The following is a 72,089-nucleotide window of genomic DNA, read 5'->3' as shown; positions in this document are numbered from 1 at the left end:
TGCATTAACATAAGTGAAGTAACACATAAAATATTGGTTTAGGTGTTACGATATTCATTTAAAAAGTAGTTACTCACCTGATAACGTTATTTTTCCACATTAAGTGGAAAAAGTTATCATATTAACCAAGAAGATATTACATTTACTGGTTTTATTACATTATAAATCTAAAAGTTATTACATTAACCGTTGTTACAAGACAGCATGCATAGTTCTTACCTGGACCTCATGGATATTATTATCCAATGTATTATTGATTAGTTTTAGGAATATTTTAATCAATATAGATATATAATATATACAGTTTAAGTGATAACTTCTTGTTTAGAAGATAACGGATTTAATTTATTGATCAATTGAATACATGAATATACACCTATTGTTGAAAAATTCTACATAATGACATTTAATAATATCATGAGTATATGAAAAGATACAATTATCAACACGCCCCCACACACACGGGTTCGCTGACATTTTCTATGATAACATTTATCCATTTAGATGTGTAATATTACATAGACACAGGGGAGACCTGGTCCTAGATCAGAGCTGTATATTATGCTCCAGAGGTTACCATGGTGATCAGACTAAGGCAACTGTTTAAGAATGAGAGATGGATATGACTGTTCACTAGATGTTTTCTACTGATCCTTTATTTATGGATCTGGAACCGGTGTCAGATAGGAAGGAGAGGAAATACGGCACGTTTTTGCTTTTTGGTGTTTTCTCATATTCCCTAAATGAGCAAAGCTCTCTCCACACAGACAGACATAGGGTTTCTCTCTAGTGTGTGTTCGCTGGTGTGAAATCAGGCTCCCTGATTGACTGAAGCTCTTCCACAATTATCACATCTGTAAGGCTTCTCTCCAGTGTGTGTTCGATGGTGTCGATTCAGGGTGGAAGCTGCAGCAAAGCTCTTCCCACACTGATCACAGCTGTAAGGTTTCTCTTCAGTGTGTGTCAGTTGGTGTGTTGTCAGGTGGACTGACTTATTGAAGGTCTTCCAACACTGATCACAGCTATAAGGCTTCTCTCCTGTGTGTATCCGCTGGTGTCTAGTTCGTTTTTCTGATACAGCAAAGCTCTTCCCACACTGATCACAGCTATAAGGCTTCCCTCCAGTGTGCGTTCGCTGGTGTGCAGTCAGGGTGGAAGCTAGAGCAAAGCTCTTCCCACATAGACAGACATAAGTTCTCTCTCCAGTGTGTGTTACCTGATGTCTAGTCAGGGAGGAAGTTACAGCAAAGCTCTTTCCACACTGATCACAGCTGCTCTCCAGTGTGCTTCACTGGTGTGCAGTCAGTGTGGAAGCTACAGCAAAGCTCTTCCCACATAGACAGACATAAGTTCTCTCTCCAGTGTGTGTTACCTGATGTCTAGTCAGGGAGGAAGTTACAGCAAAGCTCTTTCCACACTGATCACAGCTATAAGGTTTCTCTCCTGTGTGTACACACTGGTGTACAGTTAAGGCTCTTGCACTAACAAAGCTTTTCTCACAATCAAGACAGGGGTAAGGCTTCTCCCCTGTATGAATTCTTACATTCGATTTGAAGGTGTTAGATGCAGCAAAACTCTTCCCACACTGATCACAGTGAATAATGAAGCCACTCTGGCTTGTGAAACTCTTCCCACAGTCAGAGCAGCAGTGGTGAGGTTTCTTCCTGTACGTCTCTGCTGGTGTTTCTTGGGGTGTTCTAATCTGGAGAGACTCTTCTCTGTCTCGTCAGCAACAGGATGTTGAGGCTCCCCAGATGATAAGCCCCTCCCACTAAGAGAACGATGGTTAGGGGTTTCCCCTGTAAAATAAAGACATTGAATACTTAGTATTTGTTTATGGACCCATATTTCCAAAACCTATAACTTTTTTTTATTGTTATTTAGCAGGTGCTCTTATAAAGAGCAATTTACAGGAGCAATTAGGGTTAAGTACCTTGCTCAAGGGCACAGACAGATTTTTCACCTTGTCAGTTCAGAGATTGGAACAAGCAAACTTTTGATTAGTGGCCCAACGCTCTTAACCACTAGGCTACCTGCCGCCCTTATCATCAATATACACTCAGTGGAGTGGCCAGTTTATTAGGCACACCCCCTCCATACATGTATACTGTTAATCAATGAATTAACAGAAGTTGCAGAAGCAGATTGTAGTCTGTTCCACACCCCATTGTTCTTACTTGATGAAATCAAATCTCCCTCCTTGTGTCCTTCTCTCACAGTTCCACTCTGCCCTGGTGTTTTCCTGCAGTCGACCAGCCGCACAGACACCCTCTTCAGACCCAGCAGTAAGGCGCTACCAGGAGAGTTGTGACCAGGGGACGGACTAGCTCTGTCCTGGTGACCACAGGAAGTATTGTACATAGAATATCATTAGACCAAACATTTGATTACTTAAGTCTAAATCTCTGATTGGTCCATCCTTATAATACCTCCTTTCTCCTGAAGTGTGTAATCGTTCACTACTTTCCACAAATGTATAACAATTCTAATGCTCAGAAGCTTTGATTGCGCATTCATTGGAGTTGAACACATCTTTCACCCCTGAGTTAATCTTGGTTTAGGCAGAACTAATGTCTCATGAATTGGTCAACCGCTCAATTTAGTTCTGGGTTCATACGTGATAAGAGGAGAGCTTAAGAGACGCTGGAACAAGGAGCTCCACCCTCTTTCAAGATACAGGCCGTATGTCCCCTCCCCTTTCCAAAATTCAGAGGACGCCAACACCTGCGAAACCGTGATTTGTCATAATAACCAGAGAGGAAAAACCTCAACATCTGAACTACTGCTGCTCATTATGATGTAGTATTTAGAGCCAAATCCATCAATTATTTGGTTTTACCTTCCACCCGAAATGAAATGAATATCAATGTATACAGTTATCCCCATGTACAAGAGCCACATCTTTCTGGTGCCATTTACAGCTTGTTTCTAGTCTAAAGCGTTGCAGAGTTATTCTGATGTTTTTCTGGTGCCTTTTACAGCCTGTTTCTAGTCTTGTTATTAGTTTTTCTGGTGCCATTACAGCTTGTTTCTAGTCTAAAGCGTTGCAGAGTTATTCTGATGTTTTTCTGGTGCCATTACAGCTTGTTTCTAGTCTAAAGCGTTGCAGAGTTATTCTGATGTTTTTCTGGTGCTAACAAGCATGCAATGAACAACGTGCTGTTTGCATCTATATTTGCTCACCCTTCGGGAAATCAGATCACGACTCAATCCTACGTATTGTACAGATATTCCAGTAATTCTATACACATACTGTCCATAATGTATACATCCTATACATCCTGTGATGGAAAATGTTATCATGTGAAGAGCAGTCTTCAAAATGTTCATATTGTTATAAATAATCCTTGGTTCCTGCCTGTACTTGGTAAAAATATGAAGGGGGGCAACATGACCCCCTCCTCAGGACCATCTGGCAGAACGACCAGAATATGTTCTATAAGTTAAGACAGGAGGCGGTGCCAGACACATGCCGGAACCAACCCTATGAACTATGACTATGTAACGTGTCTGTAACCAGTAATATAAGAGATCTAATGGGACTTCCCTGAGGGAGATACCTTCAGAACGGTACTTTATGCTTCCTAAGTTTGACTTTGACCTCTAGAGCATGCTGATAATAAACAATGATTCATTTAAGATTGACTTTGAGTGCCCCTGTGTAGAATTTACACGACTATCTCATCACATCTACTACAAGACCAAAAGTATGTGGACACCTGCTCATCAAACATCTCATTCCAAATGCATGCGGTCCCCCCTTTGCTGCTATAACAGCCTCCACTCTTCTGGGAAGGCTTTCCAATAGATGTTGGAACATTGCTGCAGGGACTTGCTTCAATTCAGCCACAAGAGCATTCGTGAGGTCGGGCACTGATGTTAGCCGATTAGGCCTGGCTCGCAGTCGGCGTTGCAATTCTTCCCAAAGGTGTTTGATGGGATTGAGGTCAGGGCTCTGTGCAGGCCAGTCAAGTTCCTCCACAACAATCTTGACAAACTATTGCTGTATGGAACTTGTTTTTTGCAAGGGGGCATCATGCTGAAACAGGAAAGGGCCTTTCCCAAACTGTTACCACAAAGTTGGAAGCACAGAATGGTCTAGAATGCTGTAGCGTTAAGATTTCTCTTCACTAGAATTAAGGGACAGAACGATGACCAACAGCCCCAGACAATAATTCCTCTTACACCACACTTTACCGTTGGCACTATGCATTGGGGCAGGTAGCGTTCTCCTGACATCTGCCAAACCCAGATTTGTCCGCCGGCAGCGAGCCTTACACGGAACCCAAACTGTCTGCCATCATGCGCTATCGTGCATAAATGTATTTTGTCCCCCTACACCAAACGCAGGTTAAAATATCAAAACAAACTCTGAACCATTACATTAATTTGGGGACAGGTCGAAAAGCATTAAACATGTATGGCAATTTAGCTAGTTAGCTTGCACTTGCTAGCTAATTTGTCCTATTTAGCTAGCTTGCTAGCTAATTTGTCCTGGGATATAAACATTGAGTTGTTATTTTACCTGAAATGCACAAGGTCTTCTACTCCGACAATTAATCCACACATAAAACAGCCAACCAAATCGTTTCTAGTCATCTCTCCTCCTTCCAGGTTTTTTCATCTTTGAACTTATAAAAAAAATCCCTGATTGGCAACTACACTTTTACCACGACAACCGGCAAAACACTTCGTCTTTCAATCACCCACCTGTTTCTATAAACCAATGAGGAGATGGGAGAGGCAGGACTTTCAGCGCGATCTGCGTCAGAAATAGGAATGACTTCTATTTTAGCCCTTGGCATCGCAGATGCTCGTTGGCGTGCGTGAGCAGTGTGGGTGCAATAATTGAATAACATGGATTTCTAAATTTATTTTGCGCGCTCGCGCAAGCGTGTGTCGGTCTGGTCAGCATGTTACATCACTCCAGCCGAGGCTTGGCATTGCGCAAGGCAGTGGCGGATTTAGGTATGGGCAGCCCAAGGCGGCATCTTGCCGGGGGCGGCACGGGGCGCCCATTATTTTTTGGGAATGTTGACATTTGCGTGATCGATTCTTCAGGTGGGTTTGTGTGCACGCACATGTGTGTGCATCCCTGCGTAACAAACAGAATAAATAATCTCCCTTTCGCAAAGTTTTAAATTTCCATATTGTAGGTAACAATGATGATTTTATTATTACTGGGTATGTATGTGGGATGTTCCACCACTATAAATGCTGTGAATAACATGCGTAAACTAATGCCCATTTGCTCTCCTTTAGAAACGCCTGTAGCTGCATCCCACCAAATTCTGCTGCTGAGGATGAATCACTGTCTACAGACCCTGCTGCTGAGGATGAACCACCGTCTACAGATCCTGCTGCTGAGGATGAACCACTGTCTACAGACCCTGCTGCTGAGGATGAACCACTGTCTACATACCCTGCTGCTGACCACTGTTTGCCTGCTGCTGAGGATGAATCACTGTCTACAGACCCTGCTGACTGACAGAATTCAGACACAGCTTGTTTGCACAGGACCAAGTGAGGTACCACCTAACTTTGTTTCCCCAAGGAATGAGAGTGAAGGAAGAAGTTGCCACCACCAGTATATCAGGAAGACCTTGGTGAGTGGTGAAAAAATCCCTAGAAGTTGGCTGGTGTATTCTGAAAAAAAAAAGCCTTTTCTGCTGCAAACTCTGTTCTAAGAAGAAAACTAATTTGGGAAGCTCAGGACTTGTGACGTTCTTCATAAAGATGAGACCAAGGCGCAGCGTGAGTAGAGTTCCACGTAATATTTAATAACTGAAACTCAACAAAACAACAAACTATCGAACGAAACGTGAAGCTCTACGAATAGTGCAGACAGGCAACTAAACATAGAACAAGATCCCACAAACACCAAAGGGAAATGGCTACCTAAATATGATCCCCAATCAGAGACAACGATAAACAGCTGCCTCTGATTGGGAACCATATCAGGCCACCATAGACATACAAATCACCTAGACCTACAAAAAACCCTAAACAATACAAAAACTAGTGTACCCACCCTAGTCACACCCTGACCTAACCAAGATATCTCTGTTTTCTTTATATTTAAGGTCAGGGTGTGACAGTACCCCCAAAAAAGTTGCGGACTCCTGGCCGCAAACCTGAACCTATAGGGGAGGGTCCGGGTGGGCATCTACCCTTGGTGGTGGCTCCGGTTCTGGATGCAGCCCCCCCTCTTTACGCTGATCCCTCCGCCTTTGTAGAACCGGACTGTGGACCGGCGCTGGAGACCCCAGACCTCAGAATTTGTCTTACTCTTCCAGTGACCGTAGCTGAAGCAGAGGAGCTTTCAAAGCTGAAAGCTTTGTATGGCTCGCCCAGGGAGCTATACAAGCCCGAACTGCGACTGGCTCAAGGTGATCTTAGGCTTGTGTGCGGCTGCTCAGCTATGGAAACCCATTTCATGAAACTCCTGACGAACAGTTGTGCCGACATTGCGTTCAGAAGCAGTTTGGAACTCGGTAGGGAGTGTTGCAACCGAGGACAGATGATTTTAACGCGTTACGCACTTTAGTACTCTGCGTTCCCGTTCTGTGAGCTTGTGTGGCATACTCCTCGATTGAGCCATTGTTGCTCCTAGACTTTTCCACTTCACAATAACAGCACTTACAGTTGACCGGGGAAGCTCTAGCAGGGCAGATATTTGACAAACTGACTTGTAGGAAAGGTGGTGGTGCTGCCACGTTGAAAGTCACTGAGGTCTTCAGTAAGGAAATTCTACTGCCAATGCTTGTCTATGGAGATTGCATGGCGGTGTGCCCAATCATTTGAAGGGGTGTCCACATACTTATGAATGTACTGTATTTATACTCTGGACTAATATTTATATATTTCTTAATTCCATTTTTTTACTTTTAGATGTAACATTATTGTCATGGATTATTAGATATTACTGTACTGTTAGAACTAGGAACACAAGCATTTCGCTACACCTGCAATAAGATCTGCTAAGTATGTGTATGGACCAATACAATCTGATTTGATTTGTTTTCTCAGCAAGTTTGAGTTGTGTCCTGTCTGACAGTGAAATATGGCTAGCGTTTACCGCAGCTTGGACTATGGAGTAGCTAGCATTGCAGAAGTCCATTGCATTGCATGCATTCTAAGGTAGCAGTTTGGCATTTAAAAAAAAAACGGAGGTACATTTTCCCACAAAACATAGCTACGAGCGGCATTTGGACGTGAACTTGCTATCGTTAGCTAGCTTTCCTGTCGATGTTCAGCTGTTGTCTGCTAGCAAGCTAATGGCTTTAGTTATTTGTGTAACAAACCTTCCATCAACAATTGCAGCTAGCTACATTTATTTGCCTTTTCGTTAGATAGCTAGCTACAGAGGCTAACTTTAGCTAATAGCAACTGTATTGTTGCCAAGCATCCAAGTTGCTGACCAGGTTAGATAGAACTATAGATAAATTAGTTAGTTAGATTTGTCTGAAACTTAGTTGGCATTGCCAGAAATGCTACAAAAAGTTATTAATGGACAGAAATGTGCACGCAAGAGTGATACATTATAAATGTAATAAAAACGGTTGCATCTACAAAAGGTAGTCAAATAAACATTTAAGTCCAATGGTTACTTTATGGAAGCTAGTGTCGTTTTAATCCGCTGCAATCATTTTTACCAAATCGGCGCATAAAATACTGAACACTCACGACTACAATATAATGGAATATAAAACAAAATAATTTGTGTGATGAACATTTTTATCTTAGCAAGGAAGCCAAAGACAACCAAAACTAAAAGTGTGTACTGTATGACTGACTCATAGACCGTTCAGGGAACATGAAAGATGAGGATGGCATTTCTCTACAAGTTAAGGTGAGTCAACATGTTTTTTTCTACTCGCAATGCACACACAGAAATCAGTACCATGGATAGACGCATCATATTTAGCCTAAGTTTAGTTAACTAAATTGTTTTTGGCAGCGGTGCAACATTTAGAAGTGGGGGGGACAAAAAAAAAATGCTAATTAAGAATGTAGGGATGTCCCTTGTCCCCAGTGAAAGTTGCACCCCTTGTTTCTTTTTAAATATTTTAGTTGTAGTAATGTAAGCATAGGTGATAAGATGATGTTGAAGTTTAAATTGTGCTTGAATAGTGGATGCAGGGCCTGTTTTCTTTGCGACTTGCGGTAACTAAATCTATTGTTGTTTAGTAGTCCGAAAACGTTGGAAACATTAACTTGCTTGATCATTCTGTAGGTTGTAACTGTTAACTTAACAGGACAGATGTTGCTCTCCGGTTTTATGATTTTAACAAAGGTCTGGTTGAATGTATTCTGCCACTGTCTTCTTGTCTCAGCTGTGTCAAGGCTTACTAACAGGTTATAACAAACAACGCAATTATCACAACACAGGTTGTAATATGGCTATTTTTCTGGCTTGGCTGACGCTTTTACCTACACACCACTACTGCAAGTTGTAGCTTTGTCCTCATTATTTCTCAATGATTTTGACTTTACCTGCGCATTGCCTTGTATCAATCTGTGTGCTTTAGGCTAGTAGGCTACTTTGCTGAAGGACAAAATATCCCAAATTACCACCATTTTGTCCAGCTGTTCAAATGGAACGAATGGATATGGAAGATCAAATATTATGAAAAATAGGCCTTGACATTTCATACACCACAGAAAGCATATTGTTCATAAGTCAACCAAACTTACCCGATCCGTCATGGAAGCAACTGTATTCTTTCTTTAATTAACGTTTCTTCAAATAGAAAACATGACAGTAAGAGTAACGTTACGCTACAGTTACTTTCTTTGTCACAGCGTTCAGATAAATAAAAGCTCGACCACACCTTTTTAAATATAAAACTCGATTTAAATTTTGACAAATAAACGTCTCATTTAGACTAATCTTACATTAGAAACATCCTGCAAAAACCGGTTGAATTATATTTGGTTTGAAAACTAGATAGAGGATGGTAACAAAGTACTTCCTGTTGATGCTTTTCAGCTTCTTCTGTGGTGTTTAAGAGGTGCCGCCACCAACTGTACACAGTCATCAACACCTCTCTTCAAGTGGGTGAGGCGGTTTAGGGAGTCATTTATTGTTAGGATATAACTGCTGTATTGCCTCGATGATATATAGTATGTTAAATTAATGTCAAAACAAATTGGCATGATCAATATATCATGAATCTATTTAAACTTTAAATGATTTTGTATCACGTCTTTTGTGTCATCCTCAATGATTGCAAATGCATTATGTCCACGTGTGGTTGTATTGTTTTTACATTTGCAAGTTACATCAAATTAAAATCAAAACAAATCTAAGGTATTTATAGAAACAACAGAAATAGCTTGCAGCCTCCGCCTGGCTGTGGTTTGCTGGAAGGTGGCAGGCTGAATTTGAGATTAGAGAAATTCCTTGCTATCGTCTTTCAAATTAGGTGATGGCTAGATGGCTTTCTAGCGCTTATAGCGGTCCTCTGAATGGAAGACACAAAAGCGGCCTGCCAAGGGCTTGTGGCAGTCCTGTGAGTGCAGGCTAAGAAACTTCAATCAAATAAGCCATTTGTTTTTTGATGACCAAATTCAACACTCTCTCATTGACCTCCATACAAAAACTCCTTGCTTGGTGGGCGAAAAAAACGGACAAATAGCACCTGCTGGAGGGAGACAGATTTTCCCTTGAGTTGGACCTCTCACTTTGCCTCTTCCTCTCTGACAACGTTCTCTTCCAGAATCCAGCTGTGGTTATTGGCTGAGGCCCAGTTAGAGTAGCCTTGTAAATAACATACTGATTACCGATGAGTGATCCGTGCAGTGAACCAGTAAAGTCCGATTGATGTTCAATCAGACTTCTGCAGTGGCCAAACACAATGGCCATTTTAGCATGTAAATCTTGGTGGGGCAAAGCCTACATTTTTTGAGGGGGATGAATGCCAGCAAGGCAACAACACAACACTAAACAATACATTAATTGCACTATAACAGTGACAACCGGTTCCCACAAACTATTAGGGCCTACATAAAGCTGTCCCAGCAGAAGAGCTTTCTTTTCAGCACCATGGAGTGAATCATTGTCATGCTACACCTGGCTATCAGCGGAGCCTTGTCTGGCAGTGAAACATTTCATTCAGCCTCATTTACCTCCTTTAAAAAAATTAAGGCTGATATGGCTGATTTGCTTTAACAAATGTGGTTTCTACTGACAATTGAGATGTACAAACTATGGCATAATCAATCAAATGTATTTATTAAGCCCTTCTTACATCAGCTGATGTCACAAAGTCCTGTACAGAAACCCAAGGGGAATGATGGGGAACGATGAGTGGATAAGAGGCAATCAAATTTTGATTAAGACAATGAGCAACATAGTAGTAGTCAATATAACTATTTGTTTAGCACTTATAAAATGAACAGGAACAGAATTCAGAACATGCACCGTTCTTACAGTATTATCCCTGTACACCAAGTCAGAATCATAGGATAAATAAAGGGGGCATATAAGCAGACAATGAACGCTTTTATAATATTTGATGATATTTCTCTGAAAACGGGCTATAGGCTACATGTCAGAACAGTAGGCTAAGTTATGAGGGGTAAGGGATCCAATTATTAGGTAAAGCACATGGGCTACTAACAGCTTACTACACAACATACATTTAGTATTACTCTCTTAGCTACAGTATACATATCTCCCTGGCATATTACATCATTTATGCAACAGCATACAATACATTTTTGGACTCAGTTTGTGCTGTGCTCACTTGAACAGGAAGGTGGCATGGGCAAATTTTGTCATCAAACTTTGTCATCAAAGTCTGTCTTCCTCTGGATTTATGATACTTTCAAGTCAACTGAAAACTGGGGGGAAAAACAAGGTTGTATCATGACGTCAGTGATCTTCAGGTCGGAACTCTAGAAAAAGAGGCCAGAGTTTCTGACTTGGAATTCCGAGGTGGATGACCATTCAACACGTATTTTCCCGGTCGGAGCTTGCGTTTTTCCGAGTTCCCAGTTGTCTTGAACTCATTGAAGTCTGTCATTTCCCAGTTCAGTTTCCAGTTGTTTTAAACGCGGCAGAAGTCCTGCTGGATTGACAGCATGGCCAATATATTCAACAGTTTCTGGCCCACGATGTTGTATGTGTATGTTTATCCTTTTAAGCTTGGAAAAGAGACCAGACTTGGACCACACACCCTCTCCACTGAATAGCAGGCTAGTGATTGCTTTGCAACGCTTGCTGTTAGCCACTGATTCCTTCCAAACCACTCATTGTTGAATTTGCTATTTCCAACTTGTTGTGTAATGTTTATGTCCAATGGCTGATGAGCACCGATACGTATTATCTATAATTTATCTTCACCCTGCGGTCCGACTCATCCCAAACCATCTCAATTTGGTTGAGGTCTGGGGATTGTGGAGGCCAGGTCATCTTATGCAGCACTCCATCACTCTCCTTCTTGGTAAAATAGCCCTTACACAGCCTGTTGAAAAACAAATGATAGTCCCACTAAACCCAATCCAGATGGGATAGCATACCACTGCAGAATGCGGTGGTAGCCATGCTGGTTAAGTGTGCCTTGAATTCTAAATAAATAAATAAGTGTCACCAGCAAAGCACCCCCACACCATAACACCTCCTCCTCCATGCGTCACGGTGGGAGATACACATGCGGAGATGTTTTAATCAATTACTTTGTAACATGATTATATTTAGTATAGTTTCCTCTAAAAAGGATAACTTCAATGTTTTACAATTTAAATGTTTCTGAAAAATCACTGAGGATGGTCCTCCCTTTCCTCCGGAGGAGCCTCCACTGATACACACCCCCAACAGACACCAGTTAGTCACCCAGATAATCCCCTCCTTACTAATACCTAACGAGCTCAAAAAGGAACAAATCACATAGCCAGATAACAGATGGCTAATTACATTGATATGCTTTGGAATGTCTAGCCAGCGTATCAGGAAAACTAGCTAGATTTTGGTTTAGATATACAAATGTAGTTTACTAGCTAGCTAGTTTGTTAGCGACCTTACATCCGATTGTCCTCTTTTCTGCTGCTCTGATGTTGGCTGACTGGATGCCTTCATCTTTGAAATGAAGAGGAAAAAAAGAGGGAAACATTATTTGATAGAAGAGCATCACTTCTCAATGTTCGATGACATGGCAACCCAATGAGTTGAGACTTCAGGTCCGTTTTCAAAATCCTCTGGTTCAAAGTTGTGGCTACAAACAAACATTTTAATATTTCTCACATCAACTGGATAAACCTTCACGGGGCGGTTCTCCAAGTCCTGAAATCGCTATGAATTCTGGATATTGTGATTTGCTTACAACCAGAAAATGTAGCAAGCCCGTTTCTACAAGTGAGACACAGAAACATTCATATTTGCATGTAGTGAGGAATTTCAACATTTTTATGACACAATATATTCATAACATATTAATGGACACACACTGAGTGGACAAAACATCATGATCACCTGCTCTTTCCATTACATAGACTGAACAGGTGAATCCAAGTGAAAGATGTGATCACTTATTGATGTCACTTGTTAAAGCCACTTCAAATCAATGTAGATGAAGGGGAGGAGACAGGTTAAAAAGGGATTTTTAAGCCTCGAGACAATTGAGACATGTATTGTGTATGTGTGCCATTGATGTTGAATGTGCAAGAAAAACACATTGAAGTGCCTTTGAACAGAGTATGGTAGTAGGTGCCAGGAGCACCGGTTTGTCTCAAGAACTGCAACCTAAAGGACATCCAGCATACTTGACACAACTGTGGGAAGCATTGAGTCAACATGGGCCAGCATCCCTGTGGAACACTTTTGACACCTTGTAGAGTCCATTCAAAAAGAAATTGAGGGTGTTCTAAGGGCAAAGGGGGGTGGGAGCATCTCAACATTAGGAAAGTGTTCTTAATATTTTGTGCACTCAGTGTATACAGGTAAGTCTGTATTCTAGAGGTCGAAGATCAAAGTTCTGTTGATCTGAATGGACAGCTGTGAATCTAATATTTCCAATGATATATGATTAAAGGCTATACATGAGTAATAACCTGTATGCTGACATTGTCATAGGGTAAAACCCCAATGGGATGGAGGGATGAATAGAAAAAGTGGTAACACACAGAAAGCTACTATTGATGCAATGATAGAACACATTCAACTGTAGGGACATAGACCTTAAAACAAATCTATATGAGACATGTTCACCCCAAGTGAGACAACCGATCACCCTGGCTCATTGACTATAAGGCCTACAGATGAATTCTGTTCATTTTTATCATTGTGTGTATATATATATATATATATAATTGTACAGGTGTGTATATTTCAATCATTACGTTATTTTACTTTTAGAAGTGTGTATATTGTTAGATATTACTGCACTGTTCACGGTAGGAACACAAGCATTTCCACACCGGCAATAACATCTGCTAAATATATGCATGTGACCAATACGATTTAAAGATTAGAGTGTATGTTTGTGTGTGTCACGCCCAGACTTTAGATATCCCTGTTTTTCCTATATATTTTGGTTAGGTCATGGTGTGTCTAGAGTGGGTACTCTAGTTTTGTTCTTCTAGGGTTTTTGTATGTCTATGTTGGCCTGATATGGTTCCCAATCAGAGACAGCTGTTTATCGTGGTCTCTGATTGGGGATCATATTTAGGTCGCCATTTCCCTTTTGTGTTTGTGGGATCTTGTCTACATTGAGTTGCCTGAGTGCATACCAGTAGCTTCACGTTTCATTTATGCTTTATTGAGTTTCTCTTTATTAAAAATATGTGGAACTCTATTCACGCCTGGTCTACTCATTACGACGAACGTGACAGTGTGAGTACAGGTGAATAGGTTTGTAATTGGTGGAGGGTGGTATGTGCATTAACATTTGTGAAGTAACACATAAAACATTAGTTTAGGTGTTATATGATCGGTTGAAGTCATTATGTTATTCATTTAAAAATGTGTTACTCACCTGATGATGTAACTTATTACATTGTGGAAAAAGTCATACTATAACAAATTATCATATTAACCAAGAAGATATTACATTTACTGGTTTTATTACATTATAAATCTAAAAGTTATTACATTAACCGTTGTTACAAGACAGCATACATAGTTCTTTCCTTGACCTCATGAATATTATTATTCAATGCCTCATTGATTAGTTTTAGGATCCTTTTAATGAATGTAGATATACATTTAAAAAATGAAAGTGATAAGTTCTTGTTTAGAAGAATTCATTTAAAATGAATATACACCTATTGTTGAAACATTATTCTACATGAAGACATTATAATAGTGTCATGTGTATGAAAGATACAATTATCAACATCCCCCCCCTCACAGGTTCACTATGACATTTCCTATGATAACATTTATCCATTTAGATCAATGTGTGATATTACATAGACACAGGGAGACCTGATCCTAGATCAGAGCTGCATATTATGCTCCATGGAGGTTACCATGGTGATCAGACTGAGGCAACTGTTTAAGAATGGGAGATGGATATGACTGTTCACTAGATATTTTCTATTGGTCCTTTATTTATGGGTCTGAAACCGGTGCTGGAAGGGAGGGAGATGAAATACGGCATGTTTTTGTTTTCTGGTGGTTTTTCTCTCTCATTGGCCCTAAATAAACAAAGCTCTTCCAACCTAGACAGACATAAGGTTCCTTCTCCAGTGTGTCTTCACTGGTGTGAATAAAGGGTCCATAACTGACGAAACAATTCCCACACTGATCACAGATATAAGGCTTCTTTCTCTCCAGTGTGTGTTAGCTTGTGTTTAGTCAGGGAGAAAGTTTGAGAAAAGCTCTTTCCACACTGATCACAGCTATAAGGTTTCTCTCCAGTGTGTGTTCGCTGGTGTCTAGTCAGGGTGGAAGCTCGAGCAAAGCCTTTTCCACATAGACAGACGTAAGGTCTCTCTCCAGTGTGTGTTAGTTTGTGTGTAGTCAGCTCTCCTGACTGATTGAATCTCTTCCCACATTGATCACAGCTATAAGGCCTCTGTCCAGTGTGTGTTCGCTGGTGTGTAGTCAGCTCTCCTGACTGATTGAATCTCTTCCCACATTGATCACAGCTATAAGGCCTCTCTCCAGTGTGTGTTCGCTGGTGTGTAGTCAGGTGGCCTGACTGATTGAAGCTCTTCCTACACTGTTCACAGCTATAAGGTTTCTCTCCAGTGTGTAAACGCTTGTGTATGGTCAGGCCTCCTGAATTAGCAAAGCTTTTCCCACAATCAAGGCAGGGGTAAGGCCTCTCCCCTGTATGAATTTTCAGATGATATTTTAAGGCATTAGATGCAGTAAAACCCCTCCCACACTGAGAGCAGCAGTACAGTTTCTCTCCAGTGTGAATCTGCTGGTGAATTAAGGACCTCAGTCTAGTCAAATTCTTCCCAAAGTCAGAGTAACAGTGGTGAGGTTTCTTCACTGTATTTCTCTGCTGGTGTTTCTTGAGGTGATCTGATCTGGAAAGACTCTTCTCTGCCTCCTCAGCAACATGATGTTGTTGAGGCTCCCAAGATGATAGGTACCTTCCACTGAAAGAGCGATGGTTATGGGAGTCCCCTTTGAAACAAAAGACATTGAGTAACTAGGTTTTGGAAATATGGGTCCATAAACAAATATTATACAAATAATATAGCAACATACACTCAGCAGACAGTTTATTCGGTCCACCCCCTCTTTCACAAAAATTGATCGCTCCTACATACAGTGGGTCACGTGGCGGTGAGTCCATTGACCCATCCAGCCTGGTGTCAACGGTACAGGCTAGTCGAGGTGGTGATCTGGTGTGGAGAATGTTTTCCAGGCACACTTTAGGTCCCTTGATACCAATTGAGCATTGATTGAACGCTACAACGTATCTGAACATTGTTGCTGAGCAACCCAATAGAGTATCTTTGGGATGAGATGGAACGGGCTGTTGGCAGCATGAATGTGTAGCCGTCCAATCTGCAGCAACTGCGTGATGCCATCGCGTTAGAATGGACCAACATCCCTGGGGTACGTTTGACACCTTGTAGAATAAATGCACCAAAGAATTCAGGCTGTTCTGGAGGCAAAGGAGGGTCCGACCCAGTACTAGATGGGTGACCTAATAAACTAGTAACTGAGTGTATATTTTTTATCAAATCAACAGAAGTTGCAGGAGCAGATTGTAGTCTAATCCACACACCCCATTGTTCTTACTTGATGAAATCAAATCTCCCTCCTCGTGTCCTTTTATCACAGTTCCACTCTGCCCTGCTGTTTTCCTGCAGTCGACCAGCCGCACCGACACCCTCTTCAGACCCAACAGTAAAGTGCTACCGGAAGAGTTGCAACCCGGGGACTCTGGCAGGGTGGAGGGGGATGGGCTAGCTCTGTCCTGGTGAACACAGGAAGTATTGTACATAGAATATATCATTAGACCAAACATTTGATTACTTTAGTCTAAATCTATGATTGACAGGAGGTATTATAAGGATGCACCATTCTCCTGAAGTATGTCATCGTTCACTACTTTACACATATGTACAGTTTCTCAATCACTTCGGCCAAGTTTTCAAATGGAAGTGGTATATATTTTTGTAATATCCAGTCTAATGTTCAGAACCTTTGATTCAACATTCAGTGGAGTTGAACACATCTTTCAGCCTGAGTTAATGATGGTTAACACAGAATTTAAGTGTCACGTAATTGGTCAGTCACTCGATTAAGTTCTGGGTTCATACATATTGGGAGAGATTAGATGCTAGAACGAGGAGCAGAACCGGAATGAGGAGCTCCCCTGTCTCTCTCAAGATACGGCGGAATGTCCCCTCCCCTTCCGAAATGTGAAAGATGGTAACACCTGCTAAATCATGATTTGTTCAAATAACCCAGTGATGAAAAACCTAAACACCAGAACTACTGCTTCTAGTTATCCCACTTGGAGCATGTTGAGAAAATGTCAGTCTCATAGTTTCAGTATCCTTATACAGTACATACATAGAAGAAACCATCAGTTATAGGGGTATTGTAACATGTAGTAGAAACCTACAGTAAAAGGTATGGTGTAACCTGGTGCAATTTCTGCCCCATGTAACATTGTTCAAGATCCACTTCATGGGACTTGTTACTGTAACAGCATCCACATCTAAAAATCAACAGCTTACAGTGTATCAACAACATTCAGATAATGAATGGAATAAACACTTATTTTAGTACACAAAAAAAACATGTAAACTACACACTATATAATTCTGGTTTCGTAGTTCAGTTTTTAGCAGTTTAAAAACAAGTGACAGGAAAATATTTTTAAGTTTGAAACAGATTTTTGTGCTTAGAGTTGTGAAAATTGTACCAAAGAGAAACACAATTAGATTGATGGAGTCATGGCTAGTGGGTGTATCCACAATATGTTTCATATATGTATCAGTGAAGGGAAGTGAATAAGTGCACACTTTGGAAGGACAGAAAGACAATTAGGGATTCGTCAACATAGTATCTAGGCAGAAGTGGAGCTAGCGTGAGAGCCATGGGTTTGATGTTAGCCTACCATTATTTAGCCCTATAAAACAGTATTTAACACTATACAATATGGTCAATTTATATGATTAAATTAAATCCTGAAATTGGTCTAGGCAGTTGTTGCTTATTTTATAAATCAATGTACCCTACAGATGTCTGTGACTATACCTCCTTGTGGGGACCCCTGGGACTGGTAGCTACACAGCTGGTGGGGGAAGGACCAGGGAATTTATAAAGTAAGTTATTTATTAACTTTAATAGTTTAAATAAGTTAACACACTGCCGGGACTTGAGGTAGGCCTACACTAGAAGAATCCAACAATGATGCATGTTGTCTACATTTTAAAAAGTCTAATACATCTGTAGGCAGGAATTAAGAAACATTAGGAAACGGAAAACATTCCAAAGAACAGAATAGCATATTCTGAGTTTAAACGTAGATTCAGCGATATTATGTAGGCTATATGCACAAAGTAAACAGCTACATTTCCCGAAATCACGAGGCTAAACTAGCTAGCTTGCTTTCAGCTGACTGGTGTTAACAAGCGAGCTACAGAGGCTAGCTGCTGGACTTTGGACAAGCAAGCTGATGTTATATAGCAGCTGTACAGTTTCCAAGTTGCTGACCCGTTCAAATAGAACTCTGAGATTTGCCTGAAAAGAAATGAGCAATATCAGAAAAGCTACAAAAAGGTCGCACATCGTTGGTTCTTAGTGGACAGAAATGTGCATGTAACATGTAATAAAAACTGTTGCAGATACAAAGTTAAATGTTTAAGTCCAATGGTGACTTTATGGAAGCTATGGTGCTGTTTTAATCCTATGAAAGAATTTCAGCTAAATAGGCACAGGAAATACTGAAAACCCACGACTATAATATAATGGAATATAACACAAAATATAAAATAATAATTGTCCCAATGAAATGTTTTACCAGTGCATAGCGAGATGCGCATCTCAGTTACTTCTCAGGAAGATTAATAATTTCGAAAATTGGTTATTAACTAGCTGGCCTGGCCTTGACTATGAATGGAAATTAGGCCAGCGAGCAAGCATTCTAGCCAGGTAGCCTTGGACAACAAAAACTACAAGCGTGACAGAGTCATAGACCGTTCAGGGAACATGAAAGAGGAGGATGGCATTAGCGTTTCTCTACAAATTGGGTGCGTGAACATGCTTTTTTCTACTTGCACTCACACACAGATATCAGTGCAATGGATAGACATATTTGGCTTAGGTTGATCGGACTAAATCGCTGTTGGTATCTTTTAGTTGTCAATTTAATAGACTAAGTATTGGTGAATAGATGATGTTGAAATGGTGCTTAAATAGTGGAGGCAGCCCCTGTTTTCTTTGCGAATTGAGGTAACTCTAAATCAATATTTGTTTAGAAGTCCGATTTTTAAATTTGATTTGATTTAAATAGGCAAGTAAATTACAGGCAACATATTTTGTGCTCTCCGTCTCTGCCTTCTTGTATCGGCTGTGTCAAGGCATATGAACTAACAGCATCAAACAACACAATCACAACACGTAGGTTGTAATGGCATAGGTTTCTGGATTGGCTTCCATGTAAAAACAACATTCTGGCTTATTTCTCCATGGTTCTGACTTTACCTGCTCGTTGCGCATTGCCTTGTTTCATCAATCTGTGTGCTTTAGGCTAGTAGGCTACTTTGCTGAAGGACAAAATATCCCAAGAGTTTATTACCACCATTGTTTTTGTCCAGCTGTTCAAATGGAATGAATGATATGGAAGATCGAATATAAACTAGGCCAATACATTTTATACTGTTAATAAACGTAAACCAAACGTACCCGATCCATCGTCGAAGCTATTCTTTCTTCAACGTTTCTTCAAATAAAAAAATTGACAGTAAATGTGTACTGTACACTAGTTATTCTTTGTCATAGCATGCATATAAAAACAGCTAGACCAGAGCAATCAAACGTAATTTTAAATATCACAACTCGATTTAAATTGTGACAAATAAATGTCTGATGTAGGCTAATCTTACTTCAGGAAGATCTTGGATAATATTTTACATTATCTATTAGAGTCAATAAAACGTTCAACACCCTATCCACCAATAATCCTGTTGTCTGTTCGTCTTAACTCTACCCGAGAGTCTGTTGGAACCACGTCCCCTTCGAAAGTCCAGATAGTTAATTGTCTGAGGCCCAGTAAGTGTAGCCTTGTAAATACCAGACGGATTACCGCTGCGCTGTCCGTGCAACGAACCAGTAAAACCCGATGTATGTTCAATCCGACGTCTGCAGTGGCCATGCAGCATTTACAGCAATGCAACCTCCGCAGTAGTCAGTGCATTCATACTTCTTCCGCTTCACGCAGCAGACTCAAAGCTGTGGTGAAGGAAGTGGTCTTCTTCTTCTTTGGTATTATGGCGGTCCGCATACAATTGTTATAGATGCATGCAGCTACGTACTGTATTGGCTGTGTATCAGCCTACTACTCTGTCGTCTGAATTCATTACGCTTTGGGAAAAACCAACTAACTAACTAGTGCTGCACAGGGGTGGAAAAAATACCTAATCGTCATACATAAGTCTTTAGTTTTAAATATACTTAAGTATCAAAAGTGTAATTTCTCAAATTTAATTAAGTATCAAAAGTAAAAGTATGAATCATTTCAAATGTCTTATGAAGTAAACCAGGCAGCTCAATTGTTTATTTTACAGATAGCCAGTGGCACACTACAACACAATTGACAAAGAAATAAGTGTTTCGTGAGTCTGCCTGACCAGGTAGCCTAGTGGTTAGAGCGTTGGACTTGTAACCGAAAGGTTGCAAAATCAAATCGATGAGCTGACAAGGTAAAAATCTGTCGTTCTGCCCCTGAACAAGGCAGTTAACCCACTGTTGCTAGGCCGTCATTGAAAATAAGAATTTGTTCTTAACTGACTTGCCTGGTTAAACAAAGGTAAATAAAAAAATCAGAGGCACTAGGGATGACCTCTTGATTAGTGCATGAGTTGAACCATCTTCCTGTCCTGCTTAGCATTCCAAATGTAATGAGTTTTTTTTGGGTGTCAATGTATGGAGTAAAAAGTACATCATTTTCTATGCATGTGGGTCCTTACTCAACATTGACAGGAGGCTCCAAACAAAAGACTGACTAAAATGACAAAACTCATAAATGGAATGAAATCAACCAAAACTCGTTTCTCTCAAGTGCAGCATAGGTTGTGCGGTCTGCAAACAACGTGTCGACTCCGACAATAATACCGGGAAGACTGGAATAATTATATTGAATGCATTAACAGAAATTACTGTAACCAAAGTAACAAACATTACAGATTAGAAATGACAGGAATTAATGTTAGAATGTACTACTGGTGATATGTAATGGGGAAGTGATATCAAATGCAAACAATTCACACAATAAAGTTATGAAACAATGAATGTGCAGAAATTGGCAGGAGAGAGAGCATTTTGGAGAGAGAAGCACATTGTGCATCTGGGCGCTGCATGGTCAATCCGACATCTGCATCGGCCATGCAGCATTTATGGTGATATGACCTCAGTAGAAGTCAAGGAATTCATACTTCTTGCGCTTCGCAAAGCAGTGCAGAGGTGTTTGTTTTTTCTACAGGATGTGTACCCCCCACACACATTTTTACATTACAGCCTTATTCTGAAATGGAAGTGTCTTGGTGGTTCCAAACATCTTCCATTTCAGAATGATGGAGGCCACTGTGTCCTTGGGGACCTTCAATGCTGCAGAAATGTTTTGGTCCCTTCCTCAGATCTGTGCCTCGACACAATCCTGCCTCGGAGCTCTACGGACAATTCCTTCAACCTCATGGCTTGGTTTTTGCTCTGTCATGAACGGCCAACTGTGGGACCTTATATAGACCATTGTGTGCACTTCCTAATCATGTCCAATCAACTGAATTTACCACAGGTAGACTCCAATCAAGTTGTAGAAACATCTCAATGGAAACAGGAAGCACCGGAACTCAGGAAGAACTGAATACGGGTATGCTCTTTTTTTTCTTAATTTTTTAAAAAACATTTGAAAATTCCTAAACTTTTCGTCTCATTTTAAGAATGTTACAAAATGGGAAAATAGTCAAGGGGTGAATACTTTCCGAATGCACTAAATAAACAGGCTATGTGGTTTCTTATCCGATTTTATATTTGGCTGTAATTTTTTAAAAAATGCATTTGTTATTAATTATTTTTAACTAATGCAGTTGATTGGGGAAACTAACATTTATTGTTAGGGTTGACATCCATACAAGCATTACACTCTGATTTGTACCTCAATATATTGTGACATACACATATAAACAATAGTCTAAACGTAGGATAATTTTGCTGGGGGGCAATAAAGAGATTCAGGATTATTCCCCCATGGCCTTTTCTTTCCATGGCAATTCCATTGTTTTGCTCGAGTTCAATTGACTTCTTTACCGCATCTATGTTCCAAACAGGTTACCATGGTGATCAGACCGTTTAAGAATGAGAGATGGATATGACTGTTCACTAGATGGTTTTCTATTGATCCATTATTTAGGGATCTGGAACCGGTGTCAGATAGGAGGGCGTTGAAAGACACGTTTGTGCTTTCTGGTGTTTTTTCATTGGCCCTAAATGAACAAATATCTTTCCACATACACAGATATAAGGGTTCTCTCCAGTGTGTGTTCGCTGGTGTCTAGTCAGGTTCCCTGACTGACTAAAACTCTTCCCACACTGATCACAGCTATAAAGCCTCTGTCCAGTGTGTATTCGCTGGTGTCTAATCAGGTTCCCTGACTGACTAAAACTCTTCCCACACTGATCACAACTATAAGGCCGCTTTCCAGTGTGTGTTCGCTGGTGTGTAATCAGATCTCTTGACTGACTAAAACTCTTACCACACTGATCACAGCTGTGAGGTGTTTCTCCAGTGTGTGTTCGCTGGTGTGTAGACAGGTTGGAAGCTCGAGCAAAGCTCTTCCCACACTGATCACAGCTATAAGGCTTCTCTCCAGTGTGTGTTCGCTGGTGTCTAGTCAGGGACGAAGCGAGAGCAAAGCTCTTTCCACATTGATCACATTTATAAGGCTTCTCTCCAGTGTGTGTTCGCTGGTGTGTAGTCAGATCTCCTGACTGAGTGAAGCTCTTCCCACACTGATAACAGACATAAGGTTTCTCTCCAGTGTGTATGCGCCGGTGTATAGTTAGATTTTCTGAAAGAGAAAAGCACTTTCCACACTGATCACAGCTATAAGGCTTCTCTCCAGTGTGTACACGCTTGTGTATGGTTAGGGTTCCTGCATTAGCAAAGCTTTTCCCACAATCAAGGCAGGGATAAGGCTTCTCCCCTGTATGTATTCTCAGATGAGATTTTAAGGTGTTAGAAGCAGCAAAACTCTTCCCACACTGTGAACATCTGTACGGATTCTCTCCTGTATGGATTCTATGGTGCAACTTAAGACCTCCTGGACAGGTGAAACTCTTCCCACACTGAGAGCAGCAGTATGGTTTCTCTCCGGTGTGAATCCGCTGGTGAATAATGAAGCCACTCCTTCTAGTGAAACTCTTCCCACAGTCAGAGCAGCAGTGGTGAGGTTTCTTCCCTAAACCGCTCTGCTGGGGTTTCTTGAGTTGTTCTGATCTGTAGAGACTTTTTTTTGCCTCGTCAGCAACATGATGTTGAGGCTCCCCAGATGATAAGCCCTTCCCACTGAGAGAATGACGGTTAGGGGTGTCCCCTGTGAAGCAAAGACATTGAATAACTAGGTTTTGCAATGCATAAACAAATACGACCCTCAGTATAAACATAACTGCCAAAATAAAAGGAAACACTTGAGGAAATTAGGTTTCTGGCGGCTCTTATGGTGTTGGATAAATTTTCCTGGCATGCTTTAGGTCCACTCAACCACTTAGAGGGCAAGGTAAACGCCAATAAATATAGAGCCATTGAGTGTTCACCTTCAACCTATGGTTGATGACAATGCCCCCATCCACAGGGCATGAGTGTTCACTGAATGATTTAATGAGCATAAAAAACATAGTTATTACTTTAACTACTGTTCCCTGAAGGAGGGAAACAAGGTACAGCTATAGGGAGTTCATGTACTAGCGCCCTCTACTGAGGAACATTAGAATCACGCTTGACAAGGCCAATGAACACCGGGCCGCACCAGAAGTCTCACCTTCTCATGTGATAAAACTAAGGTACGGAGTCAATCCTTCAATTCAGTACCGCTCTTAATCTGAACATGGCGGTGAGGACAAACAACTGTTGTACTTTGTTTGCCACTTTCATTGAACATTAGTTCTAGTCATAACTGTAGGTTCCCTTTTAGTCAGGAAACTCAGGGGATGTGAAATCACGACCCAACCCAACACCAAATGAAATGGCCCACGGCAGACCACCTAGGGTTCCAACCCAACAATAAACCTGTGCTGGTGTCTAATCAGGTTCCCTGACTGACTAAAACTCTTCCCACACTGATCACAACTATAAGGCCGCTTTCCAGTGTGTGTTCGCTGGTGTGTAATCAGATCTCTTGACTGACTGGGTATATTGCAAAAGTGTGCACTGCCTTTCAACGACCCTCTCCCGTCCCAGCCATAAGAACACTGTGGGCTACGCTGGGGCAATGACATCCAAGCGATAAAACCCCTCTCCCGTCCCAGCCATAAGAACACTGTGGGCTACGCTGGGGCAATGACATCCAAGCGATAAAACCCCTCTCCCGTCCCAGCCATAAGAACACTGTGGGCTACGCTGGGGCAATGCTGGGGCAATCCAAGCGAAAAACCCCTCCCGAGCCACCAAGCGATAAAACCCCTCTCCCGTCCCAGCCATAAGAACACTGTGGGCTACGCTGGGGCAATGACATCCAAGCAATAAAACCTCACAAAAGTATGTGGTGATGCACAACTGGCCGCAGCACAAATATCCATCGCCCATGAGTTGGAGGTGAACCAGTGGTTAGAGCGTTGGACTAGTAACCAAAAGGTTGCAAGTTCAAATCCCCGAGCTGACAAGGTACAAATATATCATTCTGCCCCTGAACAGGCAGTTAACACACTGTTCCTAGGCCGTCATTGAAAATAAGAATTTGTTCTTAACGGACTTGCCTAGTTAAATTAAGGTCAAATGTGCGATTGGTTCTGAACTTGTAGACCTTAAAATGCCTGTCTAAAATGGGACAGATTGGATGGGTCTAAAATCTAGGGATGATTCTCTCTCATTATGATAGGTGCGCGAGAGCTGCTGCTTTCCCCACTCCGCAGAGGGACCAGCTTTCACTTTACCTTCAGGAGTAAAATGCCTGTGCCTGTGCCAAGCAGACTGACGCTGTTCTTGAGGGAACAGGAGCAGACTTGGGTGTAGATCCGGAAGTCAGGGCAGCCAGCTTACTGCCGGGCCTTTGTCTGCAAATCCTCTCGAAGACAGTCCTGCCTTGGCAGAAGAATACTTCAGAGGAAGGAAGCCGTGAAGCACCGTGTCCTGCATAGATGCCAAGGACGAGCCAAACAACCCCGTAGGAGAAAGTGTCTCTGCCTGTCCAGCTGGTCTCTCTCAGCACCTAAGACAAAGTCAACCAGAGGTGGCACTCTTCCACCACTGAAGCCCCTATGCTTCTCCCGAATGCTGAAATCGGCCATAGTAGGACTCTCATCTAGGAGCTCTGTGTGGGGATCCCCACAGCCAGGGCTGCCAATAGCTCAGTTTGGTAAATCTGCAGCATTGTGACCATGTTCAGGGACTGGGTCCTGGTACACCTTGTCAAGCTGCAACCCTCAAAAATAACGATACTTATTTGGGAGGGATGTGTTGGAATTAGCCATCCCTTTGTTAGCCAATGAGGCTAGGTAGACAGCTAGCTTCCCATCCAATGGAGGCATTGTGACAAGCCCCGCCCCCTCCATACCCATGAAGTGCGAATACCCATGCAGCATAAGCTTGGCTGAATGCAGCGGAGTCCGAGGTGTGTCCTACGAAGCAGGGTTGAGGTTCTGGTGACGCTACGCAATGCACTTCCACGCTTCCAAGTTGCTCGGCTTCAGACGCAATCGTTGGGCAAGTGTGGGAATTAATGATTCAGCGTCTGTGCCACCAGTTAATACAGGTAGTAGTGTTAAACCCCCTCCACAGTCCCCGCAGACAAACAATGTTCTCATGGCTTCTGGAAAAAATATATTTTGGCATGCTCAACCGGTGTCGCTCATTCAGCCGATAGAGACTTAACTGGTTTTCCCCACTAAGCAACGAGTCAGAGTTAGAGCCTTCTCAGGTCTCTCCTCCACCCGTTACAGGGTGTGAGCCGCCGAAGCATCCCATCATTTAGTTCTGACAAATTGAAAACCCTAGTCATTGATGACTCTATTCCCCGCAATATCAGACTTAAAAAAATAATTATACAACAATCATACATTGTTCACCAGGGGGCAGGGCTACCGTAAAGGCTCATCTGAATATGGTGCTGGCTGAGGCTAAAACTGGCAAGTGTAGATGGTAAAGGCATCAACGATGTTGGGATGAAACAGTCTGGTTACCAAGTGTAACATAACTTCAGCGTGTAACTTAGCTAAAAATATGTGTTGGCATCAAGTAATTGTCTCTGGCCCCCTCCCAGAACCGGCCAGACACCACGACGCCAACCAAACAGGAGCCCTGCACGATGCCAAAGAGATATCAGCTGGCTCTATATCACTACGCTGGGAGGATAGCGCCATCTGATCTCACCACGAGCCCAGGTCCACCCCTGCATCGCGCAACTCAGACTCTGCCAAGGTACAGGCGCCCAGGGAGGAAAATCACACTCGTTACCACAAAGCCTTCTATGGAAGGCGACACGTTTCTCTGAAGTGCTTAAACGCAGCCGGCAACAGTGGTCCCATGAGCCAGATCAATCCAGGGCAGCCCGAGCAGCCATCCAGCAGACAGTGGTCCCATGAGCCAGATCAATCCAGGGCAGCCCGAGCAGCCATCCAGCAGACAGTGGTCCCATGAGCCAGATCAATCCAGGGCAGCCCGAGCTGCCATCCAGCAGAGACATACAAGACTAAACTCGTAAGTATTATTCAAAGACATGGTGAAACCGCATGATTGTGGGCAAGGTCGTGAACTCAAACCCGGCTTAACAACCTTCATAGACTCTTACTAGCCATCTTCCTTACAACCAGTTAGCCACGCTAAAAAGCCACAAGAATAACTAGCAAATATTTTGGTAGGAAATTTCACAAAACTAGTTACCAAACTTTAACGCACAACTTCCAGAAGGATAAGCATGCCCTAGTTAGTGGGACAGTTAAGTTTTAATAAATCCTGAAATTGCATTCCAATCTTTATTTAGAAGAAATGTGTGAGATTGTTCTGCTCGAGATGAAGACAGGAAGAAATTGAAGGAATGACTCCGTGCCTTGGTAGGCGGGGACTCCACTGAAGCACAGGGTATATTGGCCTTGTCAGGCGGGACTAATGTTCTTCATTAGAGTGCACTAGCGCTCAACCTGCCCACAGCTGTATTGGGCCAAGTTTCCTGACTGAAAGGGAACAAATGCAAATCATACACCCTGGCCGTTTGTTACCAGATCTCAACCAAATGGAAACACTTATGAGATTTTGGAGCGGGAACCTCAGACAGCGTTTTCCACCACCATCTAAAAAAACACCAAATCATTGAATTTCTTGTGGAAGAATGGTGTCGCATCCCTCCGATAGAGTTAGACACTTGTAGAAACTATGCCAAGCCACATTTAAGCTGTTCTGGTCTATTAAGGCACTATGTTGGTGTTTATTTTGGTAGTTACCTGTATATATATTGTTTATCAATCAATGAGCAGTTAGAGAAACAGATTATAGTTTAATCAGCACACATTGTTCTTACTTGATGAAATCAAATCTCCTTCTTCTTCCTTCTCATCCTCCTCGTGTCCTTCTCTCACAGTTCCACTCTGCCCTGGTGTTTTCCTGCAGTCGACCAGCAGCACAGAAACCCTCTTCAGACCCAGCAGTAAGGAGCTACCAGGAGAGTTGTGACCAGGGGACTCCGGCAGGGTGGTGGGGGACGGACTAGCTCTGTCCTGGTGACCACAAGAAGTATTGTACATAGAATATCATTCGACCAAACATTTGATTACTTTAGTGTTTAGTCTAAATCTCTCTACAACACTGTTCCAAAAATGCAATGGCACTTACTAATGAAGTTTGTAGTATTGACTGTCCCCATGAGACATTTTACCACTATAGCCGAGTTTACCATAGTCAAATCAAATCATACGCGCCGAATACAACAGGTGTAGAAGTCAGAAGTTTACATAAACGAGTTTTAATGACTCCAACCTAAGTGTTTCTACCACTCCACAAATGTCTTGTTAACAAACTATAGTTTTGGCAAGTCGGTCATCTACTTTGTGCATGACAAGTCATTTTTCCAACAATTGTTTACAGACAGATTATTTCACTTATAATTCACTGTATCACAATTCCAGTGGGTCAGAAGTTTACATACACTAAGTTGACTGCGCCTTTTAAACAGCTTGGAAAATTCCAGAAAATTGTCATGGTTTTAGAAGCTTCTGTTAGGCTAATTGACATCATTTGAGTCAAATGGCTGTGTACCTGTGGATGTATTTCAAGGCCTACCTTCAAACTCAGTGCCTCTTTGCTTGACATCATGGGGAAATCAGAAGAAATCAATTGTAGACCTCCACAAGTCTGGTTCATCCTTGGGAGCAATTTCCAATTGAAGGTACCACGTTCATCGGAACAAACAATAGTATGCAAGTATAAACACCATGGGACCACGCAGCCGTCATACCGATCAGGAAGGAGACGCGTTCGGTGTCCAAGAGATGAACGTAATTTGGTACAAAAAGTGCAGACTACAGATTGCAACTGCACATGGGGACAAAGATCATACTTTTTGGAAATGTCCTCTGGTCTGAGGAAACAAAAATAGAACTGTTTGGCCATAATGACCATCATTATGTTTGGAGGAAAAAGGGGGAGGCTTGCAAGCCGAAGAACACCATCCCAAACGCGAAGCACGGGGGTGGTGGCATCATGTTGTGGGGGTACTTTGCTGCAGGAGGGACTGGTGCACTTCATAAAATAGATGGCATCATGAGGGAAAAGTATGTGGATATATTGAAGCAACATCTCAAGACATCCGTCAGGAAGTTAAAGCTTGGTCGCAAATGGGCCTTCCAAATGAGCAATGACCTCAAGCATACTTCCACAGTTGTGGGAAAATGGCTTAAGGACAACAAAGTCAAGGTATTGGAGTGGCCATCACAAAGCCCTGGCCTCAACCCTATAGAACAATTGTTGGCAGAACTGAAAAAGCATGTGCGAGAAAGGAGGCCTACAAACCTGACTCAGTTACACCAGCTCTGTCAGGAGGAATGGACCAAATTCACCCAACTTCTTGTGGGAAGCTTGTGGAAGGCTACCCAAAACGTTTGAGGGTGTCTGGCATGATGGTGTTGATGTGAGCCATGACCAGCCTTTCAAAGCACTTCATAGCTACAGATGTGAGTGCTACAGTTTGGTAGTCATTTAGGCAGGTTACCTTAGTGTTCTTGGGCACAGGAACTATGTTGGTATTAAAGACTCGGACAGGGAGAGGTTGAAAATGTCAGTGAAGACACTTGCCAGTTGGTCAGAGCATGCTCGTAGTACACGTCCTGGTAATCTGTCTGGCCTTGTGAATGTTGACCTGTTTAAAGGTCTTCGGAGGGCATAGCGGAATTTCTTATAAAGGTTCTGGGTTACAGTCCCACTCCTTGAAAGCGGCAGCTCTAGCCTTTAGCTCAGTGCAGATGTTGCCTGTAATCCATGGCTTCTGGTTGGGGTATGTACGTAGTCACTGTGGGGACGACGTTGTTGATTTACTTATTGATGAAGCCGATGACTGAGATGGTTTACTCCTCAATGCCATCGGAAGAATCCCGGAACATATTCCAGTCTGTGCTAGCAAAATAGTCCTGGAGCTTAGCATCTGCTTCATCTAACCACTTTTTTATCTAACCACTTTTTTATTGACTTCCTGCTTTCATTTTTGCTTGTAAGCAGGATTCATGAGGATAGAATTATCGTCAGATTTGCCAAATGGAGGGCAATAGAGAGCCTTGTCTCTGTGTGTGGAGTAAAGGTGGTCTAGAATTCTTTTCCCTCTGGTTGCATATTTAACATGCTGATAGAAATGTGGTAAAACAGATAAGTTTCCCTGCATTAAAGTCCCCGGCCACTAGGAGCACCGCCTCTGGATGAGCATTTTCCTGTATGCTTATGGCTGAATACAGCTCATTGAGTGCGGTCTTAGTGCCAGCATCAGTCTGTGGTGGTATGTAGACAGCTACCAAAAATACAGATGAAAACACTAGGTAGATAGTGTGGTCTAGAGCATATCATGAGGTACTCTAACTCAGGCCAGCAAAAAATTGAGGCTTCCTTAGATGTCATGCACCAGCTGTTGTTTACAAATATACATAGTCCATCACCCCCTGTCTTACCAGACACCGCTGTCCTATCCTGCTGATACAGCATATAACCAGCCAGCTGTATGTTGATAATGTCGTCATTCAGCCACGACTCTGTGAAGCATAAGATATTAGTTTTGAATGTCCCGTTGGTAGTTTAATCTTCCTTGTAGGTCGTTGATTTTATTTTCCAATGATTGCACATTAGCTAGTAGAACGGAAGGCAGAGGGGTTTATTCGATCGCCTACGAATTCTCAGAAGGCAACCCACTTTTTCTCTGTCTTCTTTTCACGCAAATGACGGGGATTTGGGCAAGTTCCGGGAAAGCAGTATGTTCTTCATGTCGGGATCATCGGACCCGTTAAAGAAAAGAAGAAGCTAATATTCACTGTTCTGATGGCCAGAAGTTATTTATTTTCAGTCAAAAGAGACGGTAGCAGCAACATTATGTACAAAATACGTTTTTTTTCTTTAAATAGTTCAACTGTAATGGCACATACTACAGAAGTTTTTAGTATTAACTGTCCCATAAGACATTGTACCACTATAGCCTAGTTACAAATACATGTATGTGTACTATAATAACTTTGGAAATAGTGCCATGTTTTTATCCTTATTACTGTAGGGGAGAGTGTTGAGCCGGCCTTGTTTCTAGGATACCATACACAAAATTAATAATTTGACCAAATATTTAGGAAGAGGTCATCATTTCATGTAGTCTGTGAAGAAAGAAAACACATGAAAAAAGTGGGAAGCAAGTTAGGTCCAAAAAAACTGAATTTGGCTTAGAGGTTTAATGGTGCTTGCATCTTAACCAAAGTTGACCATTTTAAGATTGTTCTATACATCAGTTGGGGTCTTAATAAGCATTGAGTTCCTAAACCTAGCATGAAAATGCATCCTTGTAGCTGTGTGGGCTAATATAGTCAACATGTTTGCCTTGGGTAAGTTGAGCCAATGGAAGTGTTTTCTTCCCAGCTGGGATATGAGGTAACAACAGGGCTTAGTCTATGCTAAGTGTTTAAAAAGTACAATGTTTGTGTTAGGTGTTAAACCTGTGTTAAATAATTGTATTGTTCCTCAAGCAAGGAAGGGGCCGATGACATCAGTAAAGTGTGTACTTCACTGTATCTATAGATGGGATATTGCTTTTCAACAATAACATTTATTTTAAAAACTTAAAAATATATAAATCACCGGAGTACTACTTTAAAGTGTGGGAGAGTGGGGGTAAGTTTAGCAATGTTTTACATTCAGCATCACTACTTCAAGGAAATAGTATTCTTTCTATATTTTTCAGCAATTTTTACGATATAGCCAATTTAGACTTTTATGGTTGTCATTAGTTACCACAGCCACAAAATGACCTCTTCCTACATATTTGGTCACACAATTTTGTGCAAAGTTTCCTATAAACAAGGGGCGGCTCAACTTTACATTTGACCATTTTTACTCCAGCAATTTATAAATAAAATAATGTACTTTTTACTCAATACATTTTCCCTGACACCCAAAAGTACTAGTTACATTTCGAATGCTTAGCAGGATAGTATATTTAAGACCAAATACTTTTACTCCAGTAATATTTTACTCGGTGACTTTCACTTTTAGCCGAGTCATTTCTACAAAGATATCTTTACTCAAGTATGATCATTTAGTACATTTTCCACCACTGTCTAGCTAACGTTAGCTGTTCAAATGAAGTGGACGATCAAATGTGAAAACCAGGCCTAGATATTTCCAACACAGTAGGTCTATATTGCTAACAAAAGGCAACCAAACTTACCCGATACATTGTTGACGCTATTCTTTCTTCAACGTTTCTTCAACCAATGTGTACGCTATAGTTACGTTGTTTGTCACAGCGTTCAGATAACTATTATGGCATTGTCGCAGGCAATTCCAGTCTCAAGTCTACAACTGAAACAGCTAGATCAGAGCAATCAAACGTCTATATAAATATCAAAACTGGATTCAAATGTATGTAGGCTAATCTTACTTCAGTAAGATCCTGGATAAGATTTTACCTGAGCTATAAAAGCCAAGAAAACATTCAACAACATCCCATTCACCAATAATCCTGTTCTCTGCTATGGTCTACCTGAAAGACACTTGGAACAGATCTCTTCGAGAGTCCAGCCACAGAGAGAACAATGACAGATATTTCACCTGAGGTATAAATGTGAAGCATCCGGTTGGCGTTTCCACTCACTACCAAATATGGTGGTGAGAGGAAGCCCAGTGGCTGGCAGTGAGAGAAGATGGAGCGAGATGGATTTTGGCCGACATTTTGCTAATTTGATCTCAATGCAGTTTTTTGTTTCCAAAACTAAAATCTGTTACGAACAGATAGGACTAACTTTGAAAGACTTTACCGTTTGCGAAAGTTTTTTAAAAAGTGCGTTGTTTAGGAGTGCATGGAAATGAGTTATTGCACACGCGCACTTATGAGTAGGCGTTCCATAACCGAAATATGCAAATACATGCTAGAACCAGCCAATGTTAGCTCTGCTCATCTTTTGCTTGTTCTATTTGCTCACATTGGAAACAACAGGCGGTGGTCTATCTTGGGTTAGTTATAAAAACCATTGGTCCAACGTGAAGTCCTTCTTCAATAGTATTTATGGAGGTCTGCAAACAAACGTTAGAGGTGCATGTTGCCACCTACTGTACAATCCATTATACTTGGTGAACCTGCCAATTTATGAAAAACAGAACACTCCCTGCAATTCTTCCGCGGTAAAATCATGTAATCCCAAGTACTTTTCTGCAGCTGCCACCACAACATATTTTATGTGACTTCAATTCAATTTCTGCGGTACAGTTGATAGCAATGGTTATGAACACTAAGAAACCAACCTTACTGAAACACATATTATTCCTAATCACTCTCGAGAATCCCTCACCCTGTACCCATCCTCCTCTGCTACTCAAATCAAATCACATTTTATTGGTCACGTGTTCCAAACAGAAAAGGTGTCGACTTTACAGTGAAATTCTTACTTACGAGCCCATTCCTAACAATGAAGGGTTAAAAAAAGTAAGATAAATATTTGCTAAATAAAAAAAGGAGACACACTTTCACACTCTTCAAATATGCTGCTGCTACTCTGTTTATTATGTCCTGATGGCCTAGTCCCCTTTGCCCCTACTACATGTACATACTGCATTACCTCAATCACCTGTTCCCCTGCACATTGCCTCAGGACTGCTACTCCTTGTATATAGCCTTACTATTGTGTTACTATGTGTGGGGACCATTTGCACGTGTGTTTTGTGTGTGTGAGCGAATGTAGTGTGTGTAGTCTAGTGTCTAGTGAGTGTGGGTAGTCTAGTGAGTGTGCGGGTAGTCTAGTGAGTGTGCGGGTAGGTGAGTAGTCTAGTGAGTGTGCGGGGTAGTCTGGTGAGTGTGCGGGTAGTCTAGTGAGTGTGCGGGTAGTCTAGTGAGTGTGTCTAGGGTAGTCTAGTGAGTGTGCGGGTAGTCTAGTGAGTGTGCGGGTAGTCTAGTGAGTGTGTGGTGTAGTCTAGTGAGTGTGTGGGTAGTCTAGTGAGTGTGCGGGTAGTCTAGTGAGTGTGCGTAGTCTAGTGAGTGTGTGGGTAGTCTAGTGAGTGTGTGGGTAGTGTGTGGGTAGTCTAGTGAGTGTGTGGGTAGTCTAGTGAGTGTGGGGTAGTCTAGTGAGTGTGTGGGGGTAGTCTAGTGAGTGTGGGGGTAGTCTAGTGAGTGTGTGGGGGGGTAGTCTAGTGAGTGTGTGGGTAGTCTAGTGGAGTGTGCTATGCAGAGTAAGTGCAATTTTGTTGTTGATATAAATCATTAATGAGGTCGACTTTTAGTGCCTTCAGAAAGTATTCAGACCCCTTGACTTTTTCCACTTCGTTATGTAACAGCCTTATTCTAAAATGGATTAAATACATTTTCCCCCTCATCAATCTACTGCATAATGGCAAAGTGAAATCAGGTTTTACATTTTGGGGGGGGGGAATGTAATAAAAATATACAACAGAAATACCTTATTTGCATCATAAGTATTCAGCACCTTTACTCTAAGACTCAACATTGAGCTCAGGTGCATCCCGTTTCTGTTGATCATCCTGGAGATGTTTCTACAACTTGATTGGAATCCACCTGTGGTAAATTTGATTGATTTGACATGATTTGGAAAGGCAGACTCCGTAGATCTCTGAAACAGGATTGTGTGGAAGCACAGATCTGGGGAAGGGTACCAAAACATTTCTGCAGCATTGAAGATCCCCAAGAACACAGTGGATGGAAGAAGTCTGGAACCACCAAGACTCTTCCTAGAGCTGGCCGCCCGGCCAAACTGACCAATCAGGGGAGAAGGGCCTTGGTCAGGGAGGTGACCAAGAACCTGATGGTCACAGACAGAGCTTCAGAGTTTCTCTGTGGAGATGGGATAACCTTCCAGAAGGACAACCATCTCTGCAGCACTCCACCAATCCGGCCTTTATGGTAGAGAGGCCAGACGGAAGCCATTCCTCAGTAAAAGTACATGATAGCCCGCTTGGACTTTGCCAAAAGATTCTCTGGTCTGATTGAAACCAAGATTGAATTCTTTGCCCTGAATTCTAAGCGTCACGTCTGGAGGAAACATGACACCATCCCTACAGTGATGTGTTGTTTTGGCATCATGCTGTGGGGTTGTTTTTTCAGCGGCAGGGCCTGGAAGACTAGTCAGGATCGAGGAAAGATGAACGGAGCAAAGTACAGAGAGAACCTTGATGAAAATCTTCTCCAGAGTGCTCATCTGTCAGGTGGATGCAATATCTTGGCAAAGGAGAAATGCTCACTGATAGGCATGTAAACAAATTTCTGCACAAAAATGATGTGTGCACATGTAACATTTATGGGACCTTTTATTTCAGCACATGAAACATGGGACCAATACTTTACTTTTGTGTTTATATTGTTTTTCATGGATATAATTATGTAATGCATAATTTATTACAGTTTTAGGAGCATTTTAATAAATTTAGTGAATAAATAATTAAGTGTAGAAATAAGCAGAAGTTGTTCAGAAGATAATGGATTGAATTTATTGACGAATTGAATACATGAATACACACTACTGTTGAAACATTATTCTACATGTATTTTATTTAACATTTATTTAACTAGGCAAGTCAGTTAAGAACAAATTCTTATTTACGGTGACGGCGTACACCCGCCAAACTCGGACGACGCTTGGCCATTTGTGCGCCACTCTATGGGACTCCCAATCACGTGTGATACAGTCTGGATTCGAACCAGGTTGTTTGTAGTGATGCCTCGTGGTCAAAGACTGAGATGGTCTTAGACCACTGCTCCACTTTATTTAATAATAATAATAGTATATAAAAGAAGACAATTATCACCCCCCCCCCCACAGGTTCATTATGACATCTTCTATGATGACAATGATCCATTTAAAAACACAATGTGTGATATTACATAGACACAGGGGAGACCTGGTCCTAGATCAGAGCTGTATATTATGCTCCAGAGGTTACCATGGTGATCAGACTAAGTCAACTGTTTTAGAATGGTAGATGGATATGACTGTTCACTAGATGTTTTCTATTTCACATGTATTTAGGGATCTGGAACTGGATAGGAGGGAGATGAAATATGGCATATTGTTGCTTTATGGTGTTTTTTCATTGGCCCTAAATGAGAAAAGCTCTTTCCACATAGACAGACATAAGGCTTCTCTCCAGTGTGTGTTCGCTGGTGTGAATTCAGTGTCCCTGATTGACTGAATCTCTTTCCACACTGATCACAGCTATAAGGCTTCACTCCAGTGTGTATTTTCTGGTGTGTAGTCAGCTCTCCTGACCGAGCAAAGCATTTCCTACACCGATCACAACTATAAGGTTTCTCTCCACTGTGTATGCGCTGGTGTATAGTTAGTTTTTCTGAAACAGAAAAGCACTTTCCACACTGATCACAGCTATAAGGCTTCTCTCCTGTGTGTGTTCGCTGGTGTACGGTTAAGGCTCCTGCACTAACAAAACCTTTCCCACAATCAAGGCAGGGGTAAGGCTTCTCCCCTCTATGAATTCTCAGATGAAATTTTAAGGTGTGAGAAGCAGTGAAACTCTTCCCACACTGTGAGCATCTGTAAGGTTTCTCTCCTGTATTGCTTCTTCTGTGTACTTTAAGACCCCCTGGACACGTGAAACTCTTCCCACACTGAGAGCAGCTATACGGTTTCTCTCCTGTATGGATTCCCAGATGAGATTTTAAAGTGTTAGATGCAGCAAAACTCTTTCCACACTGAGAGCAGTAGTACGGTTTCTCTCCTGTATGGATTCTTAGATGATATTTTAAGACGTTAGATGCAGCAAAATAGTTCCGCATTGAGGGCAGCGGTATGGTTTCCCTCAGGTGTGACTCCGCTGGTGAATTAAGGACCTTTGTGTAGTGAACCGCTTCCCAAAGTCAGAGCAGTAGTGGTGAGGTTTATTCCCTGTACGTCTCTGCTGGGGTTTCTTGAGATGTTCTGATCGGGTGAGATTATTCTCTGTCTCGTCAGCATCATGATGTTTTTGAGGCCCCCCAGATGATAAGTCCCCCCTACTGAGAGAACGACGGTTAGGGGTGTCCCCTGTGAAACAAAGACATTGAATAACTAGGTTTTGGAAATATGGGTCCCTAAACAAATATTATCATAAATATACAGTATATTTTGTATCTATCAATTAACAGAAGTTGCAGAAGCAGATTGTAATCTAATCCACACACCCCATTGTTCTTACTTGATGACATCAAATCTCCATCTCCTTCCTTCTTGTGTCCCCCTCTCGAAGTTCTACTCTGCCCTGGTGTTTTCCTGCAGTCGACCAGCCACACAGACACCCTCTTTAGATTTAGCAGTAAGGCCTACTGGGAGAGTTACGACCCTGGCACTCTGGCAGGGTGGAGGGGGATGAGCTAGCTCTGTCCTGGTGAACGCAGGAGGTATTGTACATAGAAAATAATTTCAGCACTTTGGAAGTGGTATATATATTTTTTACTCTTAGTACAAATGTCAAAACTGATAACACTTGTAACTGATAACACTGATAACACTGTCTTATGTTCAGAACGTTTGATTGAGCATTCAGTGGAGTTGACCACATCTCTCACCACTGAGCTAATCTTGATTGATCCAGAACTAAAGTCTCACGTAATTGGTCAGCTGCTCGACGAAGTTCTAGGTTCATACGTGTTAGGAGGAGATTAGGAGACGCTAGAACAAGGAGCAGAACCGCAACGAGGAGCTCCACCCTCTCAAAATACGGGCCTTGACACACTGCCGGGACTTGAGGTAGGCCTATACAAACAGTCTAATAAATATTTAGTAAGGAATCAAGAAACATTAGTAAAAGAAAAACATTCAAAAGAGTCAAAATAACAGAATAGCATATTCTGAGTTTAAAGGTAGACTCCGCGATATGAAGTAGGCTAGATGCACAAAGTAAACAGCATAGTGGGTGAATTGCCGCAATTACCCAGAGCATTGTGTGCGATAGGCTAGAAGGTTACTTTGTTGAAGGACAAAATATCCCAACAAGTTCATTACCGCCATGGTTTACTTTGTCCAGCTTTAAATACCGCCATGGTTTATTTTGTCCAGCTGTTATCGCATCGATATGAAGTAGGCTTAGATGCACAAAGTAAACAGCATAGACGGCCTACAGGGATTTTGTCCAGGTGAGGGCCCTGGTTTATGTGGTGTCAGGAAAATAACCTCACACTCAACGTCAACAAAACTAAGGAGATGATTGTGGACTTCAGGAAACAGCAGAGGAACACCCCCATCCACATCGATGGAACAGTAGTGGAGAGGGTAGCAAGTTTTAAGTTCCTCAGCATACACATCACAGACAAACTGAATTGGTCCACTCACCAGACCATGGTGAGGAAGGCGCAGCAGCGCCTTTCAACCTCAGGAGGCTGGTTTAAGAAATTTGGCTTGTCACCAAAAGCACTCTCACAAATTTCTACAGATGCACAATCGAGAGCATCCTAGCGGGCTGTATCACCGCCTGGTATGGTTTAACTTCCGCCATGGTTTAGGGTAGTGAGGTCTGCACAACGCATCACCGGGGCAAAACTACCTGCCCTCCAGGACACCTACACCACCCGATGCTACAGGAAGGCCATAAAGATTATTTTGTCCAGGACATCAACCACCAGCCACTGCCTTTCACTACCGCCATGGTTCAGTACAGGTTTCAAAGCTGGGACCGAGAGACTGAAAAACAGCTTCTATCTCAAGGCCATCAGACTGTTAAACAGCCACCACTAACATTGAGTGGCTACTGCCAACACACTGTCAATGACACTGACTCTTATCCAGCCACTTTAATCATGGGAATTGATGAAATGATGTAAATATATCACTAGCCACTTTAAACAATGCTACCTTATATAATGTTACTTACCCTACATTGTTCATCTCATATGCATACGTTGATACTGTACGTATAATCGACTGCATCCTTAAATATGTATCACTAGCCACTTTAACTATGCCACTTGGTTTACATACTTACCTCATATTTATACTGTACTCGAGCTCATCTACTGTATCTTTCCTATGCTTCTGTACCATCACTCATTCATACCTCATGTACATATTTTTATCCCCTTACACTGTGTATGACAGTAGTTTTTTTGGAATTGTTAGTTAGATTAACTTGCTCGTTATTACTGCATTGTCGGAACTAGAAGCACAAGCATTTCACTACTGCATTAACATCTGCTAACCATGTGTATGTGACAAATAAAATTTGATTTGATTTGAAAAAAAAAAAAAAAGCTGGGTGAAGATCTTCAATTACCCAGAGCATTGTGTGCTATAGGCTAGAAGGTTACTTTGTTGAATGACAAAATATCCCAACAAGTTAATTACCGCCATGGTTTATTTGTCCAGGTTTAATTACCGCCATGGTTTATTTTGTCCAGGTTTAATTACCGCCATGGATTATTTTGTAAAATTACGCCATGGTTTAATTTGTCCAGCTTTAATTAACGTCTCATGGATTATTTTGTCCAGCTTTAATTACCGCCAAATTATTTTGTACAGCTTTAATTACCGCCATGGATTATTTTGTCCAGCTTTAAACGTTGGATTATTTTGTACAGCTTTAATTATCCTGTTTATTTTGTCCAGCTTTAATTACCGCCTGGACTTTTTGTCCAGCTTTAATTACCGCTTGGATTATTTTGTACAGCAACGTACTGGATTATTTTTCAGCTTTAATTACCGCCATGGATTATTTTGTCCAGCTTTAATTACGGTTGGATTATTTTGTCCAAATTACCGCTATGGATTATTTTGTCCAGCTTTATCGCCACCAGCTGGTAGTGGTTTACTTTGTCCAAAATGTAACGCATTGATATGGGATCAAATATTATGAGAAACTAGACAAATACATTTTATACAGTAGAGCTATAGGCTACTGTTAGAACCAAACTCACTTTTTATACCACACAGCAGAGATATAATGTTAAAATACATCCATACAGCTGAGCTATTCACTACTGTTAAAAAGCAGCCAAATTTACAAATCCATCAAGACAGGATTTCTTCACATGACAAGAAATGTGTAGGCAACAGTTATTCCTTTGTCCCAGATAAACATTATACCAGAGCAATCAAACATCTAATTAAATATCAGAAAACGTTTTAGATTTCTTCTCCGCTTGTGCTGTTCAGAAAAATTACCTATAAGTTTCAGTTTCTGACCATCTATAAGCAATAAAACGTTCATTTTAAGAATCCTGTCCCCCCTTTTTACCCATGAGCCAGGAACATTTCACTATTTTAACGACTGGTTGAATGTTAATGTAACATTATCACTGGTAGTGGTATTGAAAAAAACAAACATTATGGGAAAAATGAGATACCAAATAAAACACGTACTAAGAACCAATCCCACTTTATTCAATCACAGTCCACTCCAAAATACATCCATACACAGGCTCAGGGTTCCGTGATGGCCAGACATTCACTGACAGGATCTCTTGCCAGACTTACCAGCCGCCCAAAACGTTCTCCATTCACAATGATTCATTCAATGTTCTTAGATTTCTTCTCCGCTTGTGCTGTACAGTTTCTGACCATTGCAATAAATATTATAAAGTCCCCCTTTTTACCATGTAGCATTTCACTATTCCTGGTTGATGAGAACCCTTCACTGGTCTTGTTTGCTCTACTACCATTGTTTATTCTCCATCCTTCCAATTCTCTCACTGCCTCCAGATAACAGGACACTTACTTACCCTTACCACCGCATTCTCCTTCACCCTAACTGGGCACTACTTACCATTACCACCGCATTCTCCTTCACCCTAACTGGACACTACTTACCATTACCACCACATTCTCCTTCACCCTAACAGGACACTACTTACCCTTACCACCGCATTCTCCTTCACCCTAACAGGACACTACTTACCCTTACCACCGCATTTCCCTTCACCCTAACAGGACACTACTTACCCTTACCACCGCATTCCCCTTCACCCTAACAGGGGTACTACTTAACCTTACCACCGCATTCCCCTTCACCCTAACAGGACACTACTTACCCTTACCACCGCATTCCCTTCACCCTAACAGGGTACTACTTACCCTTACCACCGCATTCTCCTTCACCCTAACTGGACACTACTTACCCTTACCACCGCATTCTCCTTCACCCTAACAGGGCACTCCTTACCCTTACCACCGCATTCTCCTTCACCCTAACAGGACACTACTTACCCTTACCACCGCATTCTCCTTCACCCTAACAGGGTACACACTTACCCTTACCACCGCATTCTCCTTCACCTAACAGGGTACTACTTACCATTACCACCGCATTCTCCTTCACCCTAACAGGACACTACTTACCCTTACCACCGCATTCTCCTTCACCCTAACAGGACACTACTTACCCTTACCACCGCATTCTCCTTCACCCTAACAGGACACTACTTACCCTTACCACCGCATTCCCTTCACCTAACAGGGTACTACTTACCATTACCACCGCATTCTCCTTCACCTAACAGGGTACTACTTACCCTTACCACCGCATTCTCCTTCACCCTAACAGGACACTACTTACCCTTACAACCGCATTCTCCTTCACCCTAACAGGACACTACTTACCCTTACCACCGCATTCTCCCTTCACCCTAACAGGGTACTACTTACCCTTACCACCGCATTCTCCTTCACCCTAACAGGACACTACTTACCCTTAGCATTCTCCTTCACTAACAGGGCACTCCAGGAATTCAGACGCATGTTCACCTCCATAGTTGCAGCATTTCACTTAATCTGGCATACGATACTCTTCCCACTTGACACATGACCAAATCTTTTACATGTATGACACTGAAGGGGCTTGTGCACAAAAGCTCTTACAGGGTATCTCATGAATCCTAACTTTTTATGAGAAGGGAGAGACTCTTCATCAAAGAACAGTAGCAAGGATGAAGTTCATTTATTTTCTCTATGAGGACAATGTGCTGCCCGGCAGTGGTGGATCACCTGGGGCCTCTGGTCAAGGAGTGTTTCACTGATTCCCAGGTTGCTAAAGACGACAAGCGTGTTGACAAATTACCCAATGGGTCATTATACTTTTCTGGTCCAAAAATGTGAGGGTGCAAAAACATACAAAGTGGGAATGCAGCTGATTCATTTGCTCAACTGCTCAGGCACCTATAATCACATTCATTCATTACAGCAAACGAAGCAATACATGTGACAGACACAAGAGGGGAAAAAACTGTCTTGATTTATTTGTCTTGAATTCTACTTTAGCACGACAGCCATGAAACTGAGACATAGGCCTTGAGGAATGGAACTAGCCTGGATGCCAGTCGCTTTCTGCTCTCTTACCAACACCTTGTGGAATTGCTATGTCAAATGTTTGGCTTGACAATGAGTTGGAAAGAGCACCAGCAGATCTGGGACCAGGCTAGAATGGATCTATAGAGTGATGATGATTTAGTATTTGGTATTTGATTAGAATCCCCATTAGCTGTTGCAAAAGCAGCAGCTACTCTTCCTGGGGTCCATGATGGTGTTACTACTGGTGTACGGACCAACCCATCTCACCTACTCAACTCTCAACTAATTTCAATTGTCTATTTAGCTTAGCCATTGGTTATTGTTGTCCTTTCTCTTTGGCAAATGGCCAACGTGCATAAAGATGGCAGAATTCAGATATGGCATAATTGATTTAGCACTATCCACTGTGTTTCAAAACTATGGCGCACGACATGTTTTAGTGTGCCATTAAATCAGCTCAATCTATCTTTTAGGATTTTCAAAATGGCCGCCGCCTTGAAGCTAAAATCGGGTCATGTATATTGTGCTAATGACAAAAGCAATGTACAATACGGCAAACACAGGAAAACAAGGAATTTGTGGTAAGTGCAATGTTTACGCACCGCCACTATTTAGACAAGCCGACATGGACTGGTTGAGGACTTATGCTCCACAGAGAGCGAAGAGGAGAAGGTGAGTAACTCCACAATCTGGCTGCAGTGGATTACTTTAAAGTGGTGTCTGAAATACGATGGTGCAAAGTTATAGACTGATCCGATAAACCATCGCATTACTGTTCAAATAGTTGTATCAAGTCTGCCCAAATGTGTCTAATTGGTTTATTGATACATTTTCAAGTACAAAACTGTGCACTCTCCTCAAAGAATAGCATGGTATTCTTTCACTGTTACTGTAAATTGACAGTGCAGTTAGATTAACAGGAATTTCAGCTTTCTGGCCATATCAGATATGTCTATGTCCTGGGAAATCTTCCTGTTACTTAAAACGTCATGCTAATCACATTAGCTCAACCGTCCCATTGTGGGACACCGATCCCATAGAGGTTTTAAAGTGGTGACTGAAATGGCCCATATTCCCTATATAGTGCACAAATATGAGTATTTTCTTAGCGCACTATACAGAGAATATGATGCCATTTCAGAAACATACTCATATGGGTAGATAAGAAATACTAGGGGAAAAGTATCTCTTCTTGCAGAATGTGAAAAACTTAAAAGGCAGGCAGAGAGAGAGAAAAATAGAGTTGGCCCTTTTAGTGACTCCAGGAGAATCAGGGCAGTGTATGTATCAAATGTCTTAGAGAATGAGTACTGATCTAGGATCAGGTCCTGCCTGTGTGATCTTATTTATTGCGATCTAAAAGGCCAAACTGATCCTAAGTCAGCACTCCTGCTTTGAGACGCTTGATACATGGCCCCAGAAGGAGAGGGTACAGCAGTAGTAAAACCAAGTCAAATGATCTTGAAACATGTTGATAACATTCATACATTATTATGTGAGATGTGTCAATCTGTAACTGTCCTGTTGCAATGTCTGCACTTAACAGAAAACACCTTGAACACCTGTACAGATAACCATCTCTTACATGTAATAAAATAGACCTGCATTAGATGGTGTAGGTAGACCGGTGACAATCACAGCTTCATGACAGATATAGTATAGACATGTAGTTGAATTGAAAGGCGCTCTTGCATTTAAACATACAGGGCTGGTTTCCCAGACACAGAATAAGTCCTGGTCTCAAAACCTATTTTAATGGTGATTCTCTATTGAAAGTGTTTGTTAGTCCAGGACTACGATTCATCTGTGTCCAGGAAAACCATCCAGAAGAGATATTATGACCAAACCAGTTTGGCTGTGGCTTCACCTGGGTGGCGTCCCAAATGCTCTATGGGCCCTGGTCGAAAGTAGTCTACTATAAAGGTCCCATTGGGTCCTGGTCAAAAGTAGTGCACTATAAAGTGAATAGGGTGCCATTTTAGGATGCAAATCTCTTTCTTCTATCCATCCCTCTTTTCTCTCCCTCTGTCACATTCCACTCATTGTATCGCTGGTTAAATGAAACGTGAGCAAAGCTACTGTATGAATCATTACATGGGCTAGACAGTAATGTATAATGCTTTATAGCGTCATTTATAATGCATTATAATACACTAATAATGTTTTGTTACCAACTGACCCTTGAGTTTCCAGGGACAGACACAAACAGGGATCCTGGGTCACGTTCATTAGGCACTTAACGGAAAAGGTTTTGCAATGAAAAACGTTAATGAGCGTGTCTTATTGGACAAGTCGGACAAGTGGGCAGCAGGTAGCCTAGTGGTTAGAGCCAGTAACCGAAAGGTTGCTGGAACGAATCCCGAGCTGATAAGGTCAAATCTGTCATTCTGTCCCTGAACGAGGCAGTTCCTCGGTAGGCTTTCATTGTAAAATAAGAATTTGTTCTTAACTGACTTGCCTAGTTAAATATATATATATATAATTTTAAGTCCAGATAGTTTCACCCTCATTTCAGTACTTTCCCCCCTATTCATACCTAAGGAACACGACCCTCATGGATCTATGCTGTAACAGATCCACTACATTAACATTACAAACAGTGTTCTCCGCCTTATATTTTAGTCATGTAGACCCAACACAGGGGTGACCTGAAACGTAAATGCAGGTACAGTAGATGTATTTTCAACATTGATCTATAGGTGGTGCTACTAACAGGCTCCTACAACGCTCGGCTGAAATGGCACTCTTATCAGGTTTTGTTCAGTACAAAAAAATGTGTTCCAATTTTCACGGCTTCAAACCCTAAATACATCTACTTTAGAGCTTCTCAACTGGCCTAATAATTCTAATAGAGGAAGTGCATGTTGAACAGATGTGGAGGTCTTCATTGACCAGAGAGAGGGAGGACCCTTACCAAAAAAGATTGCCATTAGAGTGCAGTATAACTGCAGTTTGCTGCAAAGACTGTGTCCAAAATTACTGCCGTCATTTGGCAGTGTAACTGCAGTTTGCTGCAAAACTGTGTCCAATAACTGAGGTTCAACTGTATAACTGCCAGTATAACTGAGGTTCAACTGGTATAACAGTTCAACTGCAGTATAACTGAGGTTCAACTGCAGTATAACTGAGGTTCAACTGCAGTATAACTGAGGTTCAACTGCAGTATAACTGAGGTTCAACTGCATATAACTGAGGTTCAACTGCAGTATAACTGAGGTTCAACTGCAGTATAACTGAGGTTCAACTGCAGTATAACTGAGGTTCAACTGCAGTATAACTGAGGTTTAACTGAGGTTAACTGCAGTATAACTGAGGTTCAACTGCAATAACTGAGGTTCAACTGCAGTATAACTGAGGTTTAACTGCAGTATAACTGAGGTTCAACTGCAGTATAACTGAGGTTTAACTGCAGTATAACTGAGGTTCAACTGCAGTATAACTGAGGTTCAACTGCAGTATAACTGAGGTTCAACTGCAGTATAACTGAGGTTCAACTGCAGTATAACTGAGGTTCAACTGCAGTACACTGCAGTTATTCTGTAATTACTGCATCCAAAATACCACAGTTGACTGACTGGTTACTGCACTTTTACGGCAGTTTCAAAACGGCAACCTTTTTTTTGTAAGGAGAGGAGTAACCAATGTTACAAAGAACTGTGAAACAGACACATAACAGTGTTACCAAGTTGTAAGCAGAGCCATATATATTATAACATACATAGATTTCAACAGGGCTCTGGCTCTAATGATCTGTTATGTAAGGGATAATCAACCAGAGGCTATGGGTTCTATGGAAAATAATGAACGATGTGGAAGGTGTGTTCCAGCTGACTTTCCACTTTTCCAGTATGCATAGAGCCCCAAGTTGATTATCCCTTTTATACCAGGGTTATAATTGAACACATTTGCTGCTAGAAATGTGTTAATTGGCCAGTAGAAATGTGTTTAACATCCACTGAAGGTAGCTAGCAAGTTTACTAGACAGCGACAGTGGTTGCCTTGGTAACCGAACAAACTGACTCGCTAGTTTAGCGAACTAAACCATCCGTCTAGTTCGCCATTATGAAAATCGAATTCAAACATGCCAATAATGTTTTCAATTGAACTTTTGCTTTCAAAAGCAACTCAAACATATAACATGTAAGAACGACCTTTCTATCGTGCAAATATACCGTGAGTTATACGGAAATAATGCACGCTCTAGAATGCCCTTCAAGCCAATCAGAAACACATATTCAATGCTATGGTATAACATCATAATGATACATTTTTTTATCCCTGAACTAAAACATCAGCAAGACCGTCCACCTTCCTGTGGCTTTGTCAAGGGAGCACAGTAGGTTTCGCAGTACCCCCACCCCTATTCCTCTGTCATTTGTAAAGGGGGGTTGTCTTCATCTTTGAACCCCCACAGAGAGCAGCTTCCTGTGGGGCGGTCATCAGCCGTTATTCAATGGCTCCAGGGAAGCACTGTAACACTGTTCTAGAAGATCCAACCAGCCGATGAGCAAGCAGATGGAGGACCAAAGCAGCCAATGAGAGAGCAGCAATGAGACCAAGTCTTGTCATTTTTTCATTTTTTTGTCTCTTTTTCCTTTTCACCAAATGACTTGACGCTACTGAACGTCAATGGTGATTTGAGCAAATACGTTATTAATAATTGTCATAAGTGTAGATGTTATATATCTCTAATACATCTATATTATCAGTCACATACTGCTTGGTTGTGGTCCTCTCAGGACTCTGTCATCGTTCCTACAGCTATCTCTCTGTCTCTCTCTGGAGTAATAATACAAAGTAAGAGAAGGAACCATTAAGGTGTTTGTCTGCATCCGAAATGGCACCCTGTTCCCTATGTTTTCCACTATTGTTGACCAGGGCACATAGGGAATAGGCTGTCATTTGGAATGTAGATGTTGAGTCACTACGATACAAGGCATTGGCTCATACAGGGTCATCAGGTCCTTGAGATCCCAGGTCTGAACACCTGGTAGTCATACTAGGAGAGGAGGTATACTCCTTCCTGTCATGGAGAAGACCCCTTCAATCCTTCTTTCACTGCCTCTCTCCATCTTCACTGCTCCCTGTGAGACAAGAGAAGAGGATTCGTTAGCGCAGATGTGACGTTTTCCCTTTTCACACTGTCATGTCGACCTAAGCTGTTCTGAGCTGGTAACATAGAGTCCTGTTCACAACACTGAGCCCAGGCTAGCTGTACTGACCTGGTAACATAGAGTCCTGTTCAAAACACTGAGCCCAGGCTAGCTGTACTGACCTGGTAACATAGAGTCCTGTTCACAACACTGAGCCCAGGCTAGCTGTACTGACAGGACACTAGTGACTGACATAGAGTCCTGTTCACAACACTAGTGACTACTACACTACTAGTACCAGGGAGTGTTCAGCAGCCACTAGTGACTACTAGTCCTGTTCTACTACTAGTACCAGTACCGGGAGTGTTCAACAGGACACTAGTGACTACTACACTACTACAGTACCAGGGACACTAGTGAGTGTTCAACAGGACACTAGTGACTACTACACTACTACAGTACCAGGGGAGTGTTCAACAGGACACTAGTGACTACTACAGTACCAGGGACTAGTACCAGGAGTGTTCAGGACACTAGTGACTACTACAGTACCAGGGAGTGTTCAACAGGACACTAGTGACTACTACAGTACCAGGGGAGTGTTCAACAGGACACTAGTGACTACTACAGTACCAGGGGAGTGTTCAACCACTAGTGACTACTACAGTACCAGGGAGTGTTCAACAGGACACTAGGGACTACTACAGTACCAGGGGAGTGTTCAACAGGACACTAGGGACTACTACAGTACTACAGTACCAGGGGAGTGTTCAACAGGACACTAGTGACTACTACAGTACCAGGGGAGTGTTCAACAGGACACTAGTGACTACTACCAGGGGAGTGTTCAACAGGACACTACTACAGTACCAGGGGAGTGTTCAACAGGACACTAGTGACTACTACAGTACTACAGTACCAGGGAGTGTTCAACAGGACACTAGTGACTACTACACTACTACAGTACCAGGGGAGTGTTCAACAGGACACTAGTGACTACTACAGTACCAGAGGAGTGTTCAACAGGACACTAGTGACTACTACACTACTACAGTACCAGGGGAGTGTTCAACAGGACACTAGTGACTACTACAGTACCAGGTACCAGGGTGTTCAACAGGACACTAGTGACTACTACAGTACTACAGTACCAGGGAGTGTTCAACAGGACACTAGTGACTACTACACTACTACAGTACCAGGGGAGTGTTCAACAGGACACTAGTGACTACTACAGTACCAGTACCAGGAGTGTTCAACAGGACACTAGTGACTACTACAGTACCAGGGGAGTGTTCAACAGGACACTAGTGACTACTAGTGACCAGGGGGTGTTCACAGGACACTAGTGACTACTACACTACTACAGTACCAGGGGAGTGTTCAACAGGACACTAGTGACTACTACAGTACACTAGTGACTACACTAGTGACTACTAGTACCAGAGGAGTGTTCAACAGGACACTAGTGACTACTACAGTACTGTAGTACCAGGGAGTGTTCAACAGGACACTAGTGACTACTACACTACTACAGTACCAGGAGTGTTCAACAGCACACTAGGGACTACTACAGTACCAGGGAGTGTTCAACAGGACACTAGTGACTACTACACTACTACAGTACCAGGGGAGTGTTCAACAGGACACTAGTGACTACTACAGTACCAGGGAGTGTTCAACAGGACACTAGTGACTACTACAGTACCAGGGGAGTGTTCAACAGGACACTAGTGACTACTACAGTACTACAGTACCAGGGGGAGTGTTCAACAGGACACTAGGGACTACTACAGTACTACAGTACCAGGGAGTGTTCAACAGGACACTAGTGACTACTACAGTATTCCAGTACCAGGGGTTCAACAGGACACTAGTGTTCAACAGGACACTAGTGACTACTACAGTACTGTTCAACAGTACCAGGGAGTGTTCAACAGGACACTAGTGACTACTACACTACTACAGTACCAGGGAGTGTTCAACAGGACACTAGTGACTACTACAGTACAGTACCAGGGGAGTGTTCAACAGGACACTAGTGACTACTACAGACTGTTCACTACACTAGTGACTACTACAGTACCAGGGGAGTGTTCAACAGGACACTAGTGACTACTACAGTACTATAGTACCAGGGTAGTGTTCAACAGGACACTAGTGACTACTACAGTACTGTAGTACCAGGGAGTGTTCAACAGGACACTAGTGACTACTACAGTACCAGGGAGTGTTCAACAGGACACTAGTGACTACTACAGTACCAGGGGAGTGTTCAACAGGACACTAGTGACTACTATAGTACCAGGGAGTGTTCAACAGGACACTAGTGACTACTACAGTACCAGGGGAGTGTTCAACAGGACACTAGGGACTACTACACAGTACCAGAGGAGTGTTCAACAGGACACTAGTGACTACTACACTACTACAGTACCAGGGAGTGTTCAACAGGACACTAGTGACTACTACAGTACTACAGTACCAGGGGAGTGTTCAACAGGACACTAGTGACTACTACAGTACCAGGGGAGTGTTCAACAGGACACTAGTGACTACTACAGTACCAGGGGAGTGTTCAACAGCACACTAGGGACTACTACAGTGCCCAGTACCACTAGTGACTACTACAGTACCAGGGGAGTGTTCAACAGGACACTAGTGACTACTACAGTACTGTAGTACCAGGGGAGTGTTCAACAGGACACTACTACTACAGTACCAGGGGAGTGTTCAACAGGACACTAGTGACTACTACAGTACCAGGGGAGTGTTCAACAGGACACTAGTGACTACTACAGTACCAGAGGAGTGTTCAACAGGACACTAGTGACTACTACAGTACCAGGGAGTGTTCAACAGGACACTAGTGACTACTACAGTACCAGGGGAGTGTTCAACAGGACACTAGTGACTACTACAGTACCAGGGGAGTGTTCAACAGGACACTACTACAGTACCAGGGAGTGTTCAACAGGACACTAGTGACTACTACAGTACCAGGGGTGTTCAACAGGACACTAGTGACTACTACAGTACCAGCACAGGACACTAGTGACTACTACAGTACCAGGGGGTGTTCAACAGGACACTAGTGACTACTACAGTACCAGGGACTACTACAGTACCAGGGGTGTTCAACAGGACACTAGTGACTACTACAGTACCAGGGGAGTGTTCAACAGGACACTAGGGACTACTACAGTACCAGGGGAGTGTTCAACAGGACACTAGTGACTACTACAGTACTGTAGTACCAGGGGAGTGTTCAACAGGACACTAGTGACTACTACAGTACCAGGGAGTGTTCAACAGGACACTAGGGACTACTACAGTACCAGGGGAGTGTTCAACAGGACACTAGTGACTACTACAGTACCAGTACCAGGGAGTGTTCAACAGGACACTAGTGACTACTACAGTACCAGGGGTGTTCAACAGGACACTAGTGACTACTACAGTACCAGGGGAGTGTTCAACAGGACACTAGTGACTACTACAGTACCAGTACCAGGGAGTGTTCAACAGGACACTAGTGACTACTACAGTACCAGGGGTACTACAGTACCAGGGGAGTGTTCAACAGGACACTAGTGACTACTACAGTACCAGGGGAGTGTTCAACAGGACACTAGTGACTACTACAGTACAGGGGAGTGTTCAACAGGACACTAGTGACTACTACAGTACCAGGGGAGTGTTCAACAGGACACTAGTGACTACTACAGTACTGTAGTACCAGGGGTGGACACTGTTCTAACAGGGGGGTGTTCACTAGTGACTACTACAGTACCAGGGGGAGTGTTCAACAGGACACTAGTGACTACTACAGTACGGGGAGTGTTCAACAGGACACTAGTGACTACTACAGTACCAGGGGAGTGTTCAACAGGACACTAGTGACTACTACAGTACCAGGGGAGTGTTCAACAGGACACTAGTGACTACTACAGTACTGTTCACAGTACCAGGGGAGTGTTCAACAGGACACTAGTGACTACTACAGTACCAGGGGTGTTCAGGACACTAGTGACTACTACAGTACCAGGGGAGTGTTCAACAGGACACTAGTGACTACTACAGTACCAGGGGAGTGTTCAACAGGACACTAGTGACTACTACAGTACTACAGTACCAGGGGTGTGTTCAACAGGACACTACCAGGGAGTGTTCAACAGGACACTAGGACTACTACTGTAGTAGGTGTTCACCAGGACACTAGTGACTACTACAGTACCAGGGAGTGTTCAACAGGACACTAGTGACTACTACACTACTGTAGTACCAGGGGAGTGTTCAACAGGACACTAGTGACTACTACAGTACTACAGTACCAGGGAGTGTTCAACAGGACACTAGTGACTACTACAGTACTATAGTACCAGGGAGTGTTCAACAGGACACTAGTGACTACTACAGTACCAGGGGAGTGTTCAACAGGACACTAGTGACTACTACAGTACCAGGGAGTGTTCAACAGGACACTAGTGACTACTACACTACTACAGTACCAGGGGAGTGTTCAACAGGACACTAGGACTACTACACTACTGTTCAACAGGACACTAGTGACTACTACAGTACCAGGGAGTGTTCAACAGGACACTAGTGACTACTACAGTACCAGGGAGTGTTCAGGACACTACCAGGGGAGTGTTCAACAGGACACTAGTGACTACTACACTACTACAGTACCAGGGAGTGTTCAACAGGACACTAGTGACTACTACACTACTACAGTACCAGGGGAGTGTTCAACAGGACACTAGGGACTACTACAGTACAGGACACTGTACCAGGGGAGTGTTCAACAGGACACTAGTGACTACTACAGTACTACAGTACCAGGGGTGTGTTCAACAGGACACTAGTGACTACTACAGTACCAGGGAGTGTTCAACAGGATGCACACTAGGACTACTACAGTACCAGGGGAGTGTTCAACAGGACACTAGTGACTACTACAGTACTACAGTACCAGGGGAGTGTTCAACAGGACACTAGTGACTACTACAGTACCAGGGTACCAGAGTGTTCAACAGGACACTAGTGACTACTACAGTACTACAGTACCAGGGAGTGTTCAACAGGACACTACTACTACACTACTACAGTACCAGGGGGAGTGTTCAACAGGACACTAGTGACTACTACAGTACCAGGAGTGTTCAACCAGGTACCAGGAGTGTTCAACAGGACACTAGTGACTACTACAGTACTACAGTACCAGGGGAGTGTTCAACAGGACACTAGGGACTACTACAGTACCAGGGAGTGTTCAACAGGACACTAGTGACTACTACACACCAGGAGTGTTCACAGGACACTACTACTACAGTACCAGGAGTGTTCAACAGGACACTAGGGACTACTACAGTACCAGGGGAGTGTTCAGTTACTACAGTACCAGGGAGTACACAGGACACTACTACTACAGTACCAGGGGAGTGTTCAACAGGACACTAGTGACTACTACAGTGACTACTACCAGGGGTGTGTTCAACAGTACTACTAGACCAGGGGAGTGTTCAACAGGACACTAGTGACTACTACCAGGGGAGTGTTCAACAGGACACTAGTGACTACTAGTACCAGGGAGTGTTCAACAGGACACTAGTGACTACTACAGTACCAGGGAGTGTTCAACAGGACACTAGTGACTACTACAGTACCAGGGAGTGTTCAACAGGACACTAGTGACTACTACAGTACCAGGGAGTGTTCAACAGGACACTAGTGACTACTCTACTGTACCAGGGGAGTGTTCAACAGGACACTGGTGACTACTACAGTACCAGGGAGGCAGGACACTAGCTGACTACTACAGTACCAGGGGAGTGTTCAACAGGACACTAGTGACTACTACAGTACCAGGGAGTGTTCAACAGGACACTAGTGACTACTACACTACCAGTACCAGGAGTGTTCAACAGGACACTAGTGACTACTACAGTACCAGGGGAGTGTTCAACAGGACACTAGTGACTACTACAGTACTGTAGTACCAGGGGTGTGTTCAACAGGACTGACCTCCAGAGTTCATGTCTGGATTGGGGACGTGTGTGATGGAGAAGCGGGAGCGGGACACGCTGAAACGGGAGAACTGTGATGCTGCTGTTACTGCTACCGGCTTGCCCTCGGGAGGCTTGCCCTCGGGAGGCTTGTCCTCGGGAGGCTTGGCAGCAGGGACCGGGATGGGATCGGAGACCGGTGGCTCAGCTGTAGACGGGCTGGACAACGGGCTGGTCATCAATGGGATGTCATCCTCCCACTCAAACCCACCACCTGAATATATATATATATATATATATATATATATATATATATATATATATATATATATATATATATATATACACACATACACACACACACACACACACACACACACACAGAGGAGAGGGGTTTAGAACTGATACAGTATACCTGACTGTAGCTTGTGGATTCCCTCAGAGATCCATTCTTAACCCTCTTGTTCTTGTATCCCTCAGAGATCCATTCTTAACCCTCTTGTTCTTGTATCCCTCAGAGATCCATTCTTAACCCTCTTGTTCTTGTATCCCTCAGAGATCCATTCTTAACCCTCTTGTTCTTGTATCCCTCAGAGATCCATTCTTAACCCTCTTGTTCTTGTATCCCTCAGAGATCCATTCTTAACCCTCTTGTTCTTGTATCCCTCAGCGATCCATTCTTAACACTTAACTGTTCTTGTAACTGAAAGTATTTTTCACTCTTACCTTCTTCTGACATGTTGCCATCAGAGTCCTCTGAGGCGTGTGGTGCCCTGCCTGGGGGGTGGAGGTGGTGGCCCATGGTGGGGTGGTGGTGGTGGTGGCCCATGGTGGGGTGGGGCTGGAGGTCCGGCTGGGGGTTCTCCCCGCCTGAGGCCTGGCCGCTGGACTCTGCTCCTGGGGGAAACGTGAAGTCAGCCAGCTCTCCTGTGGGGCTCTCCTGGAGGTGAAAGAGAAATCAGTCAGAAAGTCTCAAATACATCTACCAGTACAGAAAACAATAATTCAACTGGCCCAACTTTAAACACCACTTTTATGTTGTGTGACTGCTTATAAATAATTTGTGATGCATCTATGCAGTGGTTATAAAGACTATGAATTATCTATAATGCGTGGTGCCTTTTTAAAAATCCAGAATGAAATATTGCCATTGATTGACCATAGTGATGTCACTATGCTTGCAGAGTGACTGACCTGGTCGAACAGGAAGACGGTGACGTCATCAAAGAAGGACACGGCTTTCTTCTTCCTGTCCAGCTCGTCACAGAAGGACTGTGTAAGGAGCTTAGGCATCTTGAGGAGGCTGCGGAGGTTTCTGGACCCACTACTATCGCTCACCACCACCGGCACCCCCATCACCTAGTCAAGTCAAGTGAGTCAGTCACAACACACTTCACATCAGTGTGTCTTAATCCTGGTCCTGGGAACCCAAAGTGGAGCACATTGTAGTTTTTAAACCTAGCATTAACACACCTGATTCCACTATTCATGATGAGTTGATTAGTTGAATTAACTGTGTTAGTACTTGGCCAGAAACACATAATGTTCCTCAGGTTTGGGAAACACTGCTTTACATGATTAAAGCTCCAATCTACAGCGGCGAAACAGCCACCTCCATTTCACAGGAGGCTGCTGAGGGGAGGCTCATAGTAATGTCTGAAACGGAGCAAATGGAATGGAATCATGTGTTTGATGTATTTGATACTAATCCACTTATTCCGCAGCAGCCATTACCACGAGCCTGTCCTCCCAAATGAAGGTGACACCAGACTCCTGTGGTCGGGTTGTGATACTACAACAAAAATACATGACTTCAAACAATAAACCGTGTTTTTTTCCTCTCTGACATCATTGCACATCATTGCATGCCAGATAGAACAGCAGAGTATTTACTACCATTCTGTTTTAACACCACACTGGATGCTCATTTCCTCTGAGCTAAAATGATAAGAAATGCGCCTGGGGTGACCAGTGGCGCTGCTGCTCCTATTGCGGATCTCAGGTTTAAAATAGAATAACATCATGTAGGAAAATGGGGAACGTGAATATAACCAATATATAACCAACCTCCCCTCACTGTCCTCCTCGCTCAGCTCCTCCTGCAGGTTGTAGCTCCGCAGCTCCTCCTCTGACTCACTGTCGTCTGACTCCTCCCCTCGGTTAGAGGAGCTCGCCTCTCCACCTCCCGACACAGCTCCTGGAGTGAGGGGGAGCAGGAGAGGAGCGATGGAGATGAGGTGAGTAGGCCAACAGGACCGTTCTGGTGTCTGCTGTAGCCAGCCTTCTCCTCCTCCTCTTCGTTCTCCTCCTCTAACTCCTCATACTCCTCCTCTTCCCCTCCTCTCTCTCCATTCTCTCCATCCTCGTCGACCTGATTAAACTCTGGCATGTCCTCCTCAGTTGATCCCTGCTCTCCCTCCTCGTCCTCCTCCTTCTCTTTCATCACCTCCTCTCTGTAGTCTATGGTAGAGTCGGAGCCCAGGGACTGGATGGGGGAGTAGTCATCCTCTGAGGCCCTGTGATGGTTCTCCTGGTCAGGGTGTCTGGCTGAAGCCTCCTGCACTGTGGAGGAACCCTCAGACACCATGGTGGAGCTGCACCCAGATGCCGGCTCCTCGCCGCTGTGCTCAGACTCCAGGCCTACAGCATCGTCAGGGGCGGACTCTTTGGCCAGACAGCCCCCCATCTGAGGGGGGAAGGGGGCCAGCATGGAGAGGCGCGGGCCAGGGGCCGAGGAGGGAGAGGAACCTGTGGTAGTGTCAAACACCACCACTCCATTTGTGTTTGTGTTTCCTGTCAGGTCTGTCAGTTCACGGTAACCGTCCTCTCTCCCCGTCTGTGGTTGGAGTTCATCTCTCCTCGCTGACCGTATCCTCTGTTTCGAGGCTGTGTGCCCCACAAAGTCCTTCTTATCTCCTGGACTGGAGAAGAAGTTACTCCCTTCATCCTGGGGACTCCTCTCGTTCTCCGCGTCGTAGTCAGAGAAGTAGGCAGAGTCCACGAACGGATTCTTGTCACTTAGTCCCTTTAGCTGCAGCTCAGTGCAGCCAGAGGAGGAAGAGGTACACAGAGTGACCCCAACCCCATCACCCAGGTCCACCTGCTGAAGGACCATCTGGTCCGACCTCGGCCCCAGGCTAACCCCACCGCGGGCCAGGTGGCTCCCACCGAGGACTGGGTGTTGTTGCTGGTTTCCTTCGCAGTCCAATAGGAACTCCCCATTCCCACCTCCCTCCTTTAGGATGAACTCTGGGCTTTCATTGTTCTCTGTGTCGTAGCCACTGTCCAGGGACTTGGGGAGGAGAGATGAGGAGGTGAAAGAAGAGGAGGTGAAAGAGGAGGAGAGGGAGGAGGAGGGATGGAGAAAGACGTCATCAAGGCTGAAGGCCTCACAGGGGCTGGCGGTGGTAACCGACAATGACAGCGACAGCATGTCCAGGGTGTCCACGGAGTCGGGGGTTCCCACCGGGTTCTGCAGGGAGCGTCCGTCGGGGTGGTGGGCGGGGCTTAGATCGTCTCCTACCTCGTCAGCATAGTCCAGGGAGTAGTCGGCCAAAATTCCAGAAGTGATATCCGTTATGTCATCGTCCTCATCGTCGTAGCTACAGTTGCTGATGTCCACTAGGCTGATGCTGGAATGACCGGCCATCTCCAACCCACTGTCCAGCCCTCTGCTAGCCTCAAACAAGGACCCGACCGGCTCTAGCAGTACCCCTTCAGGGTGGGCCAGCCCCATCCCCAGCCTCCTCTCCCCACACCACCAGACATCACCTCCACTGGACCTCTGTCTTTAACATATGAAGGTGTCTCCCAGACATTACCCCCCTGCTTCTCTGTCAGGACTGCCTTAGTGCTGAGGCCTGTGCGAGTGTCAAGCTCCATGTATGTGGACGGAGATTGGATACAGCCTGGTCCTGGGATCATCTTGGGAAGGGAGAATTTCCTCTCTCCTGTAATCAGAGATGGGTTTTTACTGTGTCCCTCTACAGACACCGTAGTTGTAGTTTTGGTGGTGGGGACGCCGTCCTTTACACCACCTTTGAGGTTAACACACTTGACAGCAACAGAGGAGCTGGAGAGAGAGTCAACAGCAACACCTCTGAGATGATCTAGGGTAGAGTGGTCTGAGAGACACACAGGTTTATCTCTAGCTCCGTGACACAGGTGACTATATGTAGTAGCACTACTGCCCTCATTGGGTCTGCTAGAGGAAGAGCAGACAGCGCTCTCTCTCCCTGTGGCCTCCATATAGCTGAAGGCTCTGGAGCTGTGCTGCTGGCACATGTTGCTACTGTTACACGAGCCTGTTACAGTAGAGGAGTGTGTCGTGGTGTTGGTGTAATGGAGGTCCAGATAGCTGTCCTGTGATTGGCCCGTCTGCCTAAGGTCAAAAGTCATGCTGTTGTTATTGGCCGAGTGGTTGGAGGTCCAGTTGGTGGCTTCTCTCTCAGAGAAGAGATCACCATCGTCGATGTCCCCAGTGTCACTTTCTCCTCTCCTCCTGCCCCCCACCAAAAGTCCCCCATCCCCTGTCTCCACGTCAATGCTAATATGTTTAGCCATGGGTAGAGTCTTTCTGAGGGGACCCATCATGTCATAGTAGCCTTCACTAACCGTCCTCCTGGCTGTGGTGGAGAAGCCTTGGCTAGCCTCGAGGTAGGGGTCACAGTGTCCCAGACTAGGGCTACTCAGGCACTGGGAGTGGGAGGACCCCACCCCCAGAGGGGTTTCCAGCCTCCCCATTGGATGATGCAGGTTCAGCTGGGACATTATGGGCGTGTCCTCTGGTGATTGGCAACACGTCTCTCGAATGGGCGACTGTTCACAGTAGAAAGCCTGTCTCTGATTGGGTGAGAAGTACTGGTGGGACCGCCCCAGCTCCACGGGACTGGCTGTGCTGGCTGTCTGTCTCAGGAGAGGCTCCATGGTCAGGGACAAGGCCGGGCTATTGTCAGAGTCATGGGTACTGTGTTTACCCCCACTGCTGTCGCCTGCTGCTGCTGACCAGTAGGCACTGGGCTGGGACTGGGACTGGGACTGGGGCTGTGGGGTTCTGCTCCCTGAGGAGAGGCTGCCATCCTCAGCCTCCAACCCAGGGCTGTAGTCAACCACACTATCATCCAGGTTGATATTACACTCCACCGGCTCCTCAATACGGATGTAGTACTCACTGCCGACCGAAGGGCTGTGAGCGCTCAACACCGGCACCACCCCTACCCCCGACCCTGACCCCGATCCGGAGTGGTCGGACTCGTAGTAGGATGGGGAGACCCCCAGAACAAGCCCTCCACCCCCTCCGTCCCCTTTACAGCTGCCCGAGGTGGAGGTGTTCCCGACGGGGTAGTATACGTCCTGGTAGTGAGGGTTGCCCTGGCCCAGAGGCCCGCTGGTGGATGAGGAACAGTATGGCTGCTCGGCTCTCGCCTGCTCCCACTTGTACTCAAAGTTGAGCCCACCATAGCTGGTCTCTGTCACGGTCAGGATGTCGTCACCGCTGTCTGAGTGGAAGCTGTCGTGGGAGAAGTGTTCTAGGAGGGGGAAGGAGTTGCGGGAGGTGGAGGCCGGCTCCAACTCCACGTCCCCAGGGATAGATGGTCGGGCTGGGGCAGGGACAGTAGTCTGAGTTAGTGGTGGAGGGGCTGGGGCGGTGTGGCTGTGAGTGGAGCTGCCAGTCAGGTTGGGTCTCAGGGAGTTCCAGCGCTGTTCAAAGTCCTCCTGGACTCCACTGGCCCCCTTGGCACACAGGTAGGTGAGGAGGAGGTGTACCTCCTCACTGTTGGGTCTCTGCTCTGGCTGCAGCCAGCAGAACTGCATCACTTCATACCTGGGGGGGGGACAGAGAGAGGGAGGGATGTGGGGAGAGAGAGAGGGAGGAGGGGTGAGGGGGAGCGACAGGGAGGGGGAGGGAGGGAGGGAGGGAGGGAGGGAGGGAGGGAGGAGGGAGGGAGTTACTCTGTAATTCTGGAGGTTCATCAATATTCCATTTATTATGAAAAATTGCTTTATCACACTGAAATGAGGCAGCTACCATGGAATTGATTTAGAAAACAGCAATATGATGAGGAAGTCCTTCGTCAGCTGTTTCTGGCCGCCAGTCTTACAATTTGACGAGAATATATACAAGCCAGGGACAGAAACTGTGATTGGAAAGATTGGTCAGCATATAGGAAGGTGTCTGTGTCTGCGTTCAATACGCAGTGGGTTTTAAATGAGTAACATGCTTGATAAAAGGAACACTATTTGCCAGACATCCAGAGAAGGATGAATACATACAGTGGGGAGAACAAGTATTTGATACACTGACATTTTGCAGGTTTTCCTACTTACAAAGCATGTAGAGGTCTGTAATTTTTATCATAGGAACACTTCAACTGTGAGAGACGGAATCTAAAACAAAAATCCAGAAAGTCACATTGGATGATTTATAAGTCATTCATTTGCATTTTATTGCATGACATAAGAATTTGATCACCTAGCAACCAGTAAGAATTCCGGCTCTCACAGACCTGTTAGTTTCTCTTTAAGAAGTCCTCCTGTTCTCCACTCATTACCTGTATTAACTGCACCTGTTTGAAGTCGTTACCTGTATAAAAGACACCTGTCCACACACTCAATCAAACAGACTCCAACCTCTCCACAATGGCCAAGACCAGGGAGCTGTGTAAGGACATCAGGGATAAAATTGTAGACCTGCACAAGGCTGGGATGGGCTACAGGACAATAGGCAAGCAGCTTGGTGAGAAGGCAACAACTGTTGGCGCAATTATTAGAAAATGGAAGACGTTCAAGATGACGGTCAATCACCCTCGGTCTGGGGCTCCATGCAAGATCTCACCTCGTGGGGCATCAATGATCATGAGGAAGGTGAGGTACAGCCCAGAACTACATGGCAGGACCTGGTCAATGACCTGAAGAGAGCTGGGACCACAGTCTCAAAGAAAACCATTAGTAACACACTACGCCGTCATGGATTAAAATCCTGCAGCGCACGCAAGGTCCCCCTGCTCAAGCCAGCGCATGTCCAGGCCCGTCTGAAGTTTGCCAATGACCATCTGGATGATCCAGAGGAGGAATGGGAGAAGGTCATGTGGTCTGATGAGACACAAATAGAGCTTTTTGGTCTAAACTCCACTCGCCGTGTTTGGGGAAGAAGAAGGATGAGTACAACCCCAAGAACACCATCCCAACCATGAAGCATGGAGGAGGAAACATCATTATTTGGGGATGCTTTTCTGCAAAGGGGACAAGACTACTGCACCTTATTGAGGGGAGGATGGATGGGGCCATGTCTCGCGAGATCTTGGCCAACAACCTCCTTCCCTCAGTAAGAGCATTGAAGATGGGTCGTGGCTGAGTCTTCCAGCATGACAACGACCCGAAACACACAGCCAGGGCAACTAATGAGTGGCTCCGTAAGAAGCATCTCAAGGTCATGGAGTGGCCTAGCCAGTCTCCAGACCTGAACCCAATAGAAAATCTTTGGAGGGAGCTGAAAGTCCATATTGCCCAGCGACAGCCCCGAAACATGAAGGATCTAGAGAAGGTCTGTATGGAGGAGTGTGCCAAAATCCCTGCTGCAGTGTGTGCAAACCTGGTCAAGAACTACAGGAAACGTATGATCTCTGTAATTGCAAACAAAGGTTTCTGTACCAAATATTAAGTTCTGCTTTTCTGATGTATCAAATACTTATGTCAAGCAATAAAATGCAAATTAATTACTTAAAAATCACACAATGTGATTTTCTGGATTTTTGTTTTAGATTCCGTCTCTCACAGTTGAAGTGTACCTATGATAACAGACCTCTACATGCTTTGTAAGTAGGAAAACCTGCAAAATCGGCAGTGTATCAAATACTTGTTCTCCCCACTGTAGGTGTTGTGTACTGTATGTGTGAGATGCCAGAAATATGTATTATATGGTGCTGACCAAATGAGAAGCTCATAGCCAGGTTAATAAGGTATTGATTACAACCATGTCAGGAGAAGAAGACTAATGGTTGGTTCGTGCGCCAGTATAAAAGGCATTGATTGGTTGATATGAGGATAGGGAGTACTAATGATTGGTTACAGACCAAAGGATTGTGGTGTATCCTGTGTAGGCGCCCGTGTGCGCATTAGTGCATTTATGCATTTGTGTGTGTATGTGTGCATGCGCGTTTGTGTGTGTGTGTGTGTGTATCTGTGTGTGTGTATGTGTGCATGCGTGTGTGTGTTTGTGTGTGCGTGTGTGTATCTGTGTGTGTGTATGTGTGCATGCGCGTTTGTGTGTGTGTGTGTGTATCTGTGTGTGTGTATGTGTGCATGCGCGTGTGTGTGTGTGTGTGTATCTGTGTGTGTGTATGTGTGCATGCACGTGTGTGTTTGTGTGTGTGTGTGTATCTGTGTGTGTGTATGTGTGCATGCACGTGTGTGTTTGTGTGTGTGTGTGTGTATCTGTGTGTGTGTATGTGTGCTGTGTGTGTGTATGTGTGCATGCGTGTGTGTTTGTGTGTGTGTGTGTGTATCTGTGTGTGTGTATGTGTGCATGCACGTGTGTGTTTGTGTGTGTGTGTGTATCTGTGTGTGTGTATGTGTGCATGCACGTGTGTGTTTGTGTGTGTGTGTGTGTGTGTGTGTGTGTGTGTATCTGTGTGTGTGTGTGTATGTGTGCATGCGTGTGTGTTTGTGTGTGTGTGTGTGTGTATCTGTGTTGTGTGTGTGTGTGTGTATCTGTGTGTGTGTACTCACCAGCGCTCAGCCAGGGGTACTTTGAGCCGGGGCCTGGTTAGTTTGAGCTGCTGTTCCTTCACAGCATATGTCAGGACCTGTCTGTCAGTGTAGTGTCTGTACGGCTGGTTCCCCAACTCAAACAACTCCCAGATAGTCACTCCCAGAGACCTAGAACAGAGACAAACCCATGAAGTAACATCTTCAGATAATCACTCCCAGAGACCTAGAACAGAGACAAACCCATGAAGTAACATCTTCAGATAATCACTCCCAGAGACCTAGAACAGAGACAAACCCATGAAGTAACATCTTCAGATAGTCACTCCCAGAGACCTAGAACAGAGACAAACCCATGAAGTAACATCTTCAGATAGTCACTCCCAGAGACCTAGAACAGAGACAAACCCATGAAGTAACATCTTCAGATAGTCACTCCCAGAGACCTAGAACAGAGACAAACCCATGAAGTAACATCTTCAGATAGTCACTCCCAGAGACCTAGAACGGAGACAAACCCATGAAGTAACATCTTCAGATAGTCACTCCCAGAGACCTAGAACAGAGACAAACCCATGAAGTAACATCTTCAGATAGTCACTCCCAGAGACCTAGAACGTGACAAACCCATGAAGTAACATCTTCAGATAATCACTCCCAGAGACCTAGAACAGAGACAAACCCATGAGCATCTTCGATAGTCACTCCCAGAGAAAACGAGCACAAACCCATGATCTGGGACCAGAGCTAGGTTTGAAAGAGCACAAACTGATGAAGAGTTTCAGATATCAATAACACCATAAGTCAAATCTGGGACCAGGCTAGCTGTGGTTGAAGAGTTGTCATCAATCTGGAACACCATAAGTCAAATCTGGGATCAGGCTAGGTTTGGTTGAAGAGCTGTATCAATAACACCATAAGTCAAATCTGGGACCAGGCTAGGTTTGGTTGAAGAGTTGTATCAATAACACCATAAGTCAAATCTGGGATCAGGCTAGGTTTGGTTGAAGAGCTGTATCAATAACACCATAAGTCAAATCTGGGATCAGGCTAGGTTTGGTTGAAGAGCTGTATCAATAACACCATAAGTCAAATCTGGGATCAGGCTAGGTTTGGTTGAAGAGCTGTATCAATAACACCATAAGTCAAATCTGGGATCAGGCTAGGTTTGGTTGAAGAGCTGTATCAATAACACCATAAGTCAAATCTGGGATCAGGCTAGGTTTGGTTGAAGAGCTGTATCAATAACACCATAAGTCAAATCTGGGATCAGGCTAGGTTTGGTTGAAGAGCTGTGTCGTTGACCTTAACAATAACACCGTAGGGGCTGAGTCAACCATAGTGTATGGTGCTGACACCATTCATTCCTACACCCTGAACCCCTGACCCTCCCCTGCTCACCAGACGTTGCTGTCCTTAGTCTGGTCCACCACTAGTAGGTTACCATGCACCTCGTCTATGAGCTCTGGGGCGATCCAACGCAGCGGCACCCAGATCTGGTCTGGAGTCACAAAGTAGTCATCCTACAGAGTAGAATACAGCAGAATCATTAGATGGAAATACTACTTTATCGTCTGTCTGTTACAATGGAAACTATTCTTCTGTCCCACCCCCTATTCAGTATGTAGAAATATACATCATACAATATAACCAAGACTGGTTTATTACTGTAGACTCACCAAGACTGGTTTATTACTGTAGACTCACCAAGACTGGTTTATTACTGTAGACTCACCAAGACTGGTTTATTACTGTAGACTCACCAAGACTGGTTTATTACTGTAGACTCACCAAGACTGGTTTATTACTGTAGACTCACCAAGACTGGTTAATACTGTAGACTCAACAAGACTGGTTTATTACTGTAGACTCATCAAGACTGGTTTATTACTGTAGACTCACCAAGACTGGTTAATACTGTAGACTCACCAAGACTGGTTAATACTGTAGGCTCACCTTGTATCTGCTGTGTGAGAGGCCATAGTCTCCTATCTTTACTGTCCTCTCTGAGGTCAGAAGGCAGTTCCTTAAGGCCAGGTCACTGTAAAGAGGAGAGGGAGGAACAGTTCATCACATTGTTACATTATAGCCATTTAGCAGACGCTGTTATCCAGAGAGACTTACAGCAGCATTTAGGGTTAAGTACCTTGCTCAAGGGCACATCGTCAGATTTTTCACCTAGTCTGCTCAGAGATTCAAACCAGCAACCTTTCAGTTACTGGCCCAACGCTGTTAACCGCTTGGCTACCTGCCACCCAGTCACCAGACCAGACTAAACCATATGTAATACTCTGACTGCAGTAATATCGTATCACAATAAACCATTCAATCATTGTTATTGAATGTATTGTTACCACAGGAAAACACGATGCTTCACAACATTTACCACTCAATAGCATAAAGTACGGGTGTAATTCACTGGTATGACTGCACACGTAGCTACGTGGATTTCTCATTTTTCTCTGTAGCTATTTCTGACTACTACACAGGCAGCGAGATTTTGTTGATCTTAACTCTACCTATCATCAGCTCCTCAGCACATGATTGGCTGCTACCATGGTAACAAGGAGAGAGGGGTTCCCCCCGGCAACAAAATCACTGATGCTGGAGTTGGTGAGAGTCACTCAGGCAGCACCAGGATGTTGTTACCGGGACAGACCAGCAGGGGAGCCAGAGCAACACAGCTTCAGTCATATCCTTACATATTTCCATATTTTTATTTAACATTTATTTAAACAGGTAAGGTAATTAGGAACAGATTGTACATAATATCCTCAATATCATGTTAATTTGGAGACAGACCAGCTGCACAGTCCCAGTTGTATCTAGGGTGGGATGTGTCAGAGTGAGACCAGATCCTTCAACATCCTCCAGATCATCCCGATTCAGTTCCCTTTATTGGTTTTATGTCCCTACAACATGTATGTTACCGTAAATACAGTGTATATATCATTACTCTTCACTACAACATGTATGTTACCGTAAATACAGTGTATATATCATTACTCTTCACTACAACATGTATGTTACCGTAAATACAGTGTATATATCATTACTCTTCACTACAACATATCAGAAACATATTGCTATGGAATGATTGATATGTTCTAGGACTTTCATTAGGACTCGAGTTCATAAGGAAGTTGTATTTGTGCAGGTGTCCACTAACCCACCTGTGAATGAAGTTGTATTTGTGCAGGTGTCCACTAACCCACCTGTGAATGAAGTTGTATTTGTGCAGGTGTCCACTAACCCACCTGTGAATGAAGTTGTATTTGTGCAGGTGTCCACTAACCCACCTGTGAATGAAGTTGTATTTGTGCAGGTGTCTACTAACCCACCTGTGAATGAAGTTGTATTTGTGCAGGTGTCCACTAACCCACCTGTGAATGAAGTTGTGTTTGTGAAGGTGTCCACTAACCCACCTGTGAATGAAGTTGTATTTGTGCAGGTGTCCACTAACCCACCTGTGAATGAAGTTGTGCTTGTGAAGGTGTCTACTAACCCACCTGTGAATGAAGTTGTATTTGTGCAGGTGTCTACTAACCCACCTGTGAATGAAGTTGTGTTTGTGCAGGTGTCTACTAACCCACCTGTGAATGAAGTTGTATTTGTGCAGGTGTCCACTAACCCACCTGTGAATGAAGTTGTATTTGTGCAGGTGTCCACTAACCCACCTGTGAATGAAGTTGTATTTGTGCAGGTGTCCACTAACCCACCTGTGAATGAAGTTGTATTTGTGCAGGTGTCCACTAACCCACCTGTGAATGAAGTTGTGCTTGTGCAGGTGTCCACTAACCCACCTGTGAATGAAGTTGTATTTGTGCAGGTGTCCACTAACCCACCTGTGAATGAAGTTGTATTTGTGCAGGTGTCCACTAACCCACCTGTGAATGAAGTTGTATTTGTGCAGGTGTCCACTAACCCACCTGTGAATGAAGTTGTATTTGTGCAGGTGTCCACTAACCCACCTGTGAATGAAGTTGTATTTGTGCAGGTGTCCACTAACCCACCTGTGAATGAAGTTGTGCTTGTGCAGGTGTCCACTAACCCACCTGTGAATGAAGTTGTGTTTGTGCAGGTGTCCACTAACCCACCTGTGAATGAAGTTGTATTTGTGCAGGTGTCCACTAACCCACCTGTGAATGAAGTTGTATTTGTGCAGGTGTCCACTAACCCACCTGTGAATGAAGTTGTGCTTGTGCAGGTGTCCACTAACCCACCTGTGAATGAAGTTGTGTTTGTGCAGGTGTCCACTAACCCACCTGTGAATGAAGTTGTATTTGTGCAGGTGTCTACTAACCCACCTGTGAATGAAGTTGTATTTGTGCAGGTGTCCACTAACCCACCTGTGAATGAAGTTGTATTTGTGAAGGTGTCTACTAACCCACCTGTGAATGAAGTTGTATTTGTGAAGGTGTCTACTAACCCACCTGTGAATGAAGTTGTATTTGTGCAGGTGTCCACTAACCCACCTGTGAATGAAGTTGTATTTGTGAAGGTGTCTACTAACCCACCTGTGAATGAAGTTGTATTTGTGCAGGTGTCTACTAACCCACCTGTGAATGAAGTTGTATTTGTGCAGGTGTCCACTAACCCACCTGTGAATGAAGTTGTATTTGTGAAGGTGTCTACTAACCCACCTGTGAATGAAGTTGTATTTGTGCAGGTGTCCACTAACCCACCTGTGAATGAAGTTGTATTTGTGCAGGTGTCCACTAACCCACCTGTGAATGAAGTTGTATTTGTGCAGGTGTCCACTAACCCACCTGTGAATGAAGTTGTATTTGTGCAGGTGTCCACTAACCCACCTGTGAATGAAGTTGTGCTTGTGCAGGTGTCCACTAACCCACCTGTGAATGAAGTTGTATTTGTGCAGGTGTCCACTAACCCACCTGTGAATGAAGTTGTATTTGTGCAGGTGTCCACTAACCCACCTGTGAATGAAGTTGTATTTGTGCAGGTGTCCACTAACCCACCTGTGAATGAAGTTGTATTTGTGCAGGTGTCCACTAACCCACCTGTGAATGAAGTTGTATTTGTGCAGGTGTCCACTAACCCACCTGTGAATGAAGTTGTGCTTGTGCAGGTGTCCACTAACCCACCTGTGAATGAAGTTGTGTTTGTGCAGGTGTCCACTAACCCACCTGTGAATGAAGTTGTATTTGTGCAGGTGTCCACTAACCCACCTGTGAATGAAGTTGTATTTGTGCAGGTGTCCACTAACCCACCTGTGAATGAAGTTGTGCTTGTGCAGGTGTCCACTAACCCACCTGTGAATGAAGTTGTGTTTGTGCAGGTGTCCACTAACCCACCTGTGAATGAAGTTGTATTTGTGCAGGTGTCTACTAACCCACCTGTGAATGAAGTTGTATTTGTGCAGGTGTCCACTAACCCACCTGTGAATGAAGTTGTATTTGTGAAGGTGTCTACTAACCCACCTGTGAATGAAGTTGTATTTGTGAAGGTGTCTACTAACCCACCTGTGAATGAAGTTGTATTTGTGCAGGTGTCCACTAACCCACCTGTGAATGAAGTTGTATTTGTGAAGGTGTCTACTAACCCACCTGTGAATGAAGTTGTATTTGTGCAGGTGTCTACTAACCCACCTGTGAATGAAGTTGTATTTGTGCAGGTGTCCACTAACCCACCTGTGAATGAAGTTGTATTTGTGAAGGTGTCTACTAACCCACCTGTGAATGAAGTTGTATTTGTGCAGGTGTCCACTAACCCACCTGTGAATGAAGTTGTATTTGTGAAGGTGTCTACTAACCCACCTGTGAATGAAGTTGTATTTGTGCAGGTGTCCACTAACCCACCTGTGAATGAAGTTGTGCTTGTGAAGGTGTCCACTAACCCACCTGTGAATGAAGTTGTATTTGTGCAGGTGTCCACTAACCCACCTGTGAATGAAGTTGTGCTTGTGAAGGTGTCCACTAACCCACCTGTGAATGAAGTTGTATTTGTGCAGGTGTCCACTAACCCACCTGTGAATGAAGTTGTGCTTGTGCAGGTGTCCACTAACCCACCTGTGAATGAAGTTGTGCTTGTGCAGGTGCAGCAGGCCCGAGGCGATCTCGCACGCCATTCGCTGGAGGGTCAGGGGATCAGGGGTCACGGAGTCAGCCGCCCGACAGCTGCGCAGGTAACTCTTCAGGTCGCCCTGATGACCAGGACAGGAAGTGATGTCATAAAATGATTTGGCACTCTATATCACCATATTCCCCAGTGCACTATATAGCGAACATGGTCAAAAGTAGTGCAGTAGATGTGAATATAGGATGCCATTTGGGACACACAACCTATGTTTGTAATGTATGTCTGTACAATAACCCGTCACAACTTGCTCTCATCCACTTCTCCTTCTATGTCTGTTAGCAGTATGGTAGAAACTCTGATCTGTATGGTGGAAACTCTGATCCGTAAGGTGTTAGCAGTATGGTGGAAACTCTGATCTGTATGGTGTTAGCAGTATGGTGGAAACTCTGATCTGTATGGTGGAAACTCTGATCTGTATGGTGGAAACTCTGATCTGTAAGGTGTTAGCAGTATGGTGGAAACTCTGATCTGTAAGGTGTTAGCAGTATGGTGGAAACTCTGATCTGTATGGTGGAAACTCTGATCTGTAAGGTGTTAGCAGTATGGTGGAAACTCTGATCTGTATGGTGGAAACTCTGATCTGTATGGTGGAAACTCTGATCTGTATGGTGGAAACTCTGATCTGTATGGTGGAAACTCTGATCCGTAAGGTGTTAGCAGTATGGTGGAAACTCTGATCTGTATGGTGGAAACTCTGATCTGTATGGTGGAAACTCTGATCCGTAAGGTGTTAGCAGTATGGTGGAAACTCTGATCCGTAAGGGTGTAATCAATATGGTGGAAGCTCAGACCCTTCTGCAAACCCAGAGGAAAGGGTAGAGAGCAGATTGTCCCTGGCTGTAATAGTACTGTATTCCACCAACAGGGGGAGCAAGTATCCATCTCACCAGATAACTCCATATAGAAGGTGGTTGTGACCTCTGAGATAGGGGTTAGGGTTTAGAGGGTTAGGGGGCTAGGGGAGGTTTCTCTCACCAGAGGACAGAACTCCATGACCAGTAGATAGGGTGTAACCTCTGAGATAGGGGTTAGGGTTTAGGGGTTAGGGGGCTAGGGGAGGTTTCTCTCACCAGAGGACAGAACTCCATGACCAGTAGATAGGGTGTAACCTCTGAGATAGGGGTTAGGGGTTAGGGGGCTAGGGAGGTTTCTCTCACCAGAGGACAGAACTCCATGACCAGTAGATAGGGTGTAACCTCTGAGATAGGGGTTAGGGTTTAGGGGGTTAGGGGGCTAGGGAGGTTTCTCTCACCAGAGGACAGAACTCCATGACCAGTAGATAGGGTGTAACCTCTGAGATAGGGGTTAGGGTTTAGGGGTTAGGGGGCTAGGGAGATTTCTCTCACCAGAGGACAGAACTCCATGACCAGTAGATAGGGTGTAACCTCTGAGATAGGGGTTAGGGTTTAGGGGTTAGGGGGCTAGGGGAGGTTTCTCTCACCAGAGGACAGAACTCCATGACCAGTAGATAGGGTGTAACCTCTGAGATAGGGGTTAGGGTTTAGGGGGTTAGGGGGCTAGGGGATGTTTCTCTCACCAGAGGACAGAACTCCATGACCAGTAGATAGGGTGTAACCTCTGAGATAGGGGTTAGGGTTTAGGGGTTAGGGGCTAGGGGAGATTTCTCTCACCAGAGGACAGAACTCCATGACCAGTAGATAGGGTGTAACCTCTGAGATAGGGGTTAGGGTTTAGGGGTTAGGGGGCTAGGGGATGTTTCTCTCACCAGAGGACAGAACTCCATGACCAGTAGATAGGGTGTAACCTCTGAGCACTGTGCCAGGCACTGCAGGAGGGCTGGGTTCTGGAGGGCACTGGGGGAAGGGGGAGGTAGAGGAGATGGGTCATAGTTCAACAGTCACGTTTACTGTCATAGTTTATAGTGAACTTACAGTCAGAGCACATGGAAAGAGGTAGCAGGATGACCAGGCATTCATTCATTCACCAATTGATTGATTAATTCATTAATGAATTGTACTGGATGCAAAGGGTGGGGTATACAGGGTATGAGATCCATATTGTTGTAGTTCTGACCGGTATGGCTGTGCCTCTTCCAGGAAGTGCATCTGGTCCTGGACACTGGCACTGGCCTTCAGCTCCTGACCACCACCTGGGTGGTGCTGAGACCTGCATTCACCTCCCCAAGAGAACCTATACAGGACCCACAGAGAGACACACACACACACACACACACACACACACACACACACACACACACACACACACACACACACACACACACACACACACACACACACACACACACAAAAAAACATTTACAGTAGTTAACATGGTAAAGACAGGGGGCAACGGAGAGACAGAGAAAGACAGAGAGAGAGATAGAGAGGGAGACAGAGGGAGAGACAGAGAAACAGGGAGAGACAGGGAGAGACAGAGAGACAGAGAGAAAGACAGAGAGAAAGACAGAGAGAAAGACAGAGAGAGAAACAGAGAGAAAGACAGAGAGACAGAGAGACAGAGAGACAGACAGAGAGAAAGACAGAGAGAAAGACAGAGAGACAGAGAGAAAGACAGAGAGAAAGACAGAGAAACAGGGAGAGACAGGGAGAGACAGAGAGACAGAGAGAAAGACAGAGAGAAAGACAGAGAGAGAGATAGAGAGGGAGACAGAGGGAGAGACAGAGAGAAAGACAGAGAGACAGGGAGAGACAGAGAGAAAGACAGAGAGAAAGACAGAGAGAAAGACAGAGAGAGAGACAGGGAGAGACAGAGAGAGACAGAGGGAGACAGAGGGAGAGACAGAGGGAGAGACAGAGGGAGCGAAAGAGGGAGAGACAGAGGGAGAGACAGAGGGAGAGACAGAGGGAGCGAAAGAGGGAGAGACAGAGGGAAAGACAGGGAGAGACAGAGGGAGAGACAGAGGGAGAGACAGAGGGAGAGACAGGGAGAGACAGAGGGAAAGACAGAGGGAGAGACAGAGGGAAAGACAGGGAGAGACAGAGGGAGAGACAGAGGGAAAGACAGGGAGAGACAGAGGGAGAGACAGAGGGAGAGACAGAGGGAGAGACAGGGAGAGACAGAGGGAGCGAAAGAGGGAGCAAAAGAGGGAGAGACAGAGGGAGCGAAAGAGGGAGAGACAGAGGGAGAGACAGAGGGAAAGACAGAGGGAGAGACAGAGGGAGAGACAGAGGGAAAGACAGGGAGAGACAGAGGGAGAGACAGAGGGAGAGACAGAGGGAAAGACAGAGGGAGAGACAGAGGGAGAGACAGAGGGAGAGACAGAGGGAAAGACAGAGGGAGAGACAGAGGGAGAGACAGAGGGAAAGACAGAGGGAGAGACAGAGGGAGAGACAGAGGGAAAGACAGGGAGAGACAGAGGGAGAGACAGAGGGAGAGACAGAGGGAAAGACAGAGGGAGAGACAGAGGGAGAGACAGAGGGAGAGACATAGGGAAAGACAGAGGGAGAGACAGAGGGAAAGACAGAGGGAGAGACAGAGGGAGAGACAGAGGGAGAGACAGAGGGAGAGACAGAGGGAGAGACAGAGGGAAAGACAGGGAGAGACAGAGGGAAAGACAGGGAGAGACAGAGGGAGAGACAGAGGGAGAGACAGAGGGAGAGACAGGGAGAGACAGAGGGAGAGAAAGAGGGAGCAAAAGAGGGAGAGACAGAGGGAGAGACAGGGAGAGACAGAGGTAGAGACAGAGGTAGAGACAGAGGGAGAGACAGAGGGAGAGACAGAGGGAAAGACAGAGGGAGAGACAGAGGGAGAGACAGAGGGAGAGACAGAGGGAAAGACAGAGGGAGAGACAGAGGGAAAGACAGAGGGAGAGACAGAGGGAGAGACAGAGGGAGAGACAGAGGGAAAGACACTTTCCCCAACGCACAAGTGGTTATCTCCACCCTGCTACCACGAAAAGACTTCCACCCCGCCACAATACAGCGGGTAAATGCAAGTATTTCCCGTGACTGTGCCTCAAAACCAAACGTTTTCCTGGCCCACCACTCCACCCTGGACTTGAACAGCCTCTATGACCAGGTCCACCTCTACAAGGCAGCAGTGCCCACCTTTGCCCGGACTCTAAAGGACATCGCTCTCAAACGTATCCCCAACACTCTACACAGGAGCAACAGATCAATAGACACCCCACCCAGACCAGCGAGACACCCTCCCAGATCTGCAGGACCTCCCCTGGACCTACACATAGAGGACCCACGCCAAGAGGAATTACATCCAGACCACAGTACACCCAGACACATCCACACCCCCACCCCAACCAATCAACACCCCCCACGTCAACCATGCCCACACTCCATTTAGGCCCCCTCAGATCAGACCTATGCCACTCCTGCCCACCCCATGCACCCCACCCCCGCAAAGAGGGCCTCAACATGGAAGCCACACATACGCCCAGGTAGTGAGCGG

The 72,089-nt window shown here is 44.2% G+C and overlaps 3 protein-coding genes and 2 pseudogenes across 11 annotated transcripts; all 5 read right to left on the bottom strand.

Moving 5' to 3' along the window:
• LOC121844120 overlaps positions 1–9,014 on the bottom strand; it is a 9,483-nt pseudogene extending 469 nt beyond the window's left edge.
• A 5,033-nt stretch (positions 9,015–14,047) lies between these two features.
• LOC112238000 (zinc finger protein 239) lies at positions 14,048–32,135 on the bottom strand. Of its 7 annotated transcripts, none has more exons than XM_042314023.1 (5): positions 31,750–32,052; positions 29,996–30,076; positions 27,356–27,562; positions 16,208–16,385; positions 14,048–15,583 (listed from the first exon to the last, which is right to left on the bottom strand). In XM_042314023.1, the coding sequence occupies exons 2-5, from the start codon at positions 30,062–30,064 to the stop codon at positions 14,751–14,753; spliced, it is 1,287 nt and encodes a 428-aa protein (XP_042169957.1). In that variant the 5' UTR covers positions 30,065–30,076; positions 31,750–32,052; the 3' UTR covers positions 14,048–14,750. The 7 variants fall into 7 exon arrangements, with proteins under 7 accessions (XP_042169957.1, XP_042169958.1, XP_042169959.1 ...); XM_042314020.1 differs by lacking the exons at positions 14,048–15,583; positions 16,208–16,385 and adding exons at positions 21,731–23,232; positions 32,065–32,135 and having other exon boundaries at positions 27,367–27,562; positions 31,750–31,883; XM_042314019.1 differs by lacking the exons at positions 14,048–15,583; positions 16,208–16,385 and adding exons at positions 21,731–23,232; positions 32,065–32,122 and having other exon boundaries at positions 27,367–27,562; positions 31,750–31,892.
• A 3,021-nt stretch (positions 32,136–35,156) lies between these two features.
• On the bottom strand, positions 35,157–37,181 carry LOC121844122 (zinc finger protein 239-like). 3 transcript variants are annotated; one of them, XM_042314027.1, is made up of 2 exons: positions 36,703–37,181; positions 35,157–36,565 (listed from the first exon to the last, which is right to left on the bottom strand). In XM_042314027.1, exon 2 carries the CDS (start codon positions 36,316–36,318, stop codon positions 35,551–35,553), a length of 768 nt encoding a protein of 255 aa, XP_042169961.1. In that variant the 5' UTR covers positions 36,319–36,565; positions 36,703–37,181; the 3' UTR covers positions 35,157–35,550. The 3 variants fall into 3 exon arrangements, with proteins under 3 accessions (XP_042169961.1, XP_042169962.1, XP_042169963.1); XM_042314028.1 differs by having other exon boundaries at positions 36,717–37,181; XM_042314029.1 differs by having other exon boundaries at positions 35,157–36,537; positions 36,717–37,181.
• Positions 37,182–45,475: 8,294 nt separating this feature from the next.
• On the bottom strand, positions 45,476–54,413 carry LOC112237998 (serine/threonine-protein kinase LMTK1). The gene is made up of 4 exons (XM_042314012.1): positions 54,093–54,413; positions 53,625–53,838; positions 52,918–53,172; positions 45,476–46,878 (listed from the first exon to the last, which is right to left on the bottom strand). The coding sequence occupies exons 1-4, from the start codon at positions 54,252–54,254 to the stop codon at positions 46,850–46,852; spliced, it is 660 nt and encodes a 219-aa protein (XP_042169946.1). The 5' UTR covers positions 54,255–54,413; the 3' UTR covers positions 45,476–46,849.
• Positions 54,414–56,450: 2,037 nt separating this feature from the next.
• Positions 56,451–69,854, bottom strand: LOC121844121 (annotated as a pseudogene).
• Between the last annotated feature and the right edge of the window lie 2,235 nt (positions 69,855–72,089).

Source organism: Oncorhynchus tshawytscha, unplaced genomic scaffold (genome assembly GCF_018296145.1).
Source record: "Oncorhynchus tshawytscha isolate Ot180627B unplaced genomic scaffold, Otsh_v2.0 Un_contig_17767_pilon_pilon, whole genome shotgun sequence".
In the NCBI taxonomy this organism is placed as follows: Eukaryota; Metazoa; Chordata; class Actinopteri; order Salmoniformes; family Salmonidae; genus Oncorhynchus; species Oncorhynchus tshawytscha.
The sequence above is the reverse complement of the archived record's forward strand: the minus strand, read 5'-3'. Positions and strand labels throughout refer to the sequence as shown.

What these genes read in the sequence shown, in the direction of transcription:
- LOC112238000 (XM_042314020.1), bottom strand. Translation starts at nt 30,064, where the DNA reads ATGACGACATTATCAACATACAGCTGGCTGGTTATATGCTGTATCAGC. An exon ending in GGATAGGACAGCGGTGTCTG is followed by an intron (nt 27,563 to 29,995) that starts GTAAGACAGGGG and finishes TGTGGTCACCAG; the next exon opens with GACAGAGCTAGTCCGTCCCC. An exon ending in AGGAGATTTGATTTCATCAA is followed by an intron (nt 23,233 to 27,366) that starts GTAAGAACAATG and finishes TTTGCTTCACAG; the next exon opens with GGGACACCCCTAACCGTCAT.
- LOC121844122 (XM_042314027.1), bottom strand. Translation starts at nt 36,318, where the DNA reads ATGCGGAACTATTTTGCTGCATCTAACGTCTTAAAATATCATCTAAGA.
- LOC112237998 (XM_042314012.1), bottom strand. Translation starts at nt 54,254, where the DNA reads ATGGGGGTGCCGGTGGTGGTGAGCGATAGTAGTGGGTCCAGAAACCTC. An exon ending in TGGCAACATGTCAGAAGAAG is followed by an intron (nt 53,173 to 53,624) that starts GTAAGAGTGAAA and finishes ATATATATTCAG; the next exon opens with GTGGTGGGTTTGAGTGGGAG. An exon ending in TCCAGACATGAACTCTGGAG is followed by an intron (nt 46,879 to 52,917) that starts GTCAGTCCTGTT and finishes CTTGTCTCACAG; the next exon opens with GGAGCAGTGAAGATGGAGAG.